Raw genomic sequence first — 72,089 nt, forward strand, 5'->3', positions numbered from 1 at the left:
ATCCTATATTCATGATCGATTCATGTACTGGAAGTCTCAAGGCTAGCCTCTTCATGTGCGACTTAAAGTTGCTCAATGCATCATGATCAACACGATTTCTTTTTTCCTGCCTCTTCTTCCTTGGACCAAGAAGTCTCTTCTGGAATTGGTTCAACCTATCCGATTCATGCTCATGAAAAAGAAAGGGAATCGCTTGGGTCAAGTGTGGATTTTGTGGCAGCATATTACTACTCCTAAAAGGATGGGGGGAGCAACTTTGTTGGATGCTAACTTCCATATGGCAGCCTTGAGGCTAGCACTTTTGCAGGCATTATGTATAGAGAATCATCCCTGGTTAGATATTGCAAATTTTTTCATAGAAAAGACTAGAATCTCTCATGGCAGCATGGTTATTCAGGCTTCTTGGTGGCACGTGCTTAATTCCACAAGACCTATAAAGGTCTCTTAGTCTTTTCTTCTTTCTCATTTGATTGGCGATGTTACATTTTGCAGTTTGGTGCCCTCTTGATTCTCGTAAGGAGGAGAATTCGTTGTGAGGTGAAGTGCTGGCTACTTCCAGATTGTTGGATCGGCCTCATAAAGATTTGCAGAGAGATAAGTTCAATCAGATGGCTCATTTGGGCTTGCAGACAGTTCTCGATGGTGTCATTCCTAGATATGCCCGTCTTTATTCTTTTCGGCGTATTCGTCAGCACTTTCAAGTACCTCTTGGCTATCATGATATTTGGTTGTCTATATAGGACATGCTTTTGAGGTTCACCCCTTTGCCAACTTTATAGCCGTTGTCTCCCTGGCGTGATTGGAAGTTTGTGATTCTTGATGATTTTGAGAAAAGGTCAGCTATTTAGATTTATCATCAAATGGTGGAAGCCAAGAGATGGGTTATGGAAAAGGCTAGTAAAGTATGGCATATACAAGATAGCAAAAAGAAGTGGCAGGAAAGATTCATCCATCTTTGGAAGTTGAAGATTTTGTATTAGGGTAAAGTGTTCATGTGGAGGTTACTTATTGGGGGTCTTCCAACTGGCGATGTGTTGCATGCTTGCAAGATCTTTGTTGAGTGGTTGTTGTGTGTTCTGTACTACATGTGATGGAACAGTGCTTCATCTCTTTGTCTCCTGCCCTGTTGCTAGACAAATTTGGAGTTTTGTTTCTCGTGTGTGGTCTACGACAACTTAGCACTGGATATTAGTTCATTCGTGGGTTATGGGAAAGATGAATTCCTTGTCTCCTTTGCATTCATATTACTCTTGCCTTTTCCATTTCCTTAGATGGACAGCCCTCTGACATATTTGGCGCACTCAAAATGCCTTCATTTTTGATTCGGTATCAGGTATCCAGGGTCATGTGGCCTGTATTCGTGGTTTACTGTTATGGCAGATCTCCTCTATGGTCTCAACTGATCTAGTTCTTCCTGACATTGCAGCTCCTTGGCTGGACATTGTTCGTTCCACTCCAACTGTTCTTTCTGAGTGATATTTCTGTGTTAGTCCTAGTAGACTTTAAGGTGTATTGCTGACCTGATGGTCTGAAGAAAAAATGTGAGACTTGTATCCTTTCTGTTTGGTTGGCCTGAAGGCCGGATGTAAATATTCCAACATTAATATACACTTATTCACGAAAAAAGAAGAAGAGAGAGAATCAACTTAAAAAGCAAGAAGGTCTCTGATAGCTTCAGAACGTTTTGGACGGCAGGCCAGAGAGAGAGATTTACGAAAAAGAGACAGAGAGAGGTGTGTGTGTGTGTGTGTGAGTGAGACACGGTAGAGGAGGTACCTCGTGTGTCACATGTGTCTGCACTGTGTACGTAGGTACTACCTCCGTTCGTTCTATTTTCACTTCATCAGAAACCTGCATTGCGAAAGGGCGCCCTCCCTCTCTCTCTCTCTCTCTCTCTCTCTGTCCCTCCGTCCTTTGAAGAAAGAAGAAACCGGCGTTGATGTCTGTCTGACAACTTAGAAGCAAAAGGACCACTCGCCGTTTCCTCAGAAACAAAAGGACCACTGGGCGCCAGTCTCTCCGTTGTCGTCCTTTGCTCCTGATACTCTCCATTGCTTCAGGATCCGTCCTTCCCCTCCCGACACTTCCCATTCGATTCAGGCACGGTGCACTGCGTCACGTTTAGCTTGGCAAGGATCACTTCTGACCACCTGTGGCATGTGCATCGAGTAAAGCTGCATTCGATAATACCAGATATCTTTATGTAACCAACTCCAATAGTGGACACTAGTTTTGTGGAAAGCGATTCGTGCAACTTTTTTGCCAGTCACTGGTCAGCTGCTAGAAAGTTCCATTATCCAATCTTCCCTTCATGTGCCAATGCCGTGGTCATTTTGGTAACCGTGCCGACAATCAGTCGAAGGACTCCGTTCTTGACGTATGTCTAAGAAGCCTACTTCACAAAATTGGCTTCCTTCAACTGAGATCGGCACATTGAAGAACCAAACATCAATGGCCGCTCTTGAGGTCGAACGCCAAGAGTAAAAAGCAAGCTTCTTTTGCAGTTTGAAGCTCAATTCCACGACGAGGAACGCACAGGGCTATCATTCCTTAGTGAAATTGTTATTGAGACGAGTCAGTTACTAAACATTAGCAAACCAGATAAATTTTGGCTGTTGAAGACCACCTCTAATCTCATGGCGACATTTTGCCGTCCACTTCCTGGAGGAGTTTGGGAAACCAAGCTTCCAAGTGGCTTTGGTGCATATACACCATGTATCGTTGAGGGCGTCATTGTCAACATTTCCCAGCTAGTTCTCTTCTGCCTGCTATGCTATCGGATTTGGCTTCTTGTCCAAGGACGCCATTTGAAGAGGTTCCAGTTGAAGCGGATGTACATGCATGGGATTTTGATCTTTGTTGCAGCAGTGTTAATGATTTGGCCACTATTTAAGTTGCTACTAGGCATTTCAACTGTCAATCTCGATGGACCAAAGAGCTTTGCTCCATTTGAGGTTCGACTGTGTTTCCTTTGAACCTATTTAACAGATTCAGTTTCAGGATTAAACAAGAAGAGTTCCCAAGTATCTGCAGCAGAGAGTTGAGGTTTCTTTGGATGCAAACTTTGTGTTTTCCAGGTCTTGTCTCTGGCATTGGAAAGCTTAACATGGCTTTCCATGCTGTGCATGCTGTCAGTTGAAACAAGGGTTTATGTCAAGGATTTTCGGTGGTTCACGCGTTTTGGACTGATTTATCTCTTGGTTGCACAAGCAACCTTTTATAGATTCATCTTTTTGCTGAGGCCTTTCTACAACAGGTAGTTCGACTGTATTTGTCTAAAATAGACTTTGACAAAGTATTTGATCAACTCTAATCAATGCCTAGAAGGTAACCTGTGTTTGAACCTGATCTTTTGCAGAAATATTTTCACATTATGTGCCTTCCACGTTGTATGTCAGGTATTGCATTCTGAGATCAACATATCTTATAAATTGGCAGAGTCTACTTTTAAGCTTTTGGTGCCAGTTTGTCATAGACATAGAGTTAAAGGTGTTCTATTGAGGACTTGTGTGAATGATAAACTAAGAAGAAGAAGAAGAAGAAGAAGAAGAAGAAGGAGAAGATCTATAAGACCCACTAATGCTAGAACCCTCATAGAACCAAACATGTCTATATGAACAAAATGCAAAATATATGAGAAGTGGTGGGTAGACTCTTTTTGGGACAATGGCCCTTTCAATGCTTTGTAAGTAAGCCTTCATACTTGCCACTGGCATTGAGCAGGATTAGATTGGATGGGTCCTAGACATGTGAGAGATGGTGTAAATCATCTCCTCATTATTGATGTGGCACTTGTTACATGGAAGGTTGCAACAATTAGACCTTCTAATGTAACGGTCTTGTCACATGGTAGGCCTACTTCAAGTCAGACCAGTAAGTTTTTCGTTGGATAAGATATATAATATAGTTTAAGTAGTTCTAGTAGTTAAGTTTAAGTGCGCCACATGGAAGCAAGAACACACACAAACACATACAAAGAAATGAAATGACATATGAATATCTACAAAAAGGTTAAAATGCCCTATGAGACCACGAGTTACAATCATTTGTGTTATGGTACAACTGTCTGAAAAGATAGTAAATGAAAATGTATTAAACAATGAGAGAGAGAGAGAGAGAGAGAGAGAGAGAGAGAGAGAGAGAGAGAGAGAGAGAGAGAGAGAGACGAGTGTAAGGTAGTGTAGTACTGGAGCCTTTACACATGTTGGCTTACTGTCATCATGTATCTTGTAACCAAGTAAACTTGTATTTTTTTCGTAATTAATACAATTACCCTTTACGAAAAAAAAAAAAGAGAGAGAGAGAGAGACGAGTGTAAGGTGTTGCCTTCTGTGAGTGGAAGGTGTTTGCTGAAACACAAGCGTCTTTCAAGGTTCGAGGTGTATGAGCTCACCTCGATGGCGAGTTTTGCTCTAACGATGTTTCTAAGTTTTGCAGGGATCATGGCATTTGGGTGGAGTATTCTCATCCGAACTCACCATTAGACAATGGTGTGGTGGAGTGTGCCAATTGGAGCATGTTTGAGATGGCCCGATCGATATTGAAGCATTGGAGTCTACCTTGCTCCCTTTGGGATGAGGTGGTTGTTACAACGGTGCATATTTGCAACAAGTCTCCGATTTGCGCATTATAGGACATGATTCCATATGAGGCTTTCTTTGGAAAGAAGCCTTTCGTGTCCCACTTTTGCATCTTTGGGTGCGATGCTTGTGTCCATGTGGACAAGAAGAAACAAGACAACAAACTTCACCCAAAGCCAAAGAAGCTAATCTTTGTGGATTATAGTATGACCATGAAGGGCTACAGGCCCTACAACCCATTGACACGAAAGATTGTTGTGAACTGGGATGTTATCTTTGATCCCATTGATGGTGCTTCATGTGTAGGTGGTCTTCAATCTGCATATCCTGCATGTGACATACAAGGGCATCATAATCAACTGCACATAATACATTAGCCTCTGTATCTAAAAGCTCTTCTATGACCACACTAGAGACCACATTGGCCTTTTCTTTGCCTTCGGTTGTCTCCGATGCATCTGTCTTTTGTTCCTTCTTCTTTTTATCTCATGCATTCTTCTTTCTCTCTTGTTCCTTCTTGTAATGCTTGCAATCAGGTTTCTTGTGGCCCTTTCGACCACAATGATAGCAAATAATGTCACTCTTTTCCTTTTCTTTGCTCTTGCTCTTATTTCTGTGTCCCGCATTTGCATTTTTCTTTTCAGCCCTACCTCTACATTATAAGTTGAGTTGTTGCCTTCTCCACTAGATATACGTCTAATTTCTTCATTCAAGGTAGAATCCCTTACTATTATGTGAGAGATTGGGGTTATTGCTTAGTGAAACCACCAAGGTCTCCCAAGAGTCAGGCATTGTCATGATAAAAAAGATCGCCCTCAACTTATCATCAAAGTTTAAATTTGCATCTTTGAGCTAATTTAAAATCCTTGTAAATGCACTGAAGTGCTTAGCTGCAGGCTTTGACTCATCCAGTCGCATATTCACCAACTTACGCATTAAATGCATCTAATTAACAGGTGTGGTGATCTCATAAGTAGTTTTCAGCTTCTCCCATATTGCATAACCTGTATCTAAACCCTTAATGTTTGTCAGAATGTCATTAATGACACCCATCTTTATGTCAGCCACAGTCTTTTTATTTACTCTAGCCCAATCTGTATCAGATATTAGTGCGGGTTTATCTTTCTGCAAAGCATCCTCACAATCCTTTAGGAACAAAATGCCTTGCATACGGTCTTTCCAAAGGTCAAAGCCATGACCATCAAACCATTCGATCTCCATTAAACTCTTGATTTCTGAACTGGAAGAAGTTGCAGCCATTTTATCATGAACACAAGAGTAAATGCACTAATTTGCAGAAGCACAAGCTGACGAATAATATATATAGTTGTTCTTTCTGAACCAGAAATAAATCTCTGCTGTTTGTACATGAAACAGCCACCCCACGAGCAAAAATGCAGAAATTTATCAAATTCTGCGCAAATCCCTAAAATTTCAAGTCCAAAATTGCATAAATGTCAGCCAATCTGACCCAGCTGAGCAAAACTTTGCCAATAGATGAAAAGCCCCAAATTTCTGGGATCCAATGTCAAGAAATTTTACTCAAAAGATCAAGATTCCGACAAATTTGGAAAAGTTCCCAATTTAATTGAGGTCACCACACGCAATGTCTGCAATTTTTGACTTGAATGGTGTTGACAAGCATGAACGAGATTCAAACCAGGAAAAACCCCAAGTTTTTGGGCCAGATTCGCACAAATTTGTGACCCGTGCTTCAACGTGTGAACCCTCGTCAAAGGGAAGGGATTCAAAAGAGATTTGAAAGAAAATAAAGCTTTTAGCTTTAAAAAAATTTGATGGAATGACCGGGGGGGTTCATTGACCCTACCCTGTCACGTCTGACGGCCCGCCGCGTGCACTTGGTCAGCTATCTGCTACTTGTCGACTTGTCACCCCTTCTATCGCCTAGTTTGTGTATGTTGGACCCTGCTGCCTAGTTGCGAACCTAGTCTTTATGTGCCGCCTGGCCTTCACACTGGTCCCACGTGTGCCTGCCCCCTGGTCGCGACTTGTCTGCTGGTTCCCGTCGGCAGCTGGACTGGTCTCGCTTGGTTGCCGCGAGTAGTTTTTTGCTCAGTTGTTGGTCTTCTTCACTTGTTGACTGCGTATCACTTGTTAGTTGTCTGTCGACTGGGAAGACGTTGGGAAGCGTGCACAAAACCTGAAGCTTGATACCAGTTGTTGAGCAAAGAGCACAGTTGCGAGAGATGGAAGTCAAGTAGGAGTGAGCGAGCGTGTGACGGCTAGAGAGAGAGTGAGCAGAGTGAAAAGTACGATTCGATAAGAGTGTACCAACAATGTGTTGGTACACAAAGAATAAAATGCACTTATACTTAGGGCACGTAAAGGGTGCATTCACGTGTACAATGTGAGTGTACTATACACGAGGGGGTTTAAACTGGGCCTTTATCCCAACACCACCTTCGTATGCTCACTTGAGAGTGTTTGGTTATGAGGCATTTGTGCACATTCTCAAGGAAGAACGCAAAACTTGAGTTAGAGTCTTGTAAATGTATTTTTGTAGGATATGGTGATGAAGGTGAGATGGGGTATCGATTATGGGATCTCAAGAAAAGAAAAGTATAGAACCTTAAGCTCTGATACCAGTTGTTGAGCAAAGAGCACAACTGCAAGAGATGGAAGTCGAGCAGGAATGAGCGAGAGAGTGTGATAGCTGGAGAGGGAGTGAGCAGAGTAAAAAGTACGATTCGATAAGAGTGTACCAACAATGTGTTGGTACACAAAGAATAAAATGTACTTATACTTAGGGCACGTAAAGGGTGCATTCACATGTACAATGTGCGTGTACTATACACAAGGGGGTTTAAACTGGGCCTTTATCCCAACACCACCTTCTTATGCTCACGTGAGAGTGTTTGGCTGTGAGGCATTTGTGCACATTCGCAAGGAAGAACGGAGCAAACTTGAGCCAAAGTCCTGTAAATGTATTTTTCTAGTATATGGTGATGAAGGTGAGATGGGGTATTGATTATGGGATCCCGAGAAAAGAAAAGTAGTACGCAGCAATGATGCTATCTTCTGGGAAGATCGCATGCACAAACAACTCGAAAGAACAGAGGACATCTTAAGGGTTGTATTTCGAGAGGATGTACTGATAGGATAGCAAAGAATGCCCATTAGACAGGAGCAATACTTGCTGTAAATGTCCCTGAAAATGCAGGGAATGATGCTGAAAATAATCAGCAGGACCTTGCCCATGATTTCCCACAAATTCAGCAAGAACATGTGCCTTTGGAACAACCTGAACCAGCTGTACGACATGCTTTGCAGAATCACAAGCTGTTAATGCAGATTTACAGGCTGAACAGCCAGCAAATCTTGACCATTGGGTCCATAGGTCGACCAAAGTGCAAAACAACTAGATAGGTATGTCCTGGTGTAAACTATGTGGCTGATTATGTCATGTTAACAGATTGCGGTGAACCGTCATGCTTCTAGGAAGCAATGGACAAATTGGATAGTAAGAAATGGCACAAAGCAATGTTATCAGAGATGGAATCCCTCATGAAGAATGGCACTTGGGATTTGGTACATTTGCCAAAAGGACAAGAAGTGCTACCTTGTAAATGGGTTTACAAAATAAAAGTCACTTTTGGTTCTTTGTCAAAGTACAAGGCACGCTTGGTTGCTAAAAGGTACAAGCAAGAACATGGAATTGATTTTGATGAAATCTTTTTTCTTGTAGTTAAAATGACTACTTTGCGAACCATCTTGGACTTGGTCGCATTTTAAGACATGGAACTCATGCAGATGGATGTAACAACCGCCTTCTTGCATGGTGATTTGCATGAGGAGATTTATATGCAACAGCCTGAAGGTTTTGCTGCAAAGGGAAAAGAACACATGGTATGTAAACTCAACAAGAGTTTGTACGGGTTGAAGCAGGCACCACGAGAATGGTATTACAAATTTGATACATTCATGCAATCATAGGGATTTCATCGTTCTCAAGTTGATCTCTGCTTGTACACCAAGAAGGCAACAGATGGCAGTCTCATTCTCTTGGTTTTGTATGTGGATGACATGTTGATTGTAGACAAGGATGTTTATGTCTCGGACTCCTTGAAGCAGAGTTTACACAATAGCTTTGATATGAAAGGTCTTGGTGAGGCCAATCACATTCTTGGCATGCGTATACTTAGAGACAGATCAAAGGGTCTTCTTTATCTGTCATAGCAAGAGTATGTTACGAAAGTTCTGCAACCTTTCAATATGGAGGGGGGGGGGGGGAAGCCATTAGCGTACCATTGTCTCCATATGTGAAACTTAGTGCAGATGACGACAGTACATCAGATGATGGAAAGGTTGAAATGGCCAAGATACCCTATGCTTCAGTTGTTGGTAGCTTGATGTATGCTATGGTTGCTACACGTCCTGACATTGCATTTGCGGGAGTGGTTAGTAGATACATGGCATATCCTGGCAAAAAGCATTGGGAAGGTGTGAAGGGTATCATGAGATACCTTAAGGGCGCAAAGGATTTGTGTATTTGTTTTGGTAAGCAGAAGTCATTTGTTGTTGGGTTCACGGATGCAGACTATGTTGGCCATCCTGACTATAGGAAGTCTACTTCAGGATATGTGTTCATGTTCACAAGAGGAGCAATCTTTTGGATATCTAGGATGCAAAAGTGTGTCGCATTGTCTACTACAAAGGTAGAATATGTGGTTGCCACTGAGGCATGCAAAGAGGCTTTATGGCTTTCACGTTTGGTGAGAGAGCTTGGTATTACAGAGGTTCTTATCCTCCACTGTGACAATTAGAGTGCTATCATGCTAGCACGGAATCCTGTCTTTCACGCAAAGACACAGCACATACAGGTGAAGTATCACTTTATCATGGATGTACTTGACAACAAAGGCATTGAGCTCGTCAAGGTACATACAGATGATAACCCTGCAAACCTTCTCATGAAGGGTCTTCTAGCCGAGCAGTTTGCTCATTGCCACCAGATGATGGGGGTTGGATAGTATATGTGTCTTTCAGCTTTGTACATACATAGACTTAGCTGATTCTTCTCTCTACCTTCAGGCACGTTGCTTTTAGGTGGGACGTTGTTGGGAATAAAGGCTCACTGTGCCTTTTATGGTGTTCGGGTGTGAACGCACCCTTTTACTCTTGTACTTTATATATATTATCAAAACCTAAAAAAGTGGTACATTAGTCTTTGTATTGGACATCAAGTGTGTCGTGCTCACTCCCCTCTCTACTGCTCTGTACTCTATGCAATATCTGACCCGCTCACCCTTAGCTCACTCAGTCCAGATCCGTTAGGCTTCAACAAGGGCTCACAACTAGTAGATGACAGATTGACAAGACTAACATAGACAGGCTAACAGAATCTTCATCTAGTATCAAAGCACCTGCTTCTTAAAAAGATAGGGAATTCTTACTACAATGAAGAGCTGTTGCTGATGTGTTATACTCAGGTGGAAGCTTATTCAACCAAAGCAATAAGCTGACTAGTCCTCATACCTGCCCAAAGCCTTGGTTTTGGTTCATACTGGATGAGTCTTGATCCACGACTATGGTCAGAGAGTGCTTTTACACATGGCCAAGCCTTTCTTGGTTTTGGTGTCTTGTACATGGGCCATTTCGGTCCTTGCTCCTCTCTTCAGCACCTTCATTCTTGATGCCATTTTATCTTATGTTGCATACATTCATTGCCTTGTCTCTTTGTCTACAACTTTCCTATTACACATGCTTCCACACATGGATATTCTAGTACATTTTCATTAGAAAATATGTTTAGAGTGTAAAATTTGGCCAGGCCAAATACAATGATGCCAACCAACAGTTCTTATTTTTGCATTTTAAGCTAGGTCTTCCTTTAGATCCCTCCTCTCTCTCTTTATTGCTAATTTTGTGATTTATAAGACTATCGTTTGGTCTTTAAAAATTTAGAGTATAGTGCTTTGCAATTGTGTGGAGTTGGTATGCCGATTGTGGCTTCTAGATGTAGAGGTTATTGATATATGTTATCATTTTCATTACTTTATTATGTGTTCTTGTTTTCATTACTTCATGATACTATTTGAGCTATTGCATGCACATAAAATATTTTTGACTTTGACTAAATGCAATCATATCAAATGGCTTTCTTTGTGATGTCATTCTAATTTGTATTATTTGCAGGTCATTTTTGGTTTTCTGTTTGTGCTTCATCTCCCAGACTTGGTTCCATACACAAACTACATTCCTTTGTTATATGAAGAGCCTCAAAACCATGCTGATTATCAAGCTCTCCCTGGAAAGGAGCAAATTTGCCCGGAACAACATGCAAATGTCATCTCAAGTGAGTTGTCATCTAATAGGAAAATATGCATCATGAAACTTCTTGTTACTTGTATTAGATTTTCTAATCCCATGTTCTTTCACTTGTCCCATTTTAAGGACAAAAGAAATGAATGGGAAAATATTGTAGTCCAAAAAGTAGTTGCGGATTCGTATTAGTTCCTCTCTCTTATATACTTGAAACTTGCGGATTGAAAGAGGATTTGGAATAAAGATGAAAATTACTCTAAGGTGGAAAATGAGGCATTTTCATGTGGATTACTATGTTGTTTGTTGGCAGAGCTGGGCAACTCAATCATTTACTTTGCCATGCTCCCTCCTTTGTGAGGGCATCTTGAATCTTCAATCGTCTCGACAGTTTGAGGAGGAGTGTGCTTATGTGCACTCCACTTTGCATGACCGAAGGGTAGTTAGAATCATCAAAACATTCTTTCTTGGGGAGGCAAGGAATCACAGACACCTGCACGGACTGTGCCATGATAGCCAGGTAAGGTCTCTTGGTGGTGGAAACACTAAGGTACTCTGGTCTTCGATCCTGTTTGCATCTCTGATCTCTTTCGTCTTTATGACGATCCTTGCGATCTTCTCAATCATAATGGTCTTTGGGACAATCATACCGATGTTCGTACCGTTGGTCTTCACAATTATGATTGTGGCTTCTTTGGTCCTCATGGTCATCATGAGAGATGATCCACCATGTCTTGCCAATTGTACTGGTTAGCCATCTGCCTAAAATAGAACGTACAAAAAATGCAAAAAACACATAAAGTGATGTTGTTTTGATGTCAGAATGCTCTAGAAAGGAAAGAAAACTGCAAAAAAGGCTGTGAAAAGAGGGCAGCAAGCTGTAGAAGGCTCGTTGGGCTGGAATCGTCAAAATTATGGTGAAGATGTTGCATTTTGATGTTGCCTGGATGGCAGGAGCTGTAAATGCAGCAAAACTGATTGCAAATCAGCAGTTTGATGTTGTCTCCACTTTGGGGCAGATCTGGTTCCTCTTGTTTGGTGATGATACCATGTGACAGAGTGCAATGGAAGAGAATCACAAACATGGAGAGAAGGCAAGAGAGAGATGAGAAAGAATGCAGAGAAAGAAGGCATGGGACTGAACTTATCTGAAAACGAATGGTAGATATGAGGCTGGCCTGATCAGCCCCTACACGTAGCTGCTATGCATCAGTGAGGGCACTGAAATGGGCAGATGAAAAGTGAACACAAAGCTGAGAGAGAGAGAGAGAGAGAGAGAGAGAGAGAGAGAGTGTGTGTGCTGGTGATGTCTGAAGATGTGTGCAGGCTGGCTGGTGACAGCTATAAATAGCTGGAAATGGGAGAAACTGGCTGAGTAGCTACAAACTGATTGACTAAGCTGGAAATTGAAATGCAAATGCACCGATAGCTGTCAAAGCTCTTTTGTCTTTGTTAGACTTGGATAGAGCTCACAACCAGGAGATGAACAGCATGAATACAAGAAATGTTAACAAAATCTCGATGAAAGTAGTGTCTTCCAAAGTGAATCATTTGGGATTAACAAAAAATGCATCATGGGCACAATGCTAATCACTTGATGGTAAAAGAAGTTCATCAAAAGTCAAGAAATGCATATAGAATGTGCAATTGGTAGTTGTAAAGTGCTATCTTTTCCTAAGTTTTTGGTGTCCTTAAGCCTCGTGTTTCAAATGAACATTTTAGCCTGATTAGTTTGTTTTAAGTTTATCAAATAGCTGCAGTGAGTGCCAAGCTGTCAGGTGCTATGTCACATGTGGTAGGGCACCATGGACCTAGGGAGACAAATGCCAAGGATGGGTGAACTCTGGCTCACCATTAGCCTTGGCGATGCTGTTAGTGAAACTGTCCACAAATGAAGGCTTGCTGCATGCAGGAATGAATGTGACCCAAGATTAGCATAGTGGTTGATTGTGTGTCAGGTCTTAGGCTGTCGTAGTCAGTTAGGCCAGGCATGTGAACCAGGTCAGGATGATAGGAACTTGTGATTAGTCTGTTCTGCTGCCAATTGCCAACCAAAATGCAGCTCCTCAAGTTGGGCTTCACATTGCCACTCAAAGTTTATATTGGACTGAGAAGGTTAGCAATCACACTTACATTCTAAGTCCAATCTCACCAAGGGTGGGATTGAGAGCCTAGTCCTTTGATATCATATTGGATGTACTTAGTGGCTTGCTTTGGGTTAACTCCTGTGCGATTTTATCATTGTATCATGTGTGTGGAGTGCTGAATAGGGTTCCTTTATATGGGCTACAGGTGGTACGAGAGTTGAGATGGTCAACATAGATGAGAGTTTAGAGGACTGACTATGAGCGGCTCACTAGAACCCCAAAAACAATTTACAGAGTAACATTCATGCTTCCAACAACAATTGGTGAGATATCCTTTTTGACCAATGTCCTCTCTAGAATGTCAAAATTGTTCTGACAACAATTGGTCCAATGTGCTTTTTGATAAGCTGAAGTCAAGGAAGAATAAGACAAACGAGATGAGGATATTTGATCCTAGTGTGAGTCCAATCTTCTTCTTTCCAATGCCACAATTCTCATGTTGAAAACATAGCTTTGGAATGAATGCTGGCCCTAAAACATTGCAGAAGAGTACACTTGCAACACACTCTCAATTCACTCATTGTCAGACGCAAGAAACACTAATGTCACTTGACTTTGGCCAGATAAAAATGAGAGCACAATAAAGACAGATGCACGACTGATGGAAATTTATTTGAGATGGCTTAGTGTCCGAAAGTATGGGATACCCAGGACAAAAGTGGGTGCAACTGAACTGGAGCTGGGCATAAAATCTTAATGGTAGTGTGCTCTAGGGCTTGGCCATGACATAAATATTGTTGCACACCTCCCTAAGAAAAGGCTAAAACCTATCTGAGGTTCATAGTTCATGATCTTTGTTTACTGGCCCAAGACCATTTTTTCAGGAAGCATTGGAATTTTCAGTCCGGTAGTTCTTCAATTATGGGCTGCCCTCCTGACTCCACTGCCTCACTGTGGCAGAAGCAATGGTCTCTCTTTCTGTGGTATTCTATCTGCCGACCTGTCTTTAAAGATAAGACATACTTCACTTGATAAGGTGAAGTCTGAAAGTCACATCACAGAATATTGATTTGTCTTTGGCACCTTTGTGGTGCACGTACATATGCCTGCATTATACATGTTTGTGCATTTGCGTACTAGTTTGGTTCATAAGTCTGCTTTCTAGAAATTTGCATTCCTGTATTTGTGGGAGACCAATCACCTGTGACACAGGCCAAAAATTTCTGTGTTAAGCTTTGACCTCAATTCAAATTTTTGAAAATCCTAAGACATCTCTTTGATTTGATTTTATTACATTTGTTCTCATGCAGGGCTGCTTTTTAGTTGGATGACTCCTCTTATGAGGCAGGGTTTTAAACGACCTTTAGTGGAATCAGACATCTGGCAACTTGATCAGTGGGACCAGACGGAACAACTTTACAGAAAGTCCGTAATTTTTATGGCTGTCCCCATATTATTTTGGGTGTGAGTGTTCAAATGTTTATCAGACATCTAAGGTTTTGAACTACAATCCTCTACTTCTCTAGGTTTCAGCAATGTTGGGAAGAAGAGTGCTTGAAAGAAAGGCCTTCTCTGGCGAGAGCTTTAAATAAGAGCTTGGGAGCCAGGTATATCTTTCGTAGATTGGGGTTAATTCTGCTAGGTGTCATACTTCTTTCTTTAATAATTCATCTGAAACTTTTCCCTAACTCTAACATCTTTCTTTGATTCTCTTTAATTATAGGTTCTGGTTGGGTGGCCTTTTCAAGGTATGCAAAATATTATTTATGTCTGCAAAGAAAGTTTCAATGAAAATATCAGGTTGTTGATTGTTAACTTTATGGTTAAGTAGCAGTGCACAAAGCTTATCACAATAACTTAAGCATAAGTTAGCATATTACTAAATCTCTTTTGCCAGACTTATGTCTCTCTACTCGTCCTTTCTTCGTCATTTTGAATGGTTGTATTGATCAATAGATATGCACAAAGCTTACATGTCACAACTCACAGTAGGTGAAACGTAAGTTAGCATATATCCGAATCTGTTTTGCCAGACTTATGCCTCTTTACTTGTCATATGTTCTTCATTTGTAATGGTTGTGTTGTGTTTGACAACTTTGCAGTTTGATAGATAAATAGATCTGATTTCTGTAAGTACAAGAGAGTTGCAAACAAGCATGCTGTCAGAAACATGTTGCTGGTCAATTAGCCTGTAGTCTAGTTGGGGATCATCCATTGTATTGCTTAATTTTGCACTTACATAACGTTTTAACTTTTGCCCAATAATGCCTACTTTTTACAACAGTGTGCTGGCAAATCATCTCTTATGTCTCTTCTTGCATGTGATTTTGATGCTTCCAAGCAAAATTCTTGGTCAGTAGTTTACTTTGCTTGGGTGGTCAAGGAGAGCCTATGCTCTTTAGAATCCATCTGGCATACTTTTGTAAGGCACATTTTGTTGAACTCCAACATTAATACATCTCTTCCAAACTTGGACATTCGATAGTATAAGAGTAGACAAGAAGGAGAAATATGTTACTGAATCATATGTTTGATCAGATTGATGCTCAATATATGATGTAAAATAAGGTTGAAGCAGCTGACCTCTTTGTTTGGGGTTTCTTGGGATAAATGTTAAACTCAATGTACAAGCTGTACCCATAAGGTCCTTACTTGGTCAGGCTTACTGTTTTCAGATCGGTAATGATGCCTCCCAGTTTGTTGGGCCTACTTTCTTGAGTCTACTTCTGCAGGTTGGTATTTTTTATTAAAGCTTGACTCTGTTTCGGATCAAAATCTTGTGAATATCGATAAGCTAAGTCCTTTGCTTGCCGTCATTAAGATATCATGTGGTTGGCCTTTTACATTTTCAATTTACCAGTCAATGCAACGAGGAGATCCTTCATGGATTGGCTATATGTATGCAGCATCAATTTTTGCTGGTGTGGTAAGAATCTGCCTCTGACTTTGTGAAGTTCTGCATGTTGGTCTACTTTCACAGATGGGCAGAATTGTGAGGTTCTGCATGTTGGTGTTGTCTCTGGTCTCTGTTGCTTATGTTCAATTTGTGGGTTCACATTTGCAGATGGGTGGAGTTATTTGTGAGGGCCAATATTTTCAAAATGTTCTTCGTGTTGGATTTCGAACTCGAGCAACTTTGGTAAATGGCTACATTTACACTGGAATCTTGCTCTGCTTATTATGTTTATTTGGTACTCTAGTTTAATTCCTTGTTCAGGTTGCAGCCATCTTCCGTAAAACATTACGGATGACTCAAGAGGGTCGCAGAGGATTCACTTCTGGAAGAATTATGAATCTAATGACTAGTGATGCAGAGGCTCTTCAGGTATGCACTGCTGCTTTTTTGGTGTCTTATGTTTTTTGTTGAAGTTTTTGATCTTGAAGGTGCATTATATACCTAAACATTGTCGGATTGGGTTTCGGTCCATGTGAGGAAGTTCCAACGAAAGGGGTTGGCTGGAGGTCATCCATGACCTTAATATTTTGAGGTGTGGATGGTAAGGTAAATTGTGGAGGCTGTATTGTTAGGTGCACACTGGCATGGACAAGTGAGGTGGTGATGTCCGTGGAAGGAGAGGTGTTTTCAATGCCATCTGAAGTCTGAGTTAAGATTTCTTGAGAAAACAGTGTTTGTACCAAGGTGTCCTACTTTATCATTTCTTTGATAAGGGCAACTGTTCACTTTGTAAAATCTTTATCTATCTTATCTCTTTCTTGATTTCATTGTAAATCTGTGTGGGGACACTGCTTACCACTGGGGAATAACTTAGGCATTGGAGCACTATGCTCACTTCTAAAGTAATTAATCTGAGGGTGCACTACTTGTCATAGGAGAAGACTTGTGCTCATTTGATCTTTCAGTGTATATTGGAATAAGATGTATAAAGAGGTAGTACATTGGCATGCATCAACATTGCAGAGACTACATATGGTAGAGAAGCATTCAGCTATCTTCCCTTGGCAAGGTGCTCCACTGCTGGAGTCTGTCCCAGGATCTCAGCCAGAGACAGAGCTACACTCCTGATTATGCATGTATAAGACCAACATTTTAAAAGTCTTCCTATCATCCAACATTGCATGACTTTCGATACATCTGGTATTCTATCCGATTCTTGATCAATTCTGGTTGTTTTGCAGCAAGTGTTCCAACAGCTCCATGCTGTTTGGTCAGCCCCCATACGCATAGTCATATGCATATATCTGCTATTCAGACAGCTTAGATATTCTTGTCTTGCTGGTGCCTCAGTGCTATTGTTGCTTTTCCCAGTGCAGGTATATGATTACTATCTCATTTAATATCTCTGAATTTATAAATTCAACATAAGCTCATAAACTGTAGTATCTGTCAGTTGCAATGTTTTAACTGAATATTTCCTCTAGAATCTGGAGTGTCATTAGGTACGTCACTAATCAATGTGTGTTATAGGCTGTAACGATAAACAGGATGAAGAAGTTTACTCGAGAAGGTTTGTTGCGTACAGATAAGCGTATTGGACTCATGAACGAAATCCTTGCTGCCATGGACATTGTTAAGTAAGATAAATGACATTATTATGAGCATGCAGCTTGTTTTAGAGCATCATCACCCTAAATTTCCTATCACTATGGTACAGGTGTGAACTTCTTTATTGTGTTCTTGTGTAGATGCTATGCTTGGGAGAATAGCTTTAACAGGAAGGTGCTAGACATCCGTAATGATGAGCTTGGATGGTTTAGAAGTGCAATGACCTTTGGATCAGTAAGCTCTTCTCATTGAACCCATGTTGATGCCTATGTACTGGAGTTGGTTGTAATGCAGATGGACTAGTTTTTCGTGTGGCCGGTATTAAACTATATGCTTCCTCTCTTCAACTTTAGCTAGATGGTCTAAATGCTTAAAAGCTGGGTTAACATTTGTTCTTTACAGGTCTTAGTTCACTTGTTTGCAAGATAAATGCTTTGGTTTGAGATTTTCTATCATGTTGTGAAAGGGGATATGTTGTTTTACAATGTGCTTTTTAATCCAGATTGGTCAATTTTTGAGACTATCGAAGAATATGGACTGATGTACTATGGTAGTCGTTACCGGATCAGCTGAAGCCAACACGAGACATGCAAATCATGAAAGGATACAGTACTAACGTTGTCGATGACTAAGTTTGCTGCTGAAATTAGCTATCATTGGTTTCAGGTCTACATTTCATGACTACATGCTGTGTTTCTATGTTGCCCCTTACACATGAAGAGATGCATTAGGAAGTTGGAACAATTGCCTGACTTTGCAGTTTAAAGTGCTAACTGGCACTTCATACAAAGAAACTCCTTTATATGCTTACTTGGCCTCTTGCCACATGTAGATCTGGGCTCATTTTCACCAGCCCCTTCTACTGCTTGACATTGTGGTTTGTGGCTCATGGCTGTCTTCACCCTTCCAATTTTGCTTCAGGCGCCCTGGTTTCATCATCAGGGCTTATGTTTGGAGCATCTTCCACATAGCATTACCATCATCTGCTTGGCATTAGCACCCTTCACCTTCAGGCTCTACCTTCACTTGAGTTTTTCAGCTGGAGGTCTTCTTGCATGGCGTCAACATCCTAGCCTTGGGCAACAGTCTCCATCACCAAGTGTCAGTGATTTCATCATTTGTCTATCATAGGGGCTGCCGGGACTTGTGTTTTTGCAGCTTGTTGGCATTACTCGTGTGCCATATAGGCTGCTGAGACCTATGTTTTTGCAGCCCGGCTTATCCTCCATCATCTAGTGTCATCACTTGGCATCAGCATCTAGACTGCTCTCCTTCTGTTTGACATCTCCAACACTCTGGGATTTGCATTTTGTTGCCCAGGTTACTCCTTGGCATCAGAGGACTATGGTTTGCTCCCCCGACACTTCCCACGATCCCAATGCCTCCACCTACACCTATTGTATCATATGGACCTATGTACGTTTTAGTACCTTCGTAGCATTTGACACTCATTGAACATCAATGGCCTATTTCTGCCTATCTATCTTTACCCCCTCCTCCTTATCCACCACCATCACCACCACCATCTTATCCTCCATTCTATTCCATCTATCCAACTTCAGAGACACCTCATGGTTCTAGCTCCTTATCCGCCAAGCATGCATTTAATGACAAGACTCGTTTCGATGGATCAGACTATACCACTTGGTCAAATTTGATGAGACATGTCTTAGACTCTCAGAATCTATGGGATTTAGTGTGATCCCATACTCGTTCCATATGAGGTTGTCCACTCATGGAAGGCTCCTAACGTCTCTGCTATGTCTGTCTGAGTTTCACTCTCCGCTTTAGTATTTCGACTTAGTCTCTAAGCGTTGGATGCACTTGATTGACCCCTATGCGGCTCGGGGTAGGTCCCGTTGCACCAATTTAAATCATGATTTTCAAAATTTCAAAATCATAAACAAGGATAACTTGAAAGTCAAGTTGGTTGAGTATCAATGTCTCCTTGTCGAGTTCTCAACCAGTGGGGCTCCAAAGTTTTCTGACTATCAAGTTATCTTGTTTCTTAATAAGCTGCTAAGAAAATATTTTTATTTTGTGCAGCAAGTGATTTCACAGCCTCAGATGCCTACATTTTATGATCAACTGTTGGGCTACGCACAGTTGTTCGATCAATTTCATAACATGTCCTCGCTAGAGGGAGACTCTAGTTTTACTTCTCAGAGAGGGTAACAGGGCAAGGGCTCACAAAACTCGAAGTAAAATTAAAATCACAATCACAATAGGGCTAGTGAATCCCAAGGAACCAATCAATCTACACTTAAATCTGGATGTTAGAATGTACCCATGAAAAATAAGTACTGTCAACATTGTCAAAAGACTGGCCATTATGATGACGAATGTCAATCTAAGGTAAGAGACATGGCCAAAATTCAAGAATCAGACCCTTGCATCCCTGTCAAGTAACCTCCAACAATGAAAGCAGGGTGGTGGCAATCCTCAACAGGGGAGCAGTGGCAAGGCTAGACCCCTATTGCCACCGGTCAGTCATCACAATCAGCGAACTACTCAACTCGCGAGGGTTTGTTTGATTGGTCTGCAGAGGCCCACATCATCTCTTTAGAGATATCAAACGTGAGTCTTGTTCACATTTGCGAGTTGCCTCTTGATAAGGTGCTTGTAGAGGGCGTCACAGTCAAGCACGTTAGTATCTATTTGGCTTGTGGATAGTGGGGCTACCCATTACATGACTCCTAGAGTGGATATTTTCATTTTCTGGGCCAATGTAACCGGGAGTGTTCACATAGGAAACAACTCGGTCAAGATTCAGACCTAGGGTCATGTTAGTTTTCCAACTGACTTGAAACGAGATCTCGCTTCACTGAATGATGTCTATCATGTCTCCTAGCTTGGGATAAACTTGTTGTCTAGTCAACACCTTTGCCAGTTGGAGCGAACAATAGCCGGGAGTTTTCGCGTAGGAAACAACTTGGTCAAGATTCAGGCCTAGGGTGATGTTAGTTTTCCACTGACTTGGATCCAAATCTCGCTTCATTGGATGATGTCTATCATGTCTTCTAGCTTGGGGTGAACTTGTTGTCTATTCAACTACTTTGCCAGTTGGAGCGAATAAAAATTTTCATTGTGACCATAGTCAAGGTCCTAGACTTAGATTGATTTAGCGATTGCTTGTTGCAAGGCACAACTTAATGGCCTTTATCGAGTGGATTGCCAATGATTTGGAGTTTTATCGCTTTCAAGCTTTGTCCACCACATAGGAGCCCACGGGCTCTAAGTGTCTTTTAGCATTTTCGCTTAGGGTATCTTGGCTACGACTTTCTTTGTAAGTTGTTGTGTTGGGGGATGGTTGAGAGCCTTTTACACCTACAACTAAAGAATTTCACCTAGACCTTTAACTAATGCATCAGTGTTGTGCACATGGAATTCCTTCATCCAATTAGAAGGTTGCAAGATAGGTTCTCTAATCAAGCACTGCTTCAAGGTATTAAAGGCTTCTTCACAATCATTTGTCTAGTTAAACTACGTATCTTTTCTCAGGAGCTTGTGTAGGGGGGCTATTTTTGTTGCAAAATGTGTTGTGAATCTCCTGTACTAGCTTATATGGCCAAGAAATCCTCTCAACTATTTTAGATTAGTTGTGTGGTTAGGGTTACAAACTTCTCAATCTTGGCAAGGTCTATTACTATTCCTTGTGCAAAGACAATGTGGCCCAATAGATCTCCTGAAAAAGAAACCCCAAAGATGCATTTTTCGGGGTCCAAGAAGATCCCAGTGAGCAAACATTGTACACCCTTTTCTCAGTAGTAGTATCACTCGTGTTGTGGAAACCCTTAGTCTCATTCATGTAGATCTTTGTGGTCCCACATCCATTGCTGCCTTAAATGGTGCACTGTACCTTTTTTTGATAGTGGATGATTTCTTTAGATATATGTGGACATACTTTCTCAAGCAATAGTCCGATGCTTTTACTTATTTCAGCGCTTAGGTACTGCTGGCTCATAACCAAACTGGTCATCGTGTGAGTACTATGAGGAGAGATTTTAGTAGGGAGTTTATCTCCCATAAGTTTTTTGAGTTTCTATAAGAGTAGGGCTTTGCGCATTAGCTTATCTCTACCAAATCCCTTGCCTAGAATGGAGTTATAGAGCGTAGGAATTGGAGAGTCGTGAATATGACACGCTCTATACTGTTTGCAGCAGAGCTCCGTGAGCGCGTTTGGGTCGAGGCTGTTAACACTTTTGTGTACATCCTCAACCAATGCCCGACTACAACAGTTTTTAAAAGACTCTGTATGATGCATTTTTTGGCTCTTGGCTTGTTTTTCTTTACTTTAGAGTTTTCAATAGTCGTGCTTATATGCACACTCTTGATGAGAAGATAGAAAAGCCTAACCCTTGAGCTGATCTCTTAATTTTTGTGGGCTATTCTTATCATTCTGCTGTAGGAAAATAACTTTGGTTGATTCATACTAGGCTAGATTTTGCATTCTTAGTTAGTTTGCTTGGTCAATATTTTAATGCACCTAGAATGTCTCATTAAATTGCTTGTCTTTGTGTGTTAAGATATTTAAGTTGTACCTATAATTATGGACTAACTTATAGCCGAGGTTTATGTGGGTACACTGATTTTGATTAGGTGGAAGATCCTAAGACTGGGTCTTCCCATAGAGGCTATCTCTACACCTTGGGCATGTCAACCATTTCTCGGGCCAGTTGTAACCAGGAGACAGTGGCGGCCTTCATGGTCGAGATAGAGTATCAAGCTCTTTTTGCTGGCACCATGGAGATCATCTATCTGTAAAACTTATTGGCTGCATTACAGTTTTGATGCGAGTCGCCAACAATTGTCTATTGCGACAACTAGAATGTCATTGTCTTTGCAGGTAATCCTATCCTCACCCCTTGGATACGGCATGTGGCGGTTTAGTATCACTTTACTAGAGAGCAAGTTGAGCTAGACGTCATTTGCCTAGAGTTTGTGCCGTCAAGTGATAATTTTGCAAATCTTTTAATGAAGGTAGTTAACCGGCCGGTTCTACAGTATCTTCTATTTTACTGCGGATCAGCTTGATACATCCTTCTCTACTTTTCCTTTCAGTTTGAGAGGGGGCAGTTTTCTTCTCTTAATAGTGATAGTGATGATATTTATAGCTTTTCACTTTCAGACATTTATTTTTTAAATATTATCTATTACGGATATTTGTAACCTCCAGTTTGAGAGGGGGCAGTTTTCTTCTCTTGATAATGATAGTGATGATATTTATAGCTTTTCACTTTCAGACATTTATTTTTTAAATATTATCTATTATGGATATTTGTAACTTCTTTCGCATTGTTAGGATGACATGATTGTAAAAGGGCGCTTGGGTAAGTGAACAATTCCCTTGCGAGGGTATTATCCAATTGGCACTATTGCATCACATTTTTGCATGAGCATGAAAACTTGCATCTTTCTTTGCATTATCTCATGTATCCGCATTCTATTCATATAAACATGTACGTGTGCGCATTTATTCCTTTTTGATCACCTTTGGAGTGGTCGACTCCGGATCCACTATACTCGTGGCATTGCACATGACAGTCTTCAAAGGTAAATTTTCCTATACTTGCATGCTAGCTTTGCTTGTCTTGCTTGCTTCATTGTTTTGTCTTTTTCTTTACATATTTTTCATATGATTGAGAGAGAGAGAGAGAGACATAGACACATACACATAGAAACCTAGGCACTTACTTTAGTAGTGTGTGGAATCGTTTTTCTTGTTTACAAAGGTAGTGGGGCTATCCATCCTTATTTTCTCGTACTTCGGGACACATTGACTCAATGGGACGGAAACTGATTTAAAATCATTACTTAATGCTACATCTTTTAAACAAATCACATCAAAAGCTCTTCAAAAAATACAAGCAAAAACAATAAAAAAATCCATTGTTGATTCCATTTGCCTTTGTAGGACTTGGTAGGCTCCTAGCACCCTTGGTCCGATGCCTTGGTCTCTTTGGGGTTATCACTTGGGCTTCCTTGGTAAGATAACTATCGCCTCTATAGTCTTGGTAGGTTACTAGGCTACCGATGTGTACGATTTACTCAATGTCCTAGTTGCTTTGGGGTGGGACGCCTTGGGTTACAAAGAAAATCTATATCACGGGCTTATTTCTCATGGCTTAGTTTTGGGCCCGAGAGGGGGTATTGAGCTAAAAATGCATCAGCTTGATTTAAAAAGTCCCAAAACATGCTTAATTAATGAAGAAAACCTTGCTCTCTCTCCTTCTCCCCCAACCTCGACAATGTTGGAATGATCCTCCAAAAGCCTCTAAAAGCTTTTTCCTCACTTGCATGGGCAAGGTTTGCCAAGTGGTTGACAATGTTCGAATGATTCTCCAAAAGCCTCTAAAAGCTTTTCCCTTACTTGCATAGGCAAGGTTTGCCAAGTGGCTACCTTCTAATCAGATTTTTCACCCATTTAAATAATTTTAAAATTAATAATTCTGAAAATTAATTTCATCCCTTGTCTCTATGAAGAAATGCTCTAAACACAAAAACACAAAACCAATTGTATGACAAAGAATAGACTGATAAACACAGAACATAGTCAAGGTTAGGGTTAGGGTAACTCAAAGACAGTGAACACAATGAATAATAAAGTGAATGGATAATAAATACACAGTGCTAATGCAGCAAACACACTATACAGTGAATACTGAACCTCGAACTCTCATATCTCTAGGATCTCGAATTGCCGCATAGGTAGCGTGTGAGTGTCGAACACCAGCAGCCACAGTTAAGGAAGGCTGGATCTTATGCAAATGGCAATGCAAGAGAGAGAAAAACTAAAAATACAAATACTTGAGGAGAGAAAATTTAAATGACAGCTGTCAGATGTAAACGTAGCAAACAAAAATAAGAGAATGTCAGAGCAACAACCAAAAACTAAAAATACAGCATTCAGAGGAGAGAGAAGATCAAAGCAACAATTTTAGGTTGATAGTGACAGCACCAAATGCAAATGTTAGCATCAAACACAACCACAAATTATAGGCGACAACTCTAGGGCTAAGGATACCAAGCCAGAGCTACAACTCTAGGGCTAAGGGTACCAAGCCAGAGCTACAAACAAGTGGTGAAGGCTAGAATCAAGTGCCAGATAGTAGCGAATGGCTAGGGGAAGCTCTAATTGTGATATTCTCCACGAACGGGGTGTGGGCAATAAAGATACGGCTCCTAAAACTAGCAAAAACGAGATTGAAGGAGAGTGGTGGGCTGCATGCCTATTTATGGAAAGTTTGGGACATCTAAATTTGGGTTTTGCATCTCTCTAGGATTGCATCGAAGATTGTTAGAGAGCTACTACCAGTTGATCAAGAGGCCATTGGAGGTAGGTGATACCCTTGTAGGCTCTCTACAAGCAAGTGATAGCAAGTTTGGGGCCTTTAGGGGTAGGCGACTACATGTGGGGCTCTTGTTGGTGGTTGGTTGCACTCGTTCAACCATTTCCAATAGAGCAGCAATAAATTTGAGCACTTTTTCATGATAAAATCTAGAGATTCCTCTCTCAGCTTTCTCTCTCCTGTACTACAAGAAATCCCTTAGTAGATTTCAGCTATTTTCAGACCTTGGTGAAGAGTAGTTGTGTTTTTGCTGCTAGTAGCTGTGAGAGTGCGCAACGGAAGAAGAAACACGAACACAAAGGGAGAGAGAGAGACAAAGCAGAAAATGAAGAAAGAAAATCTGCACTGACTGTAATGAATGCTGAATACAAAACTATGGACTGATCAGTCCTTGCACGCAGCACGAAGCGTCAGTGAGGGCACTTGATCAGGCTGATGATGACGGCAGCACCGAAGACGGAGGAAGATGACGAAGTCGGAGTGTGCACCTGCCCAGGAAGGAGGGAAGATGATAATACAACTGATTGCCAAGGGGGAAATGGCTATAAATAGCCAAAAATCTCAAAAACTGGCCGACCTGAAATTTGAGGCCAAAAATATGTCCGACCAGCATTTAATGCCGGTAAAAATGCCAGGAATGCTCAAAAAAATCCCGGAAAGGGTGGACAATGTCCGGCAGGTGAGGCAAGCTGAAGAATGCAGAAATTGCCTCGGGAAATGCACATAAAATCCCGACTAGAGGAGAAAACGCATTGAAATGCAATAAACTGAGTGCTCTAGAATGAGCTACCTCCTCCGTCAAAACAAGTGATAGACAAGTCAGAGCTCCTAAAGTCCTCGTTTGACTCAGACTGAGGCTCACAGGCAGGAGATGACGAGGCATGACAAACATGACTGCTAATAGTAGCTACTCGGGTTCCATGCCAAAAAATTAAAGGCTTAGTAGTTGGACTCAGTAGTAGCTAGAATTTGAGAAATTTCAGCCTAGCATTTACTTTATTTTTAGATCAGGATCAAAGGCTTGGGAAGGAGCTTTGATGTTAGATTCATAGGTGCCATAATTAGAGCATGGAGACCTACTTTTTCTAGCCATTATTAGTTATCATTGGTGATAATTGAAGAGAGGAGTAGAGGGCCTCTTCTCTTCAATCACTACATAATATAGGCGAAAAACGGGAAAGACCCTAAATGTGGTCCAAACCGCTAAAAAATAGTCAAAAGTGCACAAAAAGAAACACACTAATGTGCCCTCCATCTAAAGTGTCTAAAACACATAAAATGACAGAAAAATACAACGCCAGAGCTCCTAATGTCGTCTTTAGACTTAGATCGAGGCTCATGGGCAGGAGATGACCACATAAGACACGCAATTGCTAACACCCCCTCTCAGATCCTGGATGTGGCAGAAGGCCTAAGGAGATGTGGATTCGAGGATGGTGTTGAGAAACCCTTCATCCTTCACCTGCAGTTTGTGTTTTTGCGTTTTTGCGTTTTGCGTTTAGGGCTTGCAATCCCAAAAAGGGGCGCCATCCTAGACTGACTGTGCCTATTTATAGGCCACTCTCTCATTCATTCCTCACGGCTGATTCATTCAGTCTGTCACCTCTTCTCTCCAGCCTCTCCACTACCCTCACATCCCTTCAGGAGGACATTGCGGTTCGTGGTTTGTGGTTGTCTTCATCATCTTCCTTGTGCTACGGCACCCTTGTTCCCTTGTATCACATTCACTCCATGATTTAGAACTTCATCATTTCATTCATCAGAGTTTCTTCTCTCTTCTCTTCTCTTCTCTTCTCCGTGTTTGTCGAGTTCACTTTGTGTTCCTCCTCGCCAATCCTACTGTCTCGTTGGTACGTCATCTTTTGACATGGTAGCAGAGCTGGATCTACTCAAACAGCGGCAAAGATCCTCCACTCCAGTGAAGGCAAAGATCGGTGGCGGTTTGGCATCCACTTTTCTTCTTCTTCCACTGTATCAAAATCTTGTTTTTGTAGGTTTCAGGTGTTTTCAGCTTGCTGCCCACACCCCTTTGGCGGACGACATCACAGTCTCAGCTGTCCCTTGCTGTCATCTACAGTTGTGCCTGTTTCCAGCCTTCCACCCGTAGTTTGCAGTTGTTTACAGCAAAAAGCGATTGTTGTTGATCACTCTCCATTCAGAAAACAATCTCGTTTTTGCAGATTTGAGGTGTTTCAGCTTGCTACCCACATCCCATTCGCGGAGGACATCTCAGCTGAAGCTGTCCATTGCTATCTCCATCAGTTGGCGCCTGATTTCCAGCCCTCTTCATGCAGTTTGGAGCTGATTCCAGCCAGACGACTGTTGTTCCTGTGCAGGCCTGTTGCTGTACAGCCTGCCACGTCATCACAATCCTGCTGCCTACGTTTTTAGTCTTTCTCTCTCCTCCAAGCTGTCCTGCCTGCGTTTTTAGTATCTCTCTTCTCACCTGTGTTTTTCTATTGGTTGCAACCTCTTACTGCTGGTCACATCCTCCTTCCACTAGCAGCTCACTTCCAGCCCTTCCACTGCCTTCCCACCCCTTGAGGCGGACATTGCGGTTCGTGCTTCACACTGTCCTCACACCCCTTGAGGTGGACATTGTGGCTTGTGGTTTGTGGCTGACCCCTCCCTTCTCCAGTTTGCCACACCAGTACTATGGTGTCTCCCCCGATAGATTGCCCTTGTACGGGGCGCTCCTACTGTAGCACGAACAGTCATCCCATCGAAGACTGTCGACTTCGACCTTTGCTCCCCACCCCCCTGGAGTACATGCGTCTTCCACCAGGCACCACCTCTCCTTTCTGGGCCATAGAGATCGTTTTGCATCAGCTATTAGAGTACTATGCTTAAGGCAATACGACGCATTCGATGCACACTAAGTTCTTTCGAGCACATGGAGGATCGATTGGCGCTACGACCACCTGGAGATCGTCACAATGCTAGCGACAGTCTTCTCCCACTTATTTTAAGGTACAGTGGCTTCCACGACCTACGGATCTGCAGTCCGCTCTATCGAGAGATAGTGATTGTTTGATACTGTCTCCTCGTCGGTCTGCTCCTTCGAGAGACAGTGGTTGCTCGACTCCTTCCTCTTCTTCGGCTACCCAGTCTGCTCCACTAAGAGATAGTGACTGTTGCCCACCTCTTGCTCATTCTGAGCCCCATCCTTTTCCACCCTCGACTACTTAAGTTCGAGAGGCTACCTCTGGGAGCTCTTCGGCACCTTAGATACCTTCTTTGGCATGACCGGCGGCACTTCCTTCGTCATCAAACATTTTGGTGTCTGTGATTCATGAGTTTTTGAATTCCCTTTCTACTTCAGAGGGGGATGCTATTTCTTTGCCCTTAGAGGAGGCATCTACTTCTTCGACTTCAACGGGGGCCCCTCCACCTCCAACCTCAGATGGGGAACCTACTCCGCATGAAGTTCTTCACCCATCCTCTACTTTCTTGGGGTGGCTGTCTTTGACCAATCATCTCTTCTACTGATACCTAGGGTCTTCAAGTACCACCTAGATCGGGACCTCGGAGGTTCAGCCGTGACTTGGTGACGAGGCCTTCATATTCCTTCTAGCATGGATACACGGAGCCAGTGGCTTCTCTCCCGAGGTTGTGTTTCGGGTTCTCCAGTTCACTCTGTCTACTGGTCTTTACTACAGGTTTCCTTTGCGGTGGAAATCTTGGATCTTAGGGATCCTCTACATCTTCTTTCTCCTCTTCTCTTCTTGCCTTGGTCACTTGGTTAGCATGGAGCCACCTCCCTAGATCGAGTACGGGCATATCCTTATGGTTCTTGGCACCACACACAGTTCGACATTCCTCCTATGCATTGCATGTTTTCATCATCTTTGTACTAGGGCGCTTGGGCAAGTGAACAATCACCTGCTACATGAGCATTCTTCAGCATGTAGCATTGCATCTCCACCTCACTCTTCTCTTGTTTCCCTTTTTTGGCCTGAGAGGGGATGTCGAGAAACCCTTCACCCTTCACTCGCATTTTGCGTTTTTGTGTTTTTGCATTTTGCGTTTAGGGTTTGCGTTTAGGATTTGCAGCCCCAAAAAGGGGCGCCATCCTAGACTGATTGTGCCTATTCATAGGCCACTCTCTCATTCATTCCTCACGGATGATTCATTCCATCTTCCTTGTGCTACGACACCCTTGTTCCCTTGTATCACATTCACTCCATGATTTAGAACTTCATCATTCCATTCATCAGAGTTTTTTCTCTCTTCTCTTCTCTTCTCCATGTTTGCCGAGTTCACTCCGTGTTCCTCCCCGCCAACCCTACTGTCTTGCTGGTCTGTCATCTTTTAACAGGTGGTAGGAAGAGTGCCAAAGCCGATGTAGTCTGTTGATCTTCACCAATATCATGCCCCTTTGAAAGAGATGGGATGTATGAGGGAACCACGAAAGGAGATGGTGGGGGATGGAATGAAACCTATGGGATAAATGGTGCACAATCGAGAATGGATGGGGTAACAGAAAATTGCCTTAGAGGGCTCTACACAATGGAAGCGGAAGGGAGTTTAGATAGCTCCCTCTCTTGCCAACTTGTTACAAAAGTGGCTCTTGTAGAAGAATCCTCAACAAAAATGGCTAGCTGAGTATAGACAACACAGGAAGACCATGAAGTGAGAGGAGAGGGAAGCCCAAATTAGGAACATGAAGGGCCTAAAAAATGGAGCTCAATGGACGGTCAGACAATAGAGGCAAGGTGCCAACACCACTAATAGACATTGAAGAAATGTCGCTAGTAGTAATGGGATCCTTTGACGGACAGAGAATCTATAACAAAGCACCTCAGGAAGTCATAGGATCCGATGCACCACTAGCAATGAGCCAAGGCTGCTTAGAAGAAGAGACAACCAAAGAAGGCTCCTCCACTTGATAAATGCATAGAAACATTGACTCATTGGAAATAGTGGGTGACAAAGTAGAGGTAGACGAAGGCTTCGATGTAGATCCACCCTTCTCTCCTGGATGAAGGCGATGGTATATCCTCCAATACTTCGCGAGATGCGAGGTCTTCCCACAATGAGGACATGTGGGATATCCTCTATACCTCCCCACAAAAGTTGTATTAGAGTCGAAAGATGATAGAGAGGATACATGATCTCTCATTGTATGGGAATCTGCGGCAGAGAGCTGTCGTAGCTTCCACTCGAGATAAGTGATTCCCAAATGTTTGGATTCGGAAGAGAGATACCAACCTCTCCAATTCTTTGTAGCAGTGCAGAGATGTCTAACATGCATGAGCAAAGAATTTGTACAACTCAAAATGAGAGAAGAGTGGGCTTTGAAAGAAAACCGATGCCATAAAGTTGTTGAATCGGCGGTCACACCATCATGAGGATCCATGGTAGGTTGGGGTATAGGGACTGTAACAAAATCCCAAAGGTCACAATCATCGAGGAGACACTCCATGCAGCACGGCCATAGAGGGTAGTTTGTCCCATCCAGCTTGTTAGATGTGGAGAGAGAGGGTAGGATTGGCACTTGCTTAGGAGATGCCATTAATGCCAATTGGGGACTAGATGCCCCATAAGAATATAATGGAAAAGAGTAATAATATGATGGTTGGTCTGAATGATCCCAAATCACATGATCCCCACTAGCATACACGTCGGCCATATCTGTCCTTCAAGAAATACCTGCAAGAAAACAAAGAAGACACAACTATTGGAATAAAGGTGACAAATAAGAGGTGTCCTTGGGATAATTGGGGTCCGTCGAGCCACGGTACAGAAGGAAATTGATTGAGGCAAGGCAGATGGGGAGTATTCGATGCCAAAGGGAACACACAATGCCGGGTAGAGAAAGGGAGCAATAAATGCAGAGAAAAACAGGTCTTCAGTCTGTAATTGCAGCCAATCTGGGGGCTAGCCTCTAGGATGTTTCGTCTTCAGAGACTCTCTCTAGGATTTGGACAGAGAGCATCTGTACTTTGTGGCAGATGGGAGAGGCTGCAGAGTGGTTGTGACAGGATGAAGAGATGGATAGGTGCTTTCTTGCAGACGTGGGACTCTGGCACGCTCTTTCACCTTGCCCCTTGCATGGTTTGGCAGGATAGGCCACCAGACTGGTTGTTCTCACCAACATTTTATTTGTGATATTCTCAGTTGCTCTTTTCAGGGCCTTCTTTGTACTTTGTTGTGTATCTTAGGGGGGATTTCTCCAAGTAATCATTGATAGAAATATATTTTTCTTGAAGAAAGAAAACAGTGTTTTTGAATTGTGATTCTGTAAACAGTTAATTATGTGTTTTATTAGAACCTCATGGAAAGAAGTGCCTTAGGCTGAAAATGTAGCTTTTCTGGTAGCTTGTTTCAGATTGTTCTGAAGCACTAACACAACCACTGGATTTGTGCAGATAAATGGTTTCCTGTTAAACAGTGTTCCAGTTCTGGTGACGGTAATTGCATTTGGGATGTACACCTTTTTTGGCGGTGATCTTACTCCAGCTAAAGCTTTTACATCTCTCTCACTTTTTGCAGTGCTGAGGTTTCCTCTTTTCATGCTTCCAAACTTAATAACTCAGGTACTTAATGCTTCTTGCCTAACCATACTTGTAAAGTTTGGAAGATAGGCTTTGTATTTCCAACATAAGCTTGAGCATGAGTTATATTTGTTGTCCCTGTAGTTTCTTAGAAGCTGCATTCCAGATATGGATTCTTGTTCCAATGGAATGGAATTATAATTGAATGAACTTGTAGGAGCTTCTAATATTGTTTGATCAAGCTACCAATCATCTCATGAACATGACTGCTTTTAACCATATTTTGTTTTGTTGTAGATTGTAAATTCTCGAGTTACTATAGTGATTGAAATCATGTGGCTGCTTTTAACAGTCCAAAATTTTGTGGTGCTTGTTGTTTTCTGTAGCTTGCCAATGCTCGAGTTTCTTTGCAAAGGCTGCAAGATTTTCTCCTTGCTGAGGATCGCATACTACAGCCAAATCTTCCACTTGATGACCACCATCCTGCAATATCTATAAAAAATGGGAATTTTGTCTGGGACAGAAAGGTTTCACTTCTTTTTCAGCAAAATCTGAACTAATTTTAGTTGAATCACATTTTAGATGGCCTGGTGACTTTCTATTTGACACTAAGATGGTGCAAATTCTGTTCTAGGCAGAACACAATACGCTTTCAAATGTGAATTTGGAAGTGTATGTGGGAAGTTTGGTTGCCATTGTTGGAGGAACGGGAGAAGGGAAAAGCTCTCTTATCTCAGCCATGCTTGGAGAGATACCTTCAGTGGGGGATACTGAAGTTACACTTAGGGGCCGTGTTGCTTATGTTTCTCAGGTTTCTTGGATCTTTAATGGAACTGTAAGTGGAAATCCAACATATCAATTTCAAGGTCAAACACCATCAATGTTTTGTATCACTTTTCTCCAATCACTTCTAGTGCAATATCTGCGAAGTGAACACGTAGCATAACTGCTTGTATGCATAGTCGATTGTAAGGAGAAGGTCCCATGACATGGATGGACTCATCAAGCAAGTGCAGGAAGACATAGGCAAGTCACTTCAAACAGATCACCTAAGCTGATAAGCATAGATCATGTTTTTCAGAGGGCTTGCTTGAAGTTATAAGAAAAGAAACTGTCAAAGATGTGGCTCGTCCAGAGTCCTGGAAAAATCATGTCACAGACATTTTGCTTGTTCAGCGGAAGTTTTTTAATACTTTTCATGTAGTATTGTCCAGAGTATTTCATGATCCAGCTCCTGCTATCTGAATCTGAACTATAACTGGTAAATAATGAAATACTCTTGACAATAGCAATCCTTTCAAACAAGAGTAATTTTGAGTTTCCATAATGGGTTCAGCTTCCATAATAGGGTCCTGGTCAATGCATTCCTAGTATCCTTTTCATGAGTGTGTCCGATTGCCTGCAAGTGTGAACACTTTTGCATGGCTTGCAGCTCTGAAGTCATATACGACTGCTTTGAACTTGTGCTGTTTAATCCTGCCAGTGTACAGAAGGTGCACCGGTCTCAAGTAGCTCTCTATTCTCTCATTTCAGCAAGTTATCAACATCATCTGACAATGCAAGTGTCTGGTGCATTCTGGAATGACATCAGAAACATGAAGTCTCCATACTTCCCAAACAGCATTGTATCATCCAGATGCTCTATAAGGAGTGGAAATTGAGGACATTGAGCTTTTAACAATGCCGTAGTTTCTACTTTTCTGAGATAAATCAATATTTCTTCCTGTAGTTCAGATCTCTTGACCATTTAACAACATCTGGAACCTAAAACTCTGCCTTTTGTGATAGATGCAAGCAAGTGACAAGCTCTGTTTTCTGAATGATGTATTATTTGGACTGTAAACAAAAGGATTCTTGTTCTCTCTGTATGTTGCATATTCAGCACATATTCAACACTTGGGTTTACAGGTACGTGAAAACATTCTGTTTGGTTCCTCCTATGATCCTGTGCGGTACCAACGAGCTATTCATGTGAGCTGTTTGGCTCGTGATCTGCAGCTGCTGCCAGTAAGTATTTACACAAACACATTTTAAATGAAATAAAACTGTGAAGGAAAAAACGAGTTTTAGCACGAATGTGTGACTTGGAAGTTGGAATCCTGGTCATTGCCTTTTAAGGGTGGTGATCTTGCAGAAATAGGAGAACGGGGAGTCAATATAAGTGGTGGACAAAAGCAACGAATCTCTATTGCACGGGCTGTTTATGCAGATGCAGATGTGTACATTTTTGATGACCCTTTAAGTGCTCTCGATGCACATGTTGCTCGCCAGGTATTTATGTTTCATATTTTGGCATTGTGCTTACATCCAAAGCCCAAAAACCATGTTAATGAAGCCTTGTTTCCCTGTATGCAGCATCTTGAAGGACTGGAATTAAGTCTGTTTTTATTGCTCATCATTCACATGCTATGCTTCTTTCTCAGGTGTTTGAGTTGTGTGTCCATGAAGAACTTGGCAACAAAACAAGAGTCCTTGTAACCAATCAGCTGCATTTTTTGTCACGAGTTGATACTATTGTACTTGTTCATGATGGCGAAATAAAAGAGCAAGGCACGTATGAGGAGATGATAACAACAGGTCAACTGTTCAAGCAGCTTATGGAAAATGCTGGAAAGATGGAAGAAAGCACTGACATGAATAACATTGAGACCAGAAAGTCACTGGAGCTCCTCAGCACAATTTCTACTACAAGCGAAGAGACACACGAAAGTATTAAACCCTCCAAAGAGAATTCCATGAGAAGGAAAGGTGGAAAGTCTGTGCTCATTAAGCAAGAGGAACGCGAGACAGGGATCATCAGCTGGAGTGTCTTGCAAAGGTATTTGCATACACATGAGATATTATCTTTTACATCTCCCAATGTTTATATTTGGATTTGGACTTTTCAACTTTAAAACAACTTCTTTTATGTGATCCACAAATGTTTTTCTTAGCCATGGTATGATCTATACCTTATCCTATGGGTTCTAGGACTGTCTATAGTTCTTGGCTCTTACACCACTAAGCCACTTCATGCTCAGGCAGTTGTGAGGAGCTCATGCACTGCAAGGGGGTTGTCAATGGAGGATGATAGATCTGAAGTTCCCTGCATTCTTTTCTTTCCTTTGCCACATAGAAGAGGGTGGATGGGATTGCCTAAAATCATTGGCCTTCTGCTACTTCATGCTCAGGGGGTTCCAGAGAGCGTTCATTGGCTGTCTGAAAAGGGCCAGATCTGTTTTCTTTATAATAACTCATTGTGGTTCAATTTTCCTGTGTTTTATCTGCTGCATGAACAAGAAGCATGGTTGCACACCGAGGATGTACTTGCATCCATGATCTTGTATTCTATCTTTAATCTGCTGCATCAGCAAGACACAGGGTCCCACACTTTGACAGTTCTTGCAGTCATGACCTTGTGGGTAGTTGTGCTTGTGCATATGCATATTACGCTACTGGATAAGTGTAGTTGGACATATCTTTTATATGCACAGTTGGTTCAGTGTTCAGTTGGCTCCACTTCTGGGCTGCAAGAAGCAAACTCAAATATGGTGGCTGTGGCAGTGTCACAAAACGGAGTGTCTTTATTTCTGATCTCATCCTATAATTAAAACAAGTATGCATCCATAACATCCACCAAATCAGTACATTTATTTCCATGCACCAGCACAGTTAAAGATCAATGAATCTATGCTAGAATAATGATTTTACAGCCTTTATTTGGAAAGAAACATTATACCCCCTCAAGACTTTACTAATCAAAGCAAGACCATAGGAGCAAAGTATGTTTCCCCCTTTAGGTTTGACTAATTAAAGCAAGATCATAGGAGCAAAGGGTTGCATAACACGTAAGCTGGGAAGGCTTCTAGGCCAACAAGTGTAGGAGCCACCAGTGTGAGAAAGATGGTACCTTGCATGTTAGCCTTGTAGAGAAAACGGCAGCTTTGAAAACCAGTTGATTTTTGCTAGTTTAATCTAGCACAAATGAATTCCAAAGCGAGCTGAAGCATCTCCCACATCATGGTGCCAACATTTTTTCAAAAACTTCTGGTGGTGTTGTCCTCGATACAGGGTGGTATTATCCTGAAAAGGATGTTACCACCCATTTTGTCAACAGAGAAATATAAATTTATGTATCATTTTATTTGGATTATATGAGCTGGTGCTACCATATTGTATGGATTGCATTTGACAAGCTCTATGATGAGAAATGTTAGGACACATCAATTTTTACCTAATACTTTACCGTGTGGGTGTTAGAGATTTAGTCATCCCCTAGACGGGCACAAGCAGAGAATAGTTTTACAATTATTACTCTTGCGCAGATTTTTTTTTTCAAGAAAAGAAATTTCTATGAACAGAAGCTCAGTGAAAAGCCTGAGGTAAAATACAAAATACAAGGAACTCTGTGAACAGTAACTAAGTACATCACAAATACAATGGTTGTGTGAACAACCAATCCGATGGGTTGTAATGCCAAACCGTGCGAGGAATAGTATGGAAGAAAGTTCTTGAATTCCATGTTTGCAAAATAGCCTCTCTTGTCTTCCTCATCCTCTCAGAGCTGCCTTGTATCCTCTCCTGTCTCTCATGAAGAATGTGAATGATCTCTGTCCTGAATCCTGATCCTTGATAGAGTGTTTGCCGTGGATACATCTAGAAGGTCAATAGGATGACTGGATCTTGTAGTCCAAATATACTAGGCTATGATACTAGCAATCAACTCTTATCTGTGGCAGTATCCTTGGTTCATTGTGCTTGTGAGTAATCTAAAGTGAGGATCTTGCTCAGATGCTATCCAATGATGAGAAAAGAATAGCTCCCTTGAACATCCTTGTAGCCACACGTTGGGCCTCTATCTGTGACCCATGCTACAGCATCCTAGGTTGCCACCGCGGTTTTGTGCTATGCTGTGAAGTATCATCCTAAGGGCTCTCCTTCAAACCTCATGGGCTCTAGGGTAATCCCATAGGCAATGTCTCTATGTCTTCACTAGCTCGCCGCATCTGGCACATGCTACTGGGTACTTGCCATATTCAAGCCACATGCCAACAAGTGCTAGGCTCCTATAACCATAGGAAGAGAGAGATCTCCCTAGGCTTGGAGCTATCATGTAGCCTTCTCCAAAAGTCATGTAGAAACTCATTTGTGATTCCCTCTCTATGCCAATTGGGGGTAGCTATTGGCTGTGCTCTGATCTTGCTCATTTGTATTCTCCTCCCCAACCTAGTAGTGTAGCCAAAGAAGGCCCCGTCATAGGGTCTATCAAGGAACGGATCCCTCCACACCAACTCTCCTGGATCCCAATATAATCTCTGTAGAGGTCTCCTATGGTAAGCCCAATCTCTCCATCCATCTAGATAGGTGGTTGGGTTTAGGTCAATGTGCCACTTCTTGGCGAGCCACTACTCTGGTTCTTTGTTTGGAGCATGCAGTGAAAGCTATTCAGTTAAGGTCCTCTTACTAGAGACGGCCATCCTCCTAAGCCATAAAAGCAGATGTCCCGTCTTTGCTAGTTGGAAAGTTTTCTTGACTAATGTCCCCTCTGGAGAAGAGACTGATCCAAGTTTGAGAGGTACTTGTATTTGTTCGCCAATCTGGTGGAACTCCCTCCATCACAACCTCAATTATAATTGTAGGTCTCTTAAGATCTTGTAGTCTTCGATGTTGAGCCTCCTATGGTAACTCTTGGAATGCAAACCAATCTCCCACTAATACAACAACTTGTAAAGAGAATCTCCCTCATGATAGGTATGTCCTCTATCCAAGAGTATGGACGGAGTCTAATCTCAAAAAGTATACAAATCTCCATGCTTTGATAATGGCAGTCACGAATTTGACCTCAAAGCTCCTCCCTAAGTCCTTGGTCTTGATCTCTTGAAAATCGAGCGGATGTTGGGTTGCCATGGTCCTCCCTGAGTAGGTGTCGTAGCCTGTAATCTCCCTATTAGGAGTTTCTTCCAAGCCTCCTCACTTAGAAGCAAACCCCTAACAATGAGCTTAGCCAACAAGGCTTTGCTTTGGTTGTTTGGGTCTATGATTCCTAACCCTCCATTCGATCTAGGTTGTATCATGACATCCCAAGCAACCTTCGCTCTGACCGGGGCTCTTGTCTCCTTCAAACCAAATGAAGTTCCTAATAAGGTGCTTCACTCGGCCAATGCATGACATGGAAAATGCCCAACAGGAGTGATGTACCACATAGTTGTAAGGACCCGATTGGCGACCACTACTCTCCCCGCTAGTGAGTGTCTTATTGAGCTCGAATAAAGAAGCTTCTATCTTACACTTAAGAAGAGAGGTGCCAACTATTGTTTTGAGGTAATGTCAATCCCCACATGGCATCCAAGGTACCTCACTGTGGTCCCGTGGGGAACCCACGCGAAATCCTCATGTGGTCACCACTTTGGTTGTTTAGTGTCGCATACCCAAAATCCATAAGACTTGTGCCAAATAATTAAGACACCTGTTGCTCTACAAAATATCTCCATGGATGCCCTTAAGTTGATGTCATCCTTGTCTAGATAGACTGGTGTGCCATTCGCAAACTTCACATCTAGAAGCTTCTCAAACTCAAGGATGGGTAGCCTAATGCCGCCGATACTTGTAGATTTGTCTCTCAAGAAGCTCATGGCCTCTGCTACAAACAAGAACAAGCAGGAGGCTAGTGGGCAACATTGTCTAACCGATCTTTGAATGCTGAATCTGTCTCCTCGTGCTTGTGAAGAAGATTGTGGAGGCACTTCTAGGGTTTGCACTGAGGAAACATAAGAGTGTACGATCACGACAAAAAGCACAATGAGACAAACACAAACATAGAAAGCAAAACTCAAACCCTAAATGCAAAACTCAAAACTTAAACACAGAAACTCAAACACAAACAAAAGAAGGGATAGAAAGAACACAACTCTAAAGTGAATGAATGCTGTAAATGAATGTAAGAGTATACAGTGTGCCCAAGGGTAGAGTAGTGTGTCGGAGAGTGACGTCCATTGGGGACGGATCCCAAGTCTGTGACCACCAGCCGGAGTGTAGGATGAAGAGGATGGAACAAACACAAGTGTCAAAACGGCATGCAACACCAAACGGAAGCATAACAAGTGTGGAAGAGGGTTGGCAGGTGTCGCCTGATGGAGGAAGTTGTTGCTTGATGTAGGAATTGTGACTTGGCTGGTCAAGAACCAAAAGCAAGCTGCAGAAGGTGTTGGAGATGTTGCGATGGCTGATGGATGCCAAACACAGCCTGGAAGGGTGTCAGTGAGTGGGCGGTAGGTGTGGAAGAAGATGTCAGGCATTGGAGCAGCAGCATATGGAGTGATAGCAGTTGTTGGGGTTGGACAAGCACGTACATGTGGACTAATGGCTGAAATCTGCACTCAAGAGAGAGAAACCTGCAGAGAAGGGACTAAGATTGAATGGGGGCAGCCTGTCTATTTATAGACGAGGATGGACCCTCCCAAATTAGGGTTTCATTGAACTCTCGAACTGTGCCCCGTTTTAGGGTTTTTATTAAATTAAGCTTGTTTTGGGGCTGTTTGAGTGGCTAATCAGGGTGGAATGCATTTCTTAGCTCAACAGTGTGCCATTTTTCTCATAAGTGGGTTATGTGCCGAGGAGTAAAGAGCCACTATTCCCTTGACCCATTGCTCTGAAATCCCATCCTTAGCACCATGCCCTCTAAGAACTCCTAGTCGACATGGTTATATGCCTTCTCAAAGTTGAGAAGTAGCACAATAAAGTCTTGGTTCTTGGATCAAGCCAAAGCTGTGGACTCCGAGAAAGTGAAGATGTTATCCAAGATGTTGTGTTCTTGGACAAAACCCGCGTTATCCAAGATTTACGTATTTCCTAGATCAGGTTGGATAGTTCCATGCAGTCAACAACTCATTTCTAGTAGTTGTGGGTAGATGGGTAGGTGTGCAGCAGTCAAGCAATGCTAGGTGGCATGCTGGCAGCAGTCTTGTTGCAATTTTATTTATTTATTTATTTATTATTTGCTGCAGTTGGTCAGTTTGAGAGATGCACTCAAGAGCCCGTTGAACATATCTGCTTCCTTCATTTCCGTGTTCATTCACTGCAGATTTCTGTGTTCTACTCTCTCTTTCTCTTTCCCTCTTCCCTCCGTGTTCATTTTCTTTTAGTAGGGTCATATGCTTTCCATGTAAGCGTGGGGAAGAATGTGAGAATGACTCAATACTTTGAACTTAACCAACTCGATCAATTATCACCATAAAAATCAACATGTGTGTGTGTGTGTAGAGAGAGAGAGAGAGAGAGAGAGAGAGAGAGAGAGTTGACACCACCTTTTACGAAAAAAAAAGAGTCGACACCAGATTGAGAGGGGAACCGACCGCTCCCACTTTACAGGAATTACTAAAACAAACCACGGGCACCTAGTGGTCGAACTATATACAAAAGGGCTGAGTTGCTGCAATTCTGAAAATTAGGGTTTTGAGTTTTGAAATCCTAATTTTTGCATACTTTGGGCAGTAAGTTGATTTTCTTCTTTAGTGCTTGGACTAGATCAAGGTAAGTAGAAAGTATTTCTTGGATGAGTGATAGATAGGAGAGACCTCTAATATACACATGTGGGCCTTGGGTGCTCAAAAGTGGAAAGAAGAGGCTACAAATGACAAGTGTTTGCTAAAAATGCAAGTGTTGTTGAGTTAAAAATGCATTAGCTTTATTTAAATAGTCCCAAAACATGCTTAATTAAGGAAGAAACCTTGTTTATTTAAAAAGAAATGTGTTTCTAGAGAGTGTTTGTATCCCATAAGCACAAACCCACTTGGAAGGGCCTAAACTTTCTATAAGTAGGTATGCTGTCCTCCATTTAGCTCTAATATCTTTTTTGCAAGTTTCAGCTTGTTTCTAGTCTTTCTTTATCAATTTGTTGTTTCTAGCCAGATGAATATTGCTGTCGGTTATCCAGTTGTCGTACAATCTACTACATTAGTATACTACTGTGTTTGCAGACCCTACTTGCCTTGTTGCAAATTTTCTCTTCTGTAGCTTGCGTTTGCTATTTTCTCTTCGGCAGCTTGTGTTTACTGTTTTTTCTCTCCTCACCTTTGTTTTTTGTCTTTCTCTCTCCTGTAATGTCATCTGCATTAGATCTAGCCTTCCTTGGCTGTGTTTGCTGGTGTTTGATATCCGGAGGCTGCCTTGCTTGGATTCAAGATTTGTTCGGAGTACGACATACTCTCCAGCTCATTATCCTTGCCCTGATCCTTGAGATACATGAGTTCGAGGTACAATATTTATTCACTGCATAGTATGTTTGCTGTATGAGCATTGTATATTCAATAGTCATATCAATTCATTCATTCTCTATTTTCATTATCTCTAAATTATCCTAACTCTAACTGTGTGCTTCTATCAGTTTGTGCTTTGTCGTACGGTGTTATTGGTGTTTCTATGTTAGGATATTTTCTTCACAAGTATAAGGACACTTTTCTCTTCAAAATTACACGTCTTATTCTAGATGTTGCGCCACTTTTGTAGAGAAAGAAACTTCTAAACCTTCTACTCAAAGTCTCTCAAATGATTAAGAATTTGAGATAGCTGTTGAAGAGAAAATTGTTCATTGCAAAATTCAGGAGTCTTTGATGTGAACATAGTTTTCATTTAAGTAACGTTCAAAAATAGTAATCACTTGAATTTTAGGAGTCACCAAGTTTAGATTCTGAAGAGTTTCATAATATAGGTTTACCACTCAAATAATACAAATTGCCTTTCAAAGTGTACGATGATAAAATTAGTTTGAATAATTGAGCCAATATGTCTTGGTAACAATTGATATACAAAAGATTGGTTACATTCCTTTCTCTTGAAATCCATTTTGTTTCCAAGACGTTGCTTGAAGTATTTCTGGTCTTACAACTTCATAAGGTGCAAGTAGTTCTAGATAGTCTTTAAAATACTATTCTGACATCCATTTAGAATCTAAATGAGAGTAATTTTCAAATTTCAGAAGGAACTTTCTCGAAGTGTTTTTTTTAAATTTCTTGATCATCTAAAAGAGTATTTGCTCTAACTGAAGTCTCTCTTCTTATTCATCTACTTCAGGTGGATCCTCTATTACAAGTTCCAATGGTAGAGGTATTTTCAGTAGAGGTACTTTTTAAGGTTTCAGTAGATGGATATGAAAAGCATTGTTAAATCTCAATGCTCTGAAAGTTTTAACCTGTGACAAACATCATAATCTTTTTAGTGACTTGATATGGCCCATATTTTTTTGCTGCGAGCTTAGTGACTTGGAATGAAGGCTTGTTAGAGCTTCTTAGATGAGCTTTGTCAAATTTTAGCCACACCCAATCTCCTTGTAAAATCAAATGTCTTTGATACTCATTTATTGGTTCCTTTTGTTTTTCTTGAGATTTTGGGATAGCTCATTTAACTTAGGCAAAAGCTTTATCCATAGCATGCATGAACTCATTGACATGAAATATCTCTTCTTTTGTTTTGAGGATAGGTAGCAAGAGTGGTTTTCCATATATGATCTCAAATGGTACATATAGAAGTATAAATTGTGTTTTTATAGACATATTTTACCAAAAGTAAATACTTCTTTCATTGTTGTTGGTTGGTTTCATGGCAAAAGCACTTCGTATATCTAATATTATGAGATTGGCTATCTCATACTTTAACCATAAGAAAAAAAAAAAAGGCTTTGGACCCAAATTCTCAAAAAGAGCTCGCCAAAAGAGACTAGTGGTTTGTGGATCTCTATCACTAGGATGGATGGTGGTAACCCATGACACTTCAAAATTTGTTGAATAAATATTCTAGCCATTTATTGAGACTTGATAGTCTTCTTGATTGGAATAAAATGGGCTTGCTTGTTGAACTAGTCAATAACAGTCCGTATGCTATCATTGTCGTTTGTTGATTTTGTTAAGTCAAAAATAAAATCCATAGCAATGCTTTTCCTAGGTTGACTTGAAATTGGTAATGATTGTAAAAGCCCTGTAGGTCTGAACAGAAGACATTCTTTGACAAATAGTTTAATGTCTCATCAAAGACTTGGCCTAAAAGAAATACATTTCAAGTGCCTTGGTCGCAAGGTAACTGCGAAATGTTTTACCCTCCAAACGTTTCACCTTAGAAACGTTGCATTTCATCCCGAAACGTTCCACATTTGGTTGAATCCCAAGTGAAATGGTTAAAGAATATATGTGATATAGTTTTCTTTATAAAGAATAAATTGGAGTATTTAAAGACTCAAAAAAGCACCAAAAGACAATTATTTTTCATTTAATTTTTTTTATTTCAGTTAGCCGTTTCACTCTGGGCGTTTTGTGTTTTAGTGAAATGTTTCAAGCATTTTAGTTGCTTTGTGTTTCAGTGCTAGCGAAACACATTTTGCGGCTACCATGTTTGGTTGTGGCCAAAATATCACGATGAGCCATGTAAGAAGTAACATGATATTCTTCCACAACTTTAGGGTTAAAATCTTTAGTAATGCACAACTTATTCTCCATAAAAAGAAATCCATCCTTGATAACATAAGAGTTTACCCTTTTACCTAGTTGTAAACTCTCTAAATGATTTCAAAGTCTTTGTTACAAGCGTATATATTTTTTGTATTGGTTAAATGTGTATAATGAATCATGGACATTGCTTGAATCCGAGGTCTTCTTGACAGGGTATCAACTATCTTGTTTTGCTTCCCAGGATTATGCAATATCTGAAATTTAAATTGAGGTAAATAATTGGCCCATCAAAATGCTTCTCATAATTCTTTAGTTGGTTGAGAAAACGTCTCAGATTGTCATGGTTTGTCTTAATGAGAAATTCTTCACCTAAAAGATAGTGTCTCCAATCTTTTAAAGCTCGAATGATGATCATCAACTCCTTTTCATAGTAGTAGTATTCTTTTTTGCATTTTGTAACGGTCTACTTGCATAAGCCATGTATGTTTTTCTTGGTTTAAGACTGTACCAATACAGTCTCCTGAAGTATCACATTCCACAAAGAAAGGACTTAATAAATTAGAAATAATGAATTCATGTCCTTTGCTGATATAGAACTTCAAAGCTTCAAAAGCTTCCTTCTCTAGTTTGGTCCATCGGAATGCCATTGTTTGCTTAGTCAAATCATGCAATGGCCCAACAACCATTGCAAACCATTTAATAAATCTCCTATAATAAGAATACAATTCTAAGAATCATCGAACTTCATGAACACTAGTAAATTTTGACTATTCTACAATAGCCTTGATTTTTTTGGATCCACATGAATCTCATCTTTTAATACAATATGGCCCAAGTATTGAATTTTTTCTAAAACTCTTTTTGCCATTCACGTAAAGTTTGTGTATATGGAGTTTTTGAAATACTATTTTTAAGTGTTGCTTATGCTCTTCTTTATCTTTTGTATGAAGCAAAATATCATCAAAGAAAAGTACCTGTAATCTTTCGGTGTGCTCTAAAGATTCTTTACATCATTCTATTAAAGGTTGCAAGAGTGTGGTAGCACAAGAAACTCATACAAACCAAAAAAGTTGTCTTGAATGCTTTTTTACGAATATCTTGAGGAGCAATTCTTATTTGATGGTAGTTACTCTTTAAGTCAATCCGCTTGAATACTTTGAATCCATCTAGTCTATCCAAGATATCATCAATTCTTAGAATGAAAAATCTATTCCTAATTGTAATTTGCTCGAGGGCCTTGTAGACTACATAGATACACCAAGATCCATCTTTCTTTTGCACTAAGAGGACCGGAAAGCAAAAGGGTAAGGAACTGGGTCTTATTAAACCCTTTGCCAAGAGCTCATTTACTTGCTTTATAATCTCCTCTTGTTGTGTTGGACTCACATGATAGGGTGGCCTATTTGGAGGTGAGCTTCCAAGAATGAGGTCATGTGATGATTTTCTCGGCTCTCTGGTAGTAACTTGTTAGGTAAAGTATTTGCAAAATAATCTTTATACTCCTTTAAGAAACTCATTCACTTCTCATTCATATATGAGATGGACTCTTCAATTCTAGCCTCTTTGTTAGAATCTTTTACAAACATCAAATACGAGGAGATAGACTTTTTCATTACTTTACAAATTTGTATATAAAATAGAGTTTTCTTTCAGACCCAGATAAAAAAATATATTTTTATCCTTGAAAGTGAATCTAAATTTATTTTGATTCCAATCAATGATTGGATCTATTCTTCTATGCCAGGGCATTCCTAATACAACACACATTGACCAAGATCTCCCATCACAAAACTTTCATGATCTACATGATCTCCTATCTTAGTTTGCAGTTTTCCAAAAATGAAAGTAACGTCAAATTCCACTCGTTGAAAAGCTACACCTGATATTTTTGGTGTTCCAAACCTCTCCTTTGGTAGATGTAGTGCTTCAAGAATTCAAGGATGGATATAATGATATGTAGCCCCTATATCAAAATGAATGCGAATAGGTTGATGAACAATCTTACCCCAATTTATAAAAAGTTTCCTTTTCTTTGACGGAGTTTTATCTTGTTGCAAGGATTCCCTAGGTACAACATTCACTTGAGGTGTCTTTTGGGGTTGGTTTTTCTTCTTTGCCTTGTTAGGACATTGACTAGCCATGTGTCCCTTTTCTCCATAAGAGAAACATCACTCTTCTCTTGTATATTCTACTAATTGCTGATATGTTAGCTTCTTTTTGGATGGCAATGGTGTTGTACCTCCATCCTTTTGCTTTGGTTCTTGTTTACTGTAACGTTCTAATTTTATTCTCCTCCTTTCATGCGTGAACTACTTCTAATAGGGCATAGGGATATATATATATATATATATATATATATATATATATATATATATATATATATATATATATATATATATATATATATATATATATATATATAAAAGCAATTTTTTTAAATTTTCCCTCTCCTCCAGCCGACTGTCGAGTTGGAGGAAGAGGGGATTAGTAAGGTAGGCAAGCTCCTTGCTGGAGCTTGCCAGGGCTTTGTGCGCATGCCCGTTGATACGCAGGCGGGGGAGGATCCTATATCCCCTCCTCCCCCCCCCCCCCCCCCCCCTCTATATAAACCATGGGAGGCTAGTGGCTATGGTAGCCTGGGGGAGGAGTACGAGGAGGAGCCGGGACGCTGTGAGGAAGGGAGAGGTTGAGGCACTGCCGCCGCTGTGAGAGGGAGAGGAGAAGCTGAGGGAGAGCGCTGCAAATCGGCGCCAGGAGGGCGCTGTCTCCCGTCCGCCGCGTCTAGCCGCCTGGTCATCGCTATTCGACGGCCTCCAAATTTTCGCCCCCACATGGTGATAAGCTTCTGAAAGCTTAGAAGCTTCCAAGGGGGGCCTTCCTAACCCCCCCTTCCTTTGGGCTTCTTTTTCTTTCCCCTCCTCGAATTTCCCCCTTGAACCCCCCATTAGGCCTCTTTTTCCCGTATAAAAATGAGCCCTACTCGCGGAGGGTTTTCACAATACCCCCTTTCCTGATTTTAGAACCCTTTCCGTGGTTCTTCCCTCCTCCATACACCTATCCCTTCAAAGAGTCTCCACGAAGGGAAGCAAAAGAAACTTGTAAAGGACGGTGGAAATTAAGAAGGAAATTCGCAAAGCAGCATCTATGACGGGAAGGCTACACTCGCAATGTCTCCTAAGAAAGCCCAAGGCTTAGCCGCAGGAGGGTCGTCTCCCAGCATCCACGTGGACATCTCACCCCAAGCCCAGGTTTTCCTTCCAGATTTTTATTTGGTATTGTTGTAATTCAATCAGGCAAGGTTAATTGTTAGAAATATGATATATTTTTGTCCTAAATGCTCACGACGAAGGAACTTAGTCATTAATACTTTCAATAAAACAAGCAAAATAAAGGAAGCATAAATGCATTTCTAACAAATAGCTTTATGCATTGAAATTAAATAAAAATTAGATTAATGTCCATTAAAATAGTATACTTCGTTTAAGCCTAGAAGTATAAACTGCATATCGCACTATTGACCCATATCCTCTTCGCAAGGAATCATCATGGAAAGTGCAAGGCATGAAATGATTCTTACGATGCATAACTCTAGGAAATTATCATTTGTCAACTGCATAAATTATCAAGAAAAAGGTTGCTTGTTTAGCATGAATTTTGTTCGCAAAGTTATAGGAAGATTAGTTGGAATTAACCTAACCTACGCCTGACCTTAATCGATAAGTTAAGGTTGAAAAATCAATTTACGCGTAGATAACGAGTCATGCATTTATGAAATGTTAACGTAACTATCTCCAAGAGATAAACAAATTGGCACAAACCTAAAACACCTAAACCCCGGAGTACTCGTTTAGAATGAGTTAAATTCCAAGAAATTCACTAGGAAGTAATACGTAACCTAATCGCTACGTATTGCTAAAACTGAAACTCCTATACCCTAAATACTTGCCCACTTTCACCGAAATGTAGGGACAGTGAAATGTAATTGGAAAGCGAACCAGGGTTTGTCCCTAATAATCTTACGAGATGGAACTTGGAACTTTAGGACTGACGACGTCAACCTAACGTAATCAGGAACAGATTGTTTCGTGACTCCGTTCAATGAGTAGAATAAGTCTCATAGTTCGATGCGACACTTGCGCAGCAAGTGCGGAGTCATATGATCTTGTGATTGGATATATGCATAGATAATGTATGTGTATACATGTGTACGTTTTTGTGTTTATACACACACATACCCATTATGTAGAATATCGACTTTCAAACTAGTGCTAAGCATACTAGAGTCACTCAACAATCTTGAGGCAGTGGATATGACTAGTTCAAAAACACTAGTTGCAGGATTCACAATTTCACATTCTTGCAACTTGCAAGGTATAGAATTACCCCAAGGACACAATATTTTTTTTGTGACCGGAAGGGAAAATTTTTTGTCCCAAAAAAATTGGGGTCCAAAATGCATGTCCCAAAAATGGGAATGGCAAGAAACGCCATTCTCCTTTGGAAGCCTAGAAACGGGTGTGTCTAGAAATAATGCTTCTAAAACACCTATGATTGCCAAAGGGCAAAAAAGGGAACAATAAAGGTTGCTACATGAAATGGAAAATGGAAACAAGAGTGACTCAATCATCCCAACAGCGAGGGGTTAAAGTAGTGAAGACTGATGTGCTGTCATTGTGTTTGCAATAGAAACAATTGACATGAAGATTACAATCAGCAAGCTTTTCAATGGAAACACATTAAACTATACACTAGACTGAAATATTGTTGAAGGCCTTATAGAATGGAAAATGAGATACTTCAGACATTAGCAGCTTATTAATGCTGCACAGAAACAGCTTAACTTAGAAGATGAGGACAACTGGGAAACAATACGCCCAAATCAACATACTATAGGGCAATTTAGTGGTCTACTTTTCTTCCTTTTATATCTGCACTGATGACTAGCACATTCCTCAACCATGGGCTCTTAAGAGACTTGGTGGGTCGAGGAAAGGACTGATGATTGCTCTAACAGTAGTATGAAACCAACCATGTGAGAAAATAGCTTAGCTCTCCTTGAAAGGGGTAAAACAACACCTAACACAGCATTGTGAATCATGGGTAAAACCCTCACAAAGAGAGGTTATCCTGCTGTTCTGGAACCCAGAACCTCTTGGTCTTAGGCAATGCATTGCCAATTGACTGTGCAGCTCAGTCCATTCAATAAGTTGTGATGGATGATTTCTTGACATCTTCAGGACCTCAAAATTGATGACTGTGTGGGAGGGTTTGCAGTTGCCATTGCCATTTGTGTTACTTGTGACTATGGTTTGTTGGCTTCATTTTTCATCAGATTGATCTACAACAGGCCAATTTTCTTGACAGGCAGTTCTTGCTTTGATCCAGCTTTGGAGTTGTTCCTCAGCAATGCATTTGAGTCATCTAGGACTGGTTTTCTGAACTGATTCTGGATTCCAAAGATCTTTGTCTTCTGAGGATAACTTTGTTACTGGTTGGAGGCAGATCTGACTGCAGAAAGATCTCCAGTAGATTCTTCTTTTTTCCTCTCTATTGCATTGCTGAGGAGAGCTGGCTGGCATCTTTTATTGAGATAATCTCAGCTCTACTTAGGGTTACAAACGATCACTTTGGAGAAATGAAGTCAGAAGGCCCGTCTCTGGAACAGAGTTTTGGAAATATTTGATCCTTGCGTTTGAACTGTCTAAGTTGGCCCAGATATTAAGAACCAAGGTGACACATTGAACATAACGAGTCTCTTCAGATTAAACATCCAACCATCAATGATTCCATACCTCTTTGTGTCCTCTTCAAAGTTCAGGCTTCATATACATGAGTGCTTTAATGTTATGTGTTGACCTCTCTGGTCCTTTGAATCTTTGTTCAAGTGGGTATTTTGTTTGGCGGTCTTGTCATCACCATGTTAGGATTCAAACTTTTGCACATTAAATTACTTACCTGGAAGTTGCAATAGAGTAACGGGTTTGAGTTATTGCACAGGCTCAGCTATGATGTTTATTCAACTTGCCACAATAGATCTCTGTGATCATCTCTTTAAGCAATATCATTTGAAAACGCTATAGGAGGAGTTACTGCAACCAATGCAAGTTGTGCTTACAGTTAGAACTGTTGTAGATTAATGAGGAGCACTTATTACATGAACCAAGTTTAGGGAGAAGTTTTGTGGAGCATGATTATCAGTTGTAAGAAAACTGAGAGCAACATGCACTGCCTTTGTTTCTTTGCATGCAGTTTCATGAGAAGTTAGCAACAAATGTTTGCAAATATCTGAATTCGTTTTCTTGGCTGAGAAGGAAGATTTCATGTACATATCTCTAAACAATCTGTGCTGGCATGAAGCATGTCAAAGGCTTCTAAATAACCTAAATGAGCTCACCAATGTCTTTACTTGAACTATTCCTTGAACTTTCAGGTACGAAAATGCATTGGGTGGTGGGTGGGTTGTTGGTGTGTTATTCTTTTTTTACATTATGGTGGAAGTGGCCCGTGCATCTAGCAGTACATGGCTTTCTGTTTGGACAGACAGTACCTCTATCAAGATCCATGGACCTTTATTCTATACGGGTGTTTATGCAGTATTTTCTTCTCTTCAGGTTTGTACACCATACATTGCATTGTCATGGAATTTGATTTTCTTCTTTTCTTGAGCCAATTACTCACTTCTTTTGTTGACGACTCATGTATTAGAACTTTTGGCTTGTGCACTACAGATCCTCACTACACTAGCCAACTCTCTTTGGGTAATAACATGCAGTCTTTCAGCAGCTCAACGGTTGCACAACAGTATGCTTGCTGCTATATTGCGAGCCCCTATGTCATTTTTCAACTCGACTCCTCTGGGTCGAATTATCAACCGCTTTGCAAGAGACACCGGAGATATCGATCGGAACATTGCCAGCTCAGCAAACATGTTTCTAAGCTCTGTTTTCCAATTATCAACAACTTTTGTGATGATTGGATTAGTCAATACGATTTCTTTGTGGGGAATATTACCATTACTCATTGTGTTTTATGCTATCTATCTTTATTATCAGGTAAAGAAATCTGCCACGAGTAATTTCTAGTTCAGGATCGATTGTAGTTCCCTTAACATAGGATCAGTTGTCTTGACAATGGTTGTGTGTGATCTTCCTGATTTGAGATCATCTGCCTTGAAACTGATATATGTTTGATGTGCATGCATCCCCAGAGTACTGCTCGGGAAGTAAAACGTTTGGATTCAATTACTCGCTCTCCAGTCTACGCACAGTTTGGGGAGGCTTTGAATGGCTTGAGTACTATTCGAGCATACAAGGCACATGACCGGATGGCAAAGGTCAATGGAAATACCATGGACAATAATGTTCGCTTTACACTGGTTAATATAAGCTCAAATAGATGGTTAGGGATTCGATTGGAGTTTTTAGGAGGTCTGATGATATGGATGACGGCAACCTTCGCTGTATTAGCTAATCACCGTGCTAGTCAAGCATCTTTTGCTGCTCAGATGGGGCTGTTGTTGACCTATGCCTTGAATATAACCAATCTGATGACATCCACCTTGCGCCAAGCAAGCATTGGTGAGAATAGTTTCAACGCAGTCGAAAGGGTTGGAACGTACACTGACCTGACTCCTGAAGCGCCTCTCATCATAGAGAGCAACAGACCACCCTCTCGCTGGCCTTCTAAAGGTGCCATTAAATTTGAGAATGTGGTGATGCGTTATCGCCCTGATCTTCCTCCTGTTCTTCTCGGCCTTACTGCGAGCATCCAACCAAAAGAAAAGGTGGGTGTAGTGGGACGCACCGGAGCAGGAAAGTCCAGTATGTTTAACACCCTTTTTCGAATAGTTGAGCCAGAGAGTGGGTGCATCTTTATTGATGGGCTCGATATCTGTAAGATCGGCCTTAATGATTTAAGAAAATCTCTCAGTATCATACCACAGATGCCTGTTCTTTTCTCAGGTACTGCACTCCAGTCGTTTCAAATGAATCATCCTCTTTGCTTTCTACCAATTTACTCGCATCCATGTTGTACTGATACATGTGCAAAACAGGCACAGTTCGATTCAATTTGGATCCCTTCCAAGAGCATAATGATGCAGACATATGGGAAGCATTGGATCGGGCCCACCTGAAAGATGTGATTCGGAGAAACTCTTTGGGACTTGATGCTGAGGCATGTTTTGTTTGAAAAACTGTTTTTGTTGTTTATCTTTTGAGGCTTGTCTCTGAAGGATCTCTAGTTACTCTAAATTAGATAACTGAGATACTGCCTTAATCATTGAAGGTTGCAGAGAATGGGAAAAACTTTAGCGTAGGTCAAAGGCAACTCCTTACCCTTGCACGTGCCCTGTTGAGGCATTCTCGAGTGCTGGTTCTAGATGAGGCAACAGCTGCTGTAGATGTCGGAACAGATGCTCTCATCCAAAAGACGATTCGCGAAGAGTTCAAGAAATGCACAATGCTGATCATTGCTCACAGAATCAACACCATCATTGATTGTGACCGAATCCTTGTTTTGGATGCTGGGCAGGTATTCTATTCATGTATCCACCCAGTCTGCTAGCAGACTACCAATGTTCAATTTCCATTTGTAGTTTCAACGACTTTGTGTGTTTTAACCATTTGTATTTGTAGGTGAAGGAAATGGATACCCCAAAAAATCTGCTGCTGAATGAAAACAGCATGTTTTCTGGGATGTTGCAAAGCACAGGAGCTGCAAATGCCGAATATCTAAGGGTGGGTCTGTTCAGAACCCATGGTTGTGGTCAGACGTGAAGGATAGGATCAATACACAATTATCAACAGTCCCAAAACTTTATCCTGAAGTGTTTTGTTCCTCTTTATTCTCAAGGCTGCGACCACATCTCCTAATTGCAGTATTAAATGTGCAGAGTATCGTCATGGGTGAAGCAGATGTCGAGTCAGATACGGTCAAGAACGCAGAGAAGAAAGAAAACTGGGCAGCTGCTGCCCCGTTAGACCTAGCCAGGTCACTTACTTCTTCACATCAAGATCTCCAAGCTGTTGCTGAGAGAGGGATTGTGGATGGTATTTTGTGTAGGACAAGGGATGCTGCCAGAACATTGCAAGATGTCCTGCTAGGGCAACATGATGAGGACATCACTAAGGAGCTATCAATGCAGGAAGTCCCTGCAGAGAGATGGTGGTCTTCTTTATTGAGAGTAACCGAAGGTCATCTCTTCTCTCTCTCTCTCTCTCTCTCTCTCTCTCTTCCCCCCCTCCCCCCTTTCTAGGCTATCTTTATCTCTATGGTCACGACTGTTGCGTCATAATGGCTGGAAACTGACAAATTGTTGCGACAGCAGATACTTACATGTAGCTGACAATAAAATTTTGGGAATGTTACTTGCATGACAATAAAATTGACGCCTGTACAATGATGGGCTTTCCCCAACAATGAAGCTGAAATTGTGTACCGTTTATCAGAGTATTCTAATGTTTTATTTCATGTGGGCAGCCTTGTCAATGATGGGACAGCATGTTAGAAGCAGATTTCGATCGGATGATCGCTTGGATGGAAGAGAATTTGAGTGGGCCGCATTGCCGCCATCATCAAAAGATGATGCCTAGGGAGTCCTGCATCACACAATTATTGACTCAGCACTCGTAAATTGGGATAAGCAGGCCCGTGAGCTGTTTGTTGGTTCAAATTCGGCCTCTCTCCATTAGAGTGCAAAGAAAGGCATTCTGCACTGCCTCTTATATTATTTGTAATTTATCTAGCTTCCAGCGCCTTCTTCTATGGAGGGTTGGGGAGATACCATAATTTATTTATCACACTATAAGTGACCTCGAGAACTTCATATTAGAGTGCAGAGAAAGGCATTCTGCACTGCGTCTTATCACATTTGTAATTTATTTTCTTCGATGGAGGGTTGGGGAGAGCTGGCCCTGGCATGTCACAGACTTTCAGCAGCAGAACCTTCACACCATCCTCTTTAGAGGTGGATGCTGGACACCCTGGCAATGGGTCCTTGTATTTGTATCTTTGTTGCTGGCAGTCATTTGCCACTCGCAGTGAGTGGCCGTTGCTGCTAAGCAAACAAGTTTGTAACTATATGAATACCATACTTGCACTAGGCTCGTGCAGGTGTGGGTGGTGTCAAGGTTCCTATGTAGCGCAAATGTGCACTGTCCGTGTCTTTATATCACATGGTCATGAAGAGTACGACATTGCCATTTTGTCGTAAATGATGAAGTGCATAAGTGACCTCGAGAACTTCATATTAGATTGCCCACATACACAAACAATAAAAGACAAATGAATAATTTATCATACAAACTTCGAAACTAGAATGATACATCAACAATAAAAGACAAATGGATAATTTATCATACAATGGCAAAAGATTCTATGCATGACAATTGCAATCGCCTTTGCTAAACTGAAGTGTGTAATGATTAGACAAAAGCAAGTGAGAAAACTAGATCAATTTTAAGTAAAACAATTATTAGTTTGATGACAAAAAATAGCCAGTAATAAATTATTTAATGACAAATAACTACCACCAACTAATTAAGCACTAAACTAGGTTGATCAACAAATTAGTTAGTAGTCAGGAATGAATTAGGTAGTTTGCTAATTAGTTAGTAATAATAAACAACTAAGTATGGACATAAGATTAACTAGTTTACTAATTAGTTAGTAAATGAATCAATCAATTTAAACTAACTTAGTCAAACTAAGTTAGTAGATTAAATATTTTATCCTAATTAGTTAATGAATCAGTTAGTTGAAACTAACACTTCGTTAGACCAAGTGGATTAATTAGTTTATCATAGCTAGTTAATGAATTAGTCAGTTTATACTAACAAACTGAATGAATTAGTTAGTTTAAACGAACTTAGTAAGTCTAAGTGAGTACATTAGTTAGTTTATCCTCATGAACTAGCGAGTTAGTCAATAAATTAGTTAGTGTGCTAATTACTTAGTTAATGGAGACTAGCAAATAATAGACTAGTCAGTTTAAACTAACTTAGTTACTAGTAAGCTTACCTATATTTATATTATGCTTGGTAAGTATAAAATTTATTAGTTTCATATGTTTAAATTTATTTTCAGTTTTATTTAAAAGTAATTACCATGTCCAACTCCCTATGCCTCAACCCTCCTTGTCATGATAATATAAAACTAAAATTTTAGCTTACAAAACGAATTTTAACATTAGTTGATTAGTTTTAAGAAAAAATTATTATCAAATAGCTAATTAATGTTATCGCAGATGCATGAGAAAATGACGTGTAGATGTAGGAGACGATGACGCTGGCAAATAAAAAAATAATGACATTGTTGCACATGTAAACATATAAAAATTGATTGTGCTTTGATTATGTGTGTACTGTGCTCAGACATATGAAATATTGTTAGAATAAATACAGGACTCTAGAAATGTTTGAAAGGTAGTATAAAAGGCTTAAATGTAATTGGGTGTTTGTGATATGTATCTACCAATGAGGTAAAGATAGTGTAACATATTTTAATATGATCATTAGCAATCCATCCCCCCCCCCCCCCCCCCCCTTCTCTCTCTCTCTCTCTCTCTCTCTCTCAATCAGGTGGCTACCCTCGTGGTAAGCCCCTTGTTTTAATAACCCACTGACTTGGGTTCAATTCTCCCTTTTCTAACACCTATACTAAATGACCATGTGGGATGTAGGAGTCTAAGTAAAGACCTTTTGGTGACAAACTTGATCAACCTAATCAATTGAGCTACACTCTTTTGCTCTCTCTCTCTCCTCTCTCTCTCTCTCTCTCTCTCTCTCTCTCTCTCTCTCTCTCTCTCATGCGTGCTTAAATACATTTAGTGGCCTCTAACCCATGTCAGGTCCAAATTCTAAATCATAGCTTGCTAACATGTTTTGGCCAGAACTTGCTTGCCATGTAGGATAACCTACTCAAATATTTGGCATCTCCCTTTTATATTGAAAATGGATTAATGATTTTGTCTGTGCATTTGTACCTCTATGTGCTTGCATGTGCAGGTAAATGTAATTATGGTATGTAAATGGGGATTTCAATGCATGTACGTGTGAACAAACATGCCTCATAATGTAGAGCAAAAGTCCTTTCAATCATGGAGATGACACGTTTCATTTTTGTACCAATAGTTGCAATTGAGTTGATGATGCCCCATGAGTATAGGGGTTGAAAGATATTGGATGATAAGTTGGAAGTAGCTAAGAACAAGATCAAGTTACTGAGAAGAAGTCTTATGCAAGCCACTCCTTGGGTTGAAATACTTCTAGAGATACTCTGAGGTCAAAACAAAGATATTATGCTAGATGCAAATTGGACATCCAAGATTTCTCATGCTATGGAGAAGTGAACACATGGCATGATAAAATATTTTGGAGGATTGAAAATTTAACATCAAGGAAGCTAGGCCTAGAGCTACTGAAGTGACCATTAAAGGTGATGATAATGTCTATTGAACTTGGGCATTTTAGCCCCCGCTCGCCATACAACTCGACGATAGGGGCAATTTCTTGGCAAGGAAAGATGTTTATATAGTAAAGCATTGGATGAATCATGATGCTATAGTATATCACTTTCAACAAGTTAGACATGAAAAACATCTCTCAAATGCTCCCAAATTTGCATGGGAGGGGATTTCCATGAATGTGGCTTGTAAATTTGTTGCAAGTAATAGGTCCATGAAAGAAATGCTACTTTCTAGTCTTATCCTTCATTTGCTGAAGGGATCTAATGAAGATAGTGTAACAAGTCTTGGCAAATTTTCAAGTATTTAGGGGATCAGACTTGTTGAAGAGCTATTGAAATGCATCTTGAGAAATACAAGGGAAGCCAAATTTCCCCTTAGGGGCAAGTTTTTTGGATGGAGGGTTATGGTGGGTGTTTTTAAAAACTACAAATAGGCAAGGAAGGAAGGCATTGCACGGGTTGAATGTAGTTGTGGAGTGATTGAAAGTAGTAAATACAACTTTTGATAGCTATATTGTTGTGTTTGCTTAGGGATTGGTACTCACTAAAGTTGGCTCCCTTGGAAGTATTGAGCATGGGATGAAATATGGTATCTTTAGTGTCACCAATAATTTAGAGAGCTTGAATGAGCTATGCTTGCGATTAATTTACATTAGCCATCTTTGTCTCTTATGGGAGGCTAGAAATGCGAAGTGTTTTGATGGTCATGCTTTAGAAATCAATTGGAACACTTTAGTAGACAAATTCAAGTGGTTCATATAGCTTTCATGTTTACTAAGTAAAACTAGCCACAGGGGAGTACAAGCAATGTTTGGAAATCCTTATTAACAGAAGCTCATGAGTTCCAATTGTAAAGTATACACTAAATCCCACCTTGTGTGGGTGATCAAGTTCCAAATGGAGAGCAAGATGTGAGCAATTTCTTATGGCTCATGATGTACATGAATCCATTTACAATAGCATCCCATTTGACATATGCAAATCTTTCATCCATGTTGATGCAAATTCCTTGTAGTAATCCATGCTTTAGTATATGTGTGCATGGGCTACATTTGATTGCCAACTTTATCCTTTGTGAAAACTACTACTAGTATCTTGGTAAATGTATGCCACTACATACTAGTTAAAACATGAAACACCCTATCATCCAGAATTTGTGTCTTCTAGTAGCTAATTTGATTGGTAATGACCTATAAGTTGGTTACTACTAATGGCTATATGTGGCTAGCTGCAACTTGAAATAGACAATACATCATTTGTGGAAACCACCACCAAGAAGTTGGGTAGCTACACAAGCACATTTGTAGCTTTGAATTGCATCATGCTAGAAACTACTTAACAGGGAGAACACCTATCACTTACAACATGTGCCTTCTAGCATCTATCTTAGTTGGTAACTACCACCTATAAGTTGGTTGCTACCAAAAATTGCATACTGTAGCTAAAATTTGAAATAGACAATGCCTTTTTATTCGTGAAGATGACTTAGACACCTAAGTCCTTTCCTTGCCCATTAAGGACCCTTAAAGCCTTGTTTTAGAGTCCTCTAAGAAAGCTCCGAGCACGCCACATGACAATTGAGGTAGAATCTATGGAGACATGTCTAGGATTGAGAAGCATGTGCCAAAGGGAGATCAAACTATGTAGTAGCCACAACTCAAAAAGACCCCCTCGACTCTAATTTATAATAGTGGAAGGAAGGAAGAGGCCAAGGTAAACCTCTAGCTTGCAAAGAAATATAAGGAAAAATTAGATGGAGAAAGAATTGATTTTTTGTCCCTTTATGCTTCCAATATCTCTACTATTGAGAGAGCAACATTATGAAGGTAGGATAATGTGGCCATTATGCTAAGCCTCAAAGGCTGCAATTTGAAGTCACTCCTAAGATGCTTTAAAAAGCTCTCTAATATAATATTGTTTACTTTGGAAGCTATACTTGCCTTTTAATATTAATACATCTATCTTCTATCACATTAAATAGAAACTATATGCTGCTAGCTACAACTAAAAATAGACAACACCTTATAATTTGTGAAAACTATCATATTATCTTTTTCGAAAACTACTACTAGTAAGTTGGTAATTGCCAACTTCATGCTGTTAGGCACCACTCAAAACAAAGAACACCTATCACTCAAAATTTGTGCCTTCGACTACCTATATTGGTGAGTCTCTACTACCCACAAGTTGATTGCTACAAACTACATGTTGCCAATAAGTTGGTAAGTGTGCCTACATTATCATTTGTGAAAACTACCACTAGGAAGTTGATAGCTACCAACTACATGTTGCTAGATACTACACAAAACTACCATTAGTAAGTTGGTAGCTATCAACTTCCTACCATTCAAGACATGTTCCTTCTTGTTGAAGCACACAAATCTAGAGCATGGTAGCTATGAAGGACAGAACACAAAGACAATATTCATGATGTTATGGACAAGAAGGACTGACTGTTACTCAAGTGAATTAGGTTCCAAGATGGAAGCTTGGACTCATAAACACAATCTTGAGTATGAGACACAATGACACTGACAATAGAGTGAAAGGACAAAGGACAATGACAAATACATTCAAATGACAAGAAATGACAAAACTTTATACGCTCATGATGGTTGTCTTTTTCTCCATTGTGCTTATGGGATTCATGCATATCTTCTTAGACTACTTGCATTTCTCTTGCCCACTGCTCCATACAAACGGGTGTGATTGCCAAACTCTCAACAGTATCTACCTTAGTCCTGATAATGTGTTAAAAATACCACCAATAACTTTAGTTGCAACCAACTTCTTTGAAACCCATGACTAAAAAATTGTGCCTTCCATATGTGCCTTGATCATGATAGCTATCACCAATGGGCTGTTAGCTTTCAATCGTGAGTTTATAGCTACCACCAATAAGTTTTTCTACCTTATCATTTGTGAAAAGTACCACCAATAGGTTGGTACCTACAAATTCCATGCCTTCTAGTATCTCTTGTAATTGGTAGCTACCACTAGTGGGTTGATAGCTACTAACTGTAAGTCCATAAGCTACTATATGTAAGTTGATAAGTTTATATATCTTATCATTTGTTAGAGATCCACCAATAAGTTGATAGCCTCAAAGTTCATGTTGTTTTATGCATTACTCTAATTCTACCAAGTGTTTATGCATTTCTCTCTTGTTCTCTCTGATTGCACTCCGATTCTTTGTTTCACTTTCATACTTTATGACAAATTTGCTTCATTGGTAGTTATCTCAGTAACCCTGCTACAAGTAAAGATTTAGGATAACCTTTAGTACCTTAAACTTAGATTGATTAAAATAAGGAAATAAGTCAAGTTGAGGCATAATGTTTCAACAATATTTTGGAGGGTCAAATGGAAAGAGAAAAGGAACCGTGAGTACTCAAATTCATGGTCTTTTGTTCTTCTGCTTGGTTGGCAAAATGAGCATTTCTTGCTTGGATGATTTAGGCTACATGTTGCATCATTGATGCTTCCATTTGAACTATTGATGTTACCAATTTGAGGAGATGATGTGACAAACATTTGTGAAGAATTAACAAATTGATAAGTAGCCTCAATTTTGAATAGGTCATCCTCTCTTGCACACAGACTAGGAATCTATCTCCCTCAAAGCTCATATCAAATGTGAATGCTGACTCTAGTGTGCTCTATCCTTCATTTTCATTTCACATGTCCACTTTGTAATCACAAACATAAACACACACCCATTTTGAGGCATATCTTTCTCTCTCTCTCTCTCTCTCTCTCTGTGGGTGAGCTATGAACTATTGAGATATCGAGCTCCACTCGTGATATGCCAGGGTGATCGTTGTGCATTTATGTCACCGACTTGTCAGTTGCAGATGCGGTTGGTACACCGCCCATGAATAATAGCTAGATGACAGCTATCCTTATCTACTCTAGTTCATGGCTCAGTTAGTATGCCACCTTAGTTAGTTGAGTTTGGTTTGAGACCCATATATAGGGTTCTTCTATTTCTATGTACTAGAGTTCTTTTTGGCTTACACAACTAAGAAGAGGAAAACTGTTTTCAGCCTACACCTTTGTGTGTATTCCCCCATTTTGCAAGCAAGAAAGCTACAAGTGAGACTCCTTCCTTCTCTCCCATAATCCTGACATGGTATCAGAGCCTTGTTCGTGGTAAGGAGCTCAAGAAAGCAAGCCAAGTTCGCGGTGTTCTGGTAAGAGGACCAGTGTTGCTTTCATTTTTCTGTTTTGGGAGCAAGTCTTTGCAGGTAGCATAGCCGGAAAGTGCAAGAGTACATTGTCTTAGATTGAGACGCCCTTCCCGGTGTAGCTAGAGGGCAGTATATGCTGCGGGAGAGGCCTTTAGCCCTTGGTTGCTCTGTTTTTTGGATTTGAGGCCATTTCGGGGCCTGTTTTGGAGGCGGACGTTTTCTGTACGCACTCAGGAAAAGGCCCTGTTTTATGCTGTGCGACCACTATTCTACAGGTCGGTGAAAAGTTACTGTAGAAATTGCATCGTATGCTTGTGCGCAGAGACATTGGGAGTTACAGAATCATCCTTATTGCCTATTGATGAAAAATCGTCACTAGGAAGTGACAGTGTGGTCAAATACCACTTTCGTCAATTTTGTAGATTTGCCCTTGTGAGGCTGAAGCTGTGTTTTTTACAGTGACAGAATTTTTTGCAGTATTCTGTAATGGCGTCTGATTCTCTTTCACAGATTGTCACTGAAAAGCTTGACAAGAACAACTTCCAAGCATGGAAGTTCAGAATGACGAATTTCCTTATGGGAAAAGGATATTGGGAATTCGTTGCAAGAAATGAAGAAGAACCAGTTCTTCCTGATGTTCCTAATCAACAGCAAATGCAGGCATTTAAAGCATGGCATGAGAGAGCCAGGAAAGTTATGTACTGGCTGTCTATTAGCATTTCAGACTCTATGATTGTGCATATTCAAGATGCAAGTACGCCAAAGGAGGCATGGGATACTTTGTCAAAAATGTATAGCACAAATACGCAATCCAGGAAAATGCAGCTCAAGCAAGAGTTGCACAATGTGCAAAGAGAAAGTATGAGCATCAATAACTACCACATGAAGGTGAAGAAGATTGCAGATGCACTTGCTTCCATTGGGTTGCCAGTGGAAGATGATGATTTAGTTTATGTGACCTTGAATGGTCTAGGAAAGGATTATGCACAGTTCCGAGCATCCATTTCCGTCCGTGAAAGATTTTCTGATTTTGAGGAGTTGATTGCTCTTCTAATTTCTGAGGAGCAGAGAAATGGTGGTGCATCTTCTTCAGGAGGAACTTCAAAAGAAGCTGTCTTCTACTCAAATGCTGGAAGAGGTAGAGGCAGAGGTAGAGGAGGCCGATCTGGAGGGCGTGGTAGAAATCAGAATATGCAGCAAACTCAAGAAAACCAGTCCTATGGAGGAGGACGTGGTAACTCTAGAGGCAGGGGGAGCCAAAGAGGTCGTGGTGGATGGCAAAGAGGCCAAAATGCAAATAACAATGTTGAATGCTATTACTGTGGTAAAATGGGTCATATGGCTAAAGATTGCTATAAAAAGCAGAATGACATCATGAATGGAAAATTGCAACAAGGAAATTATGCATCTTCTAGTAGACAGGGTGATGACAGAAATGAGTATTTGTTTATGGTGCAGCACATGACCAATTCTATGACAAGTGCAGAAGAAAGCAACAATGTGTGGTATGTTGACTCAGGTGCATCAAACCACATGACAGGTCATGCAGAATGGATGCATGATGCAAGGAAAATGGAAAAACCAGGATTTGTGGAGACTAGTGATGATACTGCACATCCTATTATGCAGATTGGAAAAATTCCTTTGTCTATGTAGGATGGGAAAAAGAAATACCTGTCGGATGTATTTCATGTCTCGAATATCACCAAGAATCTAGTTTCTGTTGGTCAAATGGTTGAGCAGGGCTTGCAGGTCAGATTTAATTCTCATGGATGCTTTGTTGAGGATATGAAAAATAAAGGTCGCTTGATAGCAAAAGGAAAAAAGAAGGGCAGAATGTTTACGTTGGATGCAGACATTCCTGAATTGAGTGAAGCAATGTTTGCACATGGGACCATGTAGTTGCAGATATTGATATCTAGCATAAACGCATTGGTCATGTTAATGTACAACGACTTAAATCAATGCAAGCCCAAAATATTGTTGCAGGATTGCCTAAATTCAAGGTTGCAGAAACGCATAAGGTATGTGAAGCCTGTCAGTTTGGAAAACAGGCAAGGAAACCATTTCCTAGACATGTTCAAGAGAGTAAGAAGCCATTGGAATTAATCCACTCTGATGTGTGGACTACTAAAGCTTCATCTCTTGGAGGCTGTCATTATTTTGTCACTTTTATTGATGACTATAGCAGAAAAGTTTGGGTGTATTTTATGAAAAAGAAAAGTGAAGTGTTTGGGCATTTCAAAACTCTTAAAGCTATGGTTGAAAAAGAAACAGGTCTACAAATAAAATGCCTAAGGCCAGATGGAGGGGGAGAATACCTCTCAAATGAGTTTGCAAGGTTGCATAAAGTAGCAATATTCATGCAGTCATACCCCACAACAAAATGGAAATGTAGAAAGGAAAAACAGATATATTGGAGAGGTATCTCGTCCCATGCTCAATGAAAAAGACCTGCCAGATTTTTATTGGGCTGAGGCAGTTGCTACAACAGTCTACATAATGAACAGGACTCCCACTGCAGCAATACATGGGATGATTCTAGAGGAGAGGTATACTGGTAGGAAACCAGACACTTCTCATTTGAAAATTTTTGGTTGCATTGCCTATGTTCATGTGCCAGATGAGTTGAGATCCAAGTTGGATCCAAAAGCTTAGAAGTGCATCTTTATTGGTTACTCTTTGCAGCAAAAAGGGTATAGATGCTATAACCCTTCTACTCGTAAGTTTACAGTGAGCAGAGATGTTGTTTTTGATGAGATGAGTAGCTGGTATAAACCAGTAAATGTGATTGATAATGTAGATGCACAAAATGGTAATGCTGCACAGAATTCACAGCAGCAGTCATAAGATATTAGTGGACCTGGAGCGTCCTCTAGCAGTGGTTCACATTCTTCGCCATGGATAGGCAGATTGAGATTAGGAGAATCTTCTCAAAGAAATGCAGATAGTGGTATGTAGGTATCACGAAAAGGAAAAGAGAAGGTAGATCAGCCCATGTTTGATGTGAATGCAGGTCACTCTTATGTGGATGATGAATCTAGTGGCTCAAAAGAGAGCATTGATGATGAGTTGGGTATTCCTTCTATTGTTACACATGGAGTAAGGAAGACCAGGGATGTTTTGAGAGCACCTGGGAGTGAACCTATTTTGCACAGGTTTACCAGAGCTAGGTATGCTGTGGATAGGCTGAAATATGATGGATTTACAGCCATTCACTATGCATATATGGTCAAAGTGATACAGGAACCAGAACCCACTTCTTTTGAGCAAGCCATGGGAAAAGAAAAATGGGAGAAAGCCATGGATGAAGAAATGGATGCCTTGGAAGCAAATGCTACATAGGAATTGGTACGATTGCCTAAAGATAAGAATGCAATTGGTTGTAAGTGGGTTTATAAGGTGAAACACAATGCAGATGGTTTTGTGAATAGATACAAGGCAAGATTAGTAGTCAAGGGGTATGCACAAACATATGGCATTGATTATGAAGAAACATTCAGTCTGGTTGCAAGGATGGCAACCGTAAGAGCAGTCATTGCTATGGCTGCATCAAAGGGATGGTCTTTACATCAGATGGATGTAAAGAATGCCTTCTTGCATGGTGATTTGCAAGAATAGGTCTATATGGAGCAGCCACCAAGTTATGTGTATGCTGTTCATCCTGAGTTTGTTTGCAGGTTGAAGAAAGCCTTGTATGGCTTGAAGCAAGCACCTAGAGCATGATCTGACAAGATAGGACAGTATCTTGTCACTATTGGCTTTCAGATTTCCAAGGAAAATTTCTCAGTTTATGTGAGAAAAATAGAGAAAGGTATTATGCTACTTGTCATTTATGTTGATGATTTGATTATGACAGATGACAGTGATGAAGATATCCTTCATGTGAAAATGTTATTGAAGCAGAAGTTTGAGATGAAGGATTTGGGAGAGCTGTGTTATTTCTTGGGCATTGAGGTGATTAGATCACCAAGTGGGATACGGCTCTTGCAGAGGCAGTATGGATTGGACATGCTATCCAAATATGGGATAACAAGCTGTAAGCCTATTTCAGTTCCTTTGGAGCAGAATGTGAAGCTGAGCGCAGATGCAGGTGAGCTTCTGGAAGACCCTACTATGTATAGACGCATAGTAGGAAGTTTAATTTATATGACTATTACCAGGCCAGATTTGAGCTATGTTGTTGGATTGGTAAGTCAGTTTATGCAGGCTCCAAGGAAACCGCATTTGGATGCGGCTAGACGCGTACTCAGGTATATGAAGTCCACATTGCAGTATGGACTACTTTATGAGACTGGGGTTCAGATACAGTTGTATGGATACACTGATGCTGATTGAGCTGATAGTATTTCTGATAGACGATCTACCAGTGGATATGTGTTCTCTTTTGGGAGTACTGCAGTCACTTGGAGCAGCAAGAAACAGCCTACAGTTGCCTTGTTGAGCATAGAGGCTGAGTACAGGGGCACAACAATGGCTGCATGTGAGGTAGCTTGGTTGCATAAGCTACTTTATGATATGCATCAGCCTACAGATGGGCCAGTTGTCATTTATTGTGACAACATGAGTAGTATACACTTGGCAAATAACCCAGTATATCATGCTAGAACAAAGCACATTGAGGTGCATTATCACTATGTGCGGGAGAGGGTTTTACTAGGTCTTATTGATCTAGTTTATGTCAGCACAGAGGATCAGGTAGCTGACATATTCACAAAGGCATTGGGTGTAGAGAAGCTGCGCAAGTTCAGAGACCTGCTTGGTGTGCAGGAATTGGGATTGAGCTCGAGGGGGAGTGTTGAGATATCGAGCTCCACTCGTGATATGCCAGGGTGACCGTTGTGCATTTATGTCACCGACTTATCAGTTGCAGATGCGGTTAGTACACCGCCCATGAATAATAGCTAGATGACAGCTATCCTTATCTACTCTAGTTCGTGGCTCAGTTAGTATGCCACCTTCGTTAGTTGAGTTTGGTTTGAGACCCATATATAGGGTTCTTCTATTTCTATGTACTAGAGTTCTTTTTGGCTTACACAACTAAGAAGAGGAAAATTGTTTTCAGCCTCCACCTTTGTGTGTATTTCCCCATTGTGCAAGCAAGAAAGCTACAAGTGAGACTCCTTCCTTCTCTCCCACAATCCTGACATGAACTCCATCTCAGTGAAATTTATTGACTTGCTCTCTATCTCTCTCTCATCTGAGTAGCAAAATCTACATTGGCGTGCAAATAAAAGTAGTTTTACCTCTATTGGTTAATAATGCATTATATGCAATAATTTAAATATTAATTTTCTACTATATTTTGATATGTTTGAAATTATTACAGAATACCTTGCATTATATATTGGACTTGATCTTAACAGAATTTTAAAAAGACATTTGATCTCATCAAGTCAAATACTTTGCCTAGCATATTTACAAGTATTTACAAGCTAATTAATACTCGGTATGTTGTCTTAATACTAGCTACTCTCAATAGAATCTATAGGTTGGTGTGTCTCATTTGCTTTAGAATAATGCCCACTACATTGATATTTGCATTCAAAAACATTGTGAATAAATATTGGTCTAGTTAGTGTGCTTATCACTCTATTTGCATGAAAGCATTATGATCAGTATGGAACTAGGAATGTCATCTATTGGGGTGTAAATTTTTTTGCTTGAGATAAATGCTAATCAATGAATGTTTAGCATATTTGTAATCTATTTACTGAGTAAAAGAACTTATAAGTTGACATTTTTTTGCCTAGATAAATGCATGCATGCTTCTCCACACATTATTTGTGTTTTCTAAACCTCATTTTTTGTGCACAAAAAGAAGTAATATGAGAACTCCATCCCACAAGTGCAAGCCCAAACATACTCTAGAAGAGGAGTCTTGAGTAGACATACAATGAGAGAAACAAGGTTTGATGTACAGTGCCTATGCTAGTAATATGAGAACTCCATCTTGCAAGTGCAAGCCTAGACATACTCTACAAGTTGAACAGACAAACAATGAGAGAAACAAGGTTTGATATACATTGACTATGATTATGTGCTTTTCTTTTGAAAGGGTTTGTTTGAAGTCTCATGGTTGTTGGTTATTATCACATGGAGGAAGCTTAAAAAGTTTTGAGTATCTGAAGATGAAATATTTCTGCTAGGGAAAATGAGGAACTCCATGCTAAGTATGGCCTCAACTTGGGAGGGAAGCTCTATTAAGACATTAGTCAAGAAGATCAATCAAGAAGATCTACCCAAGTTCGAGTGGCTAAATTATTTTAATATGCAACAGAACAAAGGGATCAAGGGTTTACTCGTACATGTTGTGGTTGAAATTTGTTGATGATTACAATTTTTTATACCACAAGGTCCACGAACCACTACCACTAAACAACAAGATCACTCGGAAATTTGTAGTATGTTTTGCATGTGAGAGATGTAGTGTAGCCCATGCCATAAATTTTATTGGGCAATGTTTAGAGAGTTAGGTTTAGGTCATTGCAAGAGTAAGCTGAGAGCCATACAAAGAAAGATGGAAACTCTGAGACTTTCAAATATTCAAAATATAGGTTCATTAGTCTACATTTCAAGGGGTGAGATAAAAGACACAATCTTCACCACAATAAGGGAAAAGAGCATGATAGGTCAAATGCCATATCCTTATTGGATAATAAGATATCTAGCACAAGTGGCATATGTTGCATCACTAGCTATAAAAAAAAGCTAAGGATTTAGGAATTCTATATACTCCTTTAGGGAAAAAAAGAGTCAAGCTTCAAGAGGAATGAGAGTGTGTGTTGAGAAGTGAAGGAGTCTCAATTGTCATTGTAGCAATGATGTCAAAGATAGAGCTACTTCAAGCATAGCAAAAAGTCCCCTTCCTGGTAGAAGACAAAATGAAGATTGATGCAAAAAAAATTTCCCTCCATGAAATCTTGGCATTATTGGGGGTTGATGCCACTCCAAGTGCAAAGCTTGAAATGAAAGCCCTAGAGGTAAAAGTTTCACCTTATCCATGTTAATTCTTAAATTATGTAAGGAAGAAAATCATCTTGTTCCTGTTCATTTTTAGTATAATGCTAGGTAGTCTACAATGTACTAGGTAATCATAGACTATAATAAAATGTAAAGGTAAAATCCAAAGTATCGAAGTACAATCCAATGTACCTAGGCAATCTAAGACTATATTGGTAGGTAGTCAAGGTTGAATTTAGTCTATCTAGGTAATGACAGACTACAATGGTAGGTAGGTAAGTTACATTTTAGACTACTTAAGTAATAGCAAACTACAATGACTAGTCATTGAGGTAGAATCTATACTACATAAATAATCATAGATTACATGACAAGTAGTTTAAGGTATAGGTAACACTACCTGGGGGAAAAAAAACTATAATGAAAATAGGTAAGCTAGAATGTAGACTCTATGTGTGCTATCATAGAGTACAAGAAGTGGAATGTATTACATGGTTAATCATAGACTACAATGACAATAAGTTCAACATAAAGTTTAGACTACATGGATAGTCACAAAGTACAATGACAAATTGTTAAGGTAGAATCTACATTAGTTTTATAACATAGATTACCACCATGACTAGTAGTTTAAGATACAAGTTAGACTACCTAGGTAAGGAGAAACTACAATGAGTAGTACTTAAGATATAACTTATTGTATCTAGGAACTCACACTACATTGATACATGATAGTAGAATAGGATGTGGACAAGTTTCCTTGACTACTTGTTATTAATAAGTTTGTCCTTACCTTAACAACTTAGGCATTGTAGTTAAGGTACAATAGGATGTTCACATGTTTCTTTAAGTGCACTTAGCTAAGAGTCAACACAACATTGTGCACCCCCTTGTGCACACCTCTGTGATCACCATGCTTATATACACCTTGTACACAAGTGCACATCATTACATCTTTGTACCTTGTGCACTCTAATTGAATGCACCTCTAGTGTACACCCCCTTCACACAATAGTGTACATGTGCATACACTAGGACACACATAAGTGTATGTTAGTGCACATGTATACTAGTGCATCCTAGTGCACACCTAGTGCACAATGCACACATGAAACCCCCCTTGCATAGTGCCCACTTGCACTACTGCATGCCTATGTGCATACATGCACTAGTGTACACCTCGTACATCCCACCTTGTGTACACCCCTTGTGCACATAGCATAGTGCATACACCTTATGCACACATGCAACCCCTTGCACCATGCACTAGTGTGCTCGTGCACCTCCCTTGTACTAGCACACAATAAGCCTTAACTTGAAGCCTAATACACACGCTATGTGCACATGACCCTTGCACATAAATTTGTGCAAATCACTTCATCACAAGTGCATTAGCACTCCTAGCTCCTTCTTGTGCACACAAGAAGTCATGTATTGCACACATAGCTTCTTGTACTTAGACCCTTGTGCACATGACCTTGTGCACAAAGTCTTGCACACAAAAAATCTTGTGCACAAGAATTTGGTGCACACCTCATACACAAAGGGCCTTGGACACATGATCATATTAGTGCACTCTCACTTACATCCACACACCCCATGGCAATGAAATCTTAGCCACTATGCACATAGCCCTATGCACTTAGGCCAATGTAGTAGTGTAGACCCCCTTGCACTAGCACTAAAGTGCACACCCCCCATGCACACTGTGCACCCCCTTGTGCACTACCATGTGTGCACACACCTTGCACTAGCCCATCCCCTTGCACTTGTTCTCACATGCCAAACACTCGATACACTAGATATCTAGAGCACTAGGTTTGTACACTAGGAACACCCTACATAAGCACTCCTACACAACCCCCATGTACTAGTACCCTAGCACCCTGTGTACATCCCTATACATGTGTACACCCCCTCTATGCATGCACCTTGTGCATAGGAGCCCCTAAAACCTTGTATATGCCTTTGTTTGTATCGACTCATGAACCATTATTAACCCTCAGACGAACAAGGTGGAAAATCTAGAAAATCTAAAGCAGGAGACAAAGGCCAAGGAAAAAGTAAATGGAAGACAAAGGCACGCCATGATAAATATGGAAACACAAGAAGTGTAGAAAAGTCCTAAATAAAGGAAAACTGTGCACAAGAAAAAGCGCAAGTTAATACTTTTGTAAAAGAGTGCAAGCACATCATGATTTAATTTAGAGAGCGCCGGGCTCTCACCCGTGCAATTTGTAAAGGTAGATGGGCAGTAGGAAGGAAGCTAGGAAGATAAGAGGACAATGGGAAAAAGGGTCTAGGCCACGGCCGACCATGTAAAAAAGGGGATAAGGGGATGACTGCCCAAAAGGGATTTAGGGTTTTGTATATAAAGTTGAAAAGTGAATGAGAAGACGATTCTTGTGTGTGGCCAAAAGTGGCTCTCCTCCTCCTCTTCTTCTTCTTCTTGTTCTTGCTTGCTTGAGCTTGTGCTTGAGAGAGGGAATGTGAGAGTGTGAGGGAGTGAGTGTGTGAGGGTGAGGGACCGGGGAGGAGAAGCTCTCCATCTTCTCCTCTCTTCTTCTCTTCCTTCTCTTTTCTTGTCTTGCTCGCGGCAATGGAGCTTGGAGCGTGGAGCTTGAGGATGGAGCTTTCTTGAAGCTTGAGGATGGAGCTTGAGGATGGAGATTTCTTGAAGCTTGCACTTGGATCGTGGAGCTACCAGAGTGCGCGGGAGAGGAGGTAACTTGATCGGCATCATGGAGGTAAGCTCACTACACCCATAAATAGTGGATGACACGTTGGCTATGTGAGAGGTAGCCATTAGTGCTCGGCTTGGAACGCTTGAAGCAATAAGCGGTCCGTGGGTCTTGGCAGTTGAGTGAACGCTTGAAGCAATAAGCTCCCACATTTTGGTTCCGCTATTGCCGGGACCAATGGATTCAAGCCTTGAGCACTTGCACACTTCGAATCGAGCATTGAAGTAGGGTTTTCCCCAAACCGGTGCTTGAGATAGATAGGTAGGAAGCAAGGGAGTTTGAAGAGGTATTCGATCTCCTTAGCAAGTAGGTTTTTTGTTGTTTTGGACTTGGGAAAGCATGATTTTTTCTTATGATTTTTTCTTTGCATTTAGGAAGGATAGGAGCAAAACATTGGAGCAAACAGTAGGGTTTTCTATTGCTGTATAACAGGCTGAAACAGGAAAATGAAGGGCAAAAAATAAAATTTTGGGTTAAATGTTAGAAAGGAAAGCAATACTAAGGTGAGTACAGGCCTGGGTAGGGTGATAAGGGGCCAGGAGTGGCAAGAAAGGCCACATTTTGCATTGCAAGGATTTAGGAGAGCAGGAGAGAGTTTCATCGCATGGACCTGCTTCAATCTCGTCATCTAGGAGTTATTTGCCCAGTCCAGGTAATTCCACACCTTCCCCTATATGAGTAGCTTGGATCTGGAGGTGCTCAACCAGTAGGAAGGCCTCAATTGCTCCATGTGACGAATTCTTTGAAGTCCGAAAAAAATCGCGTCGTGCTTGGCCCGTTCGAGTGACGACGATTTTGGGCTGAGTCCCAGAATCGGCCCTTGGACCACTTGGCCATTCGGCCCTTGACCAACTACACTCGGACGCCTTTCACTCGGCCCGTTCGAGTGAAGCATTCCGACCAGCTTTGAAATTTGGCCCTCGGTCCACTTGACTCGGTCCATTTGACTCGGCCCTCAGCCAGTCGGACCACTCGATCAACTCATCCCAATCCCACTCTGAGACTGGTTACATTCAGACCTTTTTCATTCAACCCTCGACCATTCGGACGGGCCGAATTGGGCATTCGGCCCCTGCAATTCAGACCTGTTGGGCTGAATTTGGATTTTTTCAAATCTTAACCTGTAGACCGTGAAACTGACTGCGAGACCATATAGAGCCGAAAGCACATCATAGACCTATCACTAGATTGAAATCTAGAGCAAGTAGTTCAAAACTTGGCTATGAACGGTCCTTCAAATCGTGCATGGTGTTTACCATAACGGCCCCGCAAGCTGAGGGGGATTGCCTCTCCCCCCCGCCTTGGGACCCCCGCAGAGGGGGCTCTTCCCCCTCTGCCCCCTCCGCACCTCCCCCAAGTAGGTTGGAGAGAAAACGTGTGCCATGACAGGTCCTCCAAATTAGACCCTAGTGTAGTGATGGCTCCACACAATCATGGATTCTCACTTGCAAAAGAGCAACCAAAAGCCCATACCCGAACAAAGACAATCAAAGACCCTAGAACCTCAATGGGCCAATCTAGCCAACAAGGGCAAAAAGGCCACACCATAAAAACATGTACGTGTTGCATTCGGATTGCATCTAGTCAAAGCGGAAAGCAACACCATCAAGTTACAGCTGCGAGGATGACTAGATATGACAGTTCTAACGATAGATGCACGTTGAATAGCACTGCATAGGCGATCCAAGACATCAGTAGAATCCACATCTGGTCGTACATTTGGGGACTCAAGGGCATTTGTTAGAAGGCTTAAAATTATAAGCCAAGACCTAGAAGATGGACATAGTACCGCCTGCTTATCTTAGGGTCAAACTCACCACGAAAAGAGAGCACATTATTGATGCTCTGATTGATGAAGAAGTAGATTTTAATATCTTGACCTATGAAGCATGGACCCTACTGGTTCACACTGACTAATACAACTCTTAGTCCTTACGGGGGATACCCACAAGTACGAAGTGAAAAATCCTCGCGATAATTGAAACTGAAATCTTGCCTATCCTATTTCATGTTCCTCCAAATAGTGCTAATTGCGAAAAGGAAACCCTCCTAGGAAGACCCTTCAAAAGGGCGACCATGTGCGAGGCCAACTATGTAGCACAGAGGATACACTTGACACTACCGGGTGTGAGGATAATCACAACCTTTAGTAAGGTGACCTCATCGAACATCGAGGGAAAGGCAAGGAAGGTGCTGACATGACAGGCAAGCCTAGTAACGAGAGCAAGGACCTATTGAAAGAGTTGATAGAAGCGCATGTTGCACAAATAGAACTAGTGAGCGAGGCCATGCTTGAAACAAGAAGGTTAGGAGGCAATGCCAATTACAGGCTTTGGACTTAAAAATATCGTAGAAAACCACAAAAGAAGCTCAAGCCTTATAGACGAAGGTATCGATGGAGAGCTAATACAATGCCGCGATGGATATCCAAAGCGTTGCTATGTGCTCAAGGGTATTATGCAGGTAACTGATGGATTTGGGTACCAAAACCCCCTGCTAAACCACCTCTATCAGCTGAAGGTCAGCTTACATCAAAAGCAAAGAAGCGCAGGAGGAAATCCAAGAGAAACTGTAGGTCTCGGGGCAAGAAACCAAACATGAGTGTTCGAAAAGAAGAGTCTCAGCCGAGCATGCTTAATAAGCAGATGTCAGACGTAACCATTGAGCGTTCACAAAGACCACTAGTGCTCAAGGAGCCTTTGATTTCCCAAGAGGATAACAGGCATTATAGGCACAACATTGCTCATGGCAAGGTTAAATGCTCAACAAAGCAAATGGCAAAATCATCTAACAGCCATGAGCAAATCTTCCAGCTAGTGTCAAAGCCACTTAGGAGTCCCAAGTCTCCTACACCCTCTTTCCCTAAATGGACACAAGAAGCACAACAACAACTGTCAAGTGCAGCTACTCAATCCCAACCTCTATCTCTATCCAAGCTTCCAGATGTCCAAGAGGTGGGACATGACACCACCCGTAGCTCTCAGCCCAAGGATATGCTTGTGCAACCTAATGTGACT

At 40.8% G+C, this 72,089-nt stretch overlaps 1 protein-coding gene across 3 annotated transcripts; it reads left to right on the forward strand.

Annotated features, from left to right (window-relative positions):
* The first annotated feature begins 1,747 nt into the window (after positions 1–1,747).
* Positions 1,748–52,979, forward strand: LOC148027438 (ABC transporter C family member 2-like). Of its 3 annotated transcripts, none has more exons than XM_087689125.1 (28): positions 1,748–2,954; positions 3,078–3,256; positions 3,359–3,398; positions 10,737–10,896; positions 14,260–14,374; positions 14,476–14,556; positions 14,673–14,697; positions 15,625–15,681; positions 15,810–15,875; positions 16,014–16,088; positions 16,167–16,274; positions 17,087–17,221; positions 17,376–17,482; positions 17,594–17,687; positions 31,174–31,341; positions 31,686–31,826; positions 31,934–32,134; positions 33,208–33,306; positions 33,391–33,570; positions 33,723–34,117; positions 49,144–49,324; positions 49,442–49,765; positions 49,921–50,674; positions 50,767–50,888; positions 51,000–51,245; positions 51,350–51,451; positions 51,607–51,907; positions 52,194–52,979. In XM_087689125.1, the coding sequence occupies exons 1-28, from the start codon at positions 2,637–2,639 to the stop codon at positions 52,304–52,306; spliced, it is 4,887 nt and encodes a 1,628-aa protein (XP_087545251.1). In that variant the 5' UTR covers positions 1,748–2,636; the 3' UTR covers positions 52,307–52,979. The 3 variants fall into 3 exon arrangements, with proteins under 3 accessions (XP_087545251.1, XP_087545252.1, XP_087545253.1); XM_087689126.1 differs by having other exon boundaries at positions 1,749–2,954; positions 33,418–33,570; positions 52,194–52,978; XM_087689127.1 differs by lacking the exons at positions 1,748–2,954; positions 3,078–3,256; positions 3,359–3,398; positions 10,737–10,896 and adding an exon at positions 11,364–11,382 and having other exon boundaries at positions 52,194–52,977.
* The last annotated feature ends 19,110 nt before the right edge of the window (positions 52,980–72,089 follow it).

The sequence above is a fragment of the Lygodium microphyllum genome, chromosome 12 (assembly GCF_053477565.2).
Source record: "Lygodium microphyllum isolate KBCC chromosome 12, Lygodium_microphyllum_v1.1.10, whole genome shotgun sequence".
Lineage (NCBI taxonomy): Eukaryota > Viridiplantae > Streptophyta > Polypodiopsida > Schizaeales > Lygodiaceae > Lygodium > Lygodium microphyllum.

Bases quoted from the DNA above. Each gene is read 5' to 3' on its own strand.
- LOC148027438 (XM_087689125.1), top strand. From the start codon at position 2,637: ATGGCGACATTTTGCCGTCCACTTCCTGGAGGAGTTTGGGAAACCAAG. The intron at 31,827-31,933 runs GTTTCACTTCTT...ATTCTGTTCTAG, and splicing joins ATTTTGTCTGGGACAGAAAG to GCAGAACACAATACGCTTTC. The intron at 51,908-52,193 runs GTCATCTCTTCT...TCATGTGGGCAG, and splicing joins TTTATTGAGAGTAACCGAAG to CCTTGTCAATGATGGGACAG.